At 34.9% G+C, this 72,089-nt stretch overlaps 3 protein-coding genes across 5 annotated transcripts in view; all 3 read left to right on the top strand.

Moving 5' to 3' along the window:
* The window catches only part of LOC149070485 (uncharacterized), an 8,532-nt gene extending 4,373 nt beyond the window's left edge, over positions 1-4,159 (top strand). For both annotated transcript variants that reach the window (XM_089249093.1, XM_089249094.1), the window contains exon 4: positions 2,192-4,159. In XM_089249093.1, coding sequence (XP_089105219.1) covers positions 2,192-2,617 — 426 coding nt within the window. In that variant the 3' untranslated portion in view covers positions 2,618-4,159. The remainder of the gene's footprint in view (positions 1-2,191) is intronic.
* A 16,000-nt stretch (positions 4,160-20,159) lies between these two features.
* Positions 20,160-41,453, top strand: LOC149070484 (U-scoloptoxin(01)-Cw1a-like). Of its 2 annotated transcripts, none has more exons than XM_089248929.1 (4): positions 20,160-20,273; positions 24,363-24,420; positions 34,986-35,029; positions 39,246-41,453. In XM_089248929.1, exons 2-4 carry the CDS (start codon positions 24,399-24,401, stop codon positions 39,660-39,662), a joined length of 483 nt encoding a protein of 160 aa, XP_089105055.1. In that variant the 5' UTR covers positions 20,160-20,273; positions 24,363-24,398; the 3' UTR covers positions 39,663-41,453. The 2 variants fall into 2 exon arrangements, with proteins under 2 accessions (XP_089105055.1, XP_089105056.1); XM_089248930.1 differs by lacking the exon at positions 20,160-20,273 and adding an exon at positions 22,492-22,584 and having other exon boundaries at positions 39,246-39,758.
* Positions 41,454-58,139: 16,686 nt separating this feature from the next.
* On the top strand, positions 58,140-68,951 carry LOC149070483 (uncharacterized). Its single transcript, XM_089248928.1, has 5 exons — positions 58,140-58,229; positions 65,505-65,583; positions 66,369-66,403; positions 66,585-66,785; positions 68,112-68,951. Exons 2-5 carry the CDS (start codon positions 65,556-65,558, stop codon positions 68,376-68,378), a joined length of 531 nt encoding a protein of 176 aa, XP_089105054.1. The 5' UTR covers positions 58,140-58,229; positions 65,505-65,555; the 3' UTR covers positions 68,379-68,951.
* Positions 68,952-72,089: the final 3,138 nt, after the last annotated feature.

Below are 72,089 nucleotides of genomic sequence, written 5' to 3'. Positions count from 1 at the left end.
GTGAGATGGTGGATTACTCTTAGATATTATCAGTTCTGGTTCAGTTTATGAGAAGTATCACCACCGATTCTACAGCGCTGGCTATAAATCTATAGAAAGGACGACCCCAGATCTACATCGAAAGATAAATTTAAGAATTTCGATTTCGTACATCTGTATTTCCAGATCACAATCGTTTTTAACATCTATTATATATATAATCTCACAATATTTTTTCCATCCCTTTCGTCGCATGTTACAACAGTGGTCTTTGAATTGAGTTGGGGTCTCGACCCTTTCTAAATTATTCATTTGCAGTATTATATGGTATTTGGCATCAGAGGCGTACGCGGGGAACGAGGGAGGGCATAAGATGATAAGATGCTTTTACTCCTCCCCCAATTCTCCGAGCCAAGGGGGCCATTCAAGTATTACGTAAGCAGATTTTCAGAAATTTTTACCCCCCCCCGTCAGCAAAATTTCGTCAGCAGCATAGAATATTTCATATGTTCAAAAAGGGGTGGTTTATGACTTAAGCAACCTTCAAACCCCCCCTTTCCCCCCTTGTCATCAAAAGTCAGCAAATCCGAAACCCCTCCCCCCTCCATGCTGACGTAATACTTGAATGACCCCCAACAGAAAATTTAAATTTTCAAAAATATATATTTTATTGATGAAATTAAAATGTATACCTAAAGAAAATACCCTTTAAATGCTATTTTAATCACAATTTCTGTTAATTTAAACGCATTTTAAGGTTGATAACAAGAAATTTCTCAAAATTCCTTTTGCCTACCCTCCACAAAATCGATCCCGCGTACGTCCCTGTTTAGTATGACCAATCAACTATTAATCCCATACCTTTGTTTAAAAGGTAAGTTCAACCAAATGAATTTCTGAAGTGATTACATTAAATCCATAATTGATTGAAAGATCAAGTATCAACAGTATAATAACGTCGTATTGTCAGGAGAGTAGGTATACGACTTTGAGGAGGGGGGGGGGATGCAGGAATTTCGGGGGAGGGGACACAGGGAATCTCTTCCCAGTGCCGTAACTAGTTATTTCTGTGCCCTGCACAAGTATTTGCATTTAAGCCCCTTCTGGCCCATTCTGGGGACCCCTGCAAAACACTAACACTTGGACATTGAAGGGTCAGTGATCATCGGTCAAGACTCAAGAGCCACCATATTACTTGATATATCTGTCATGGCCAGCGGAAAATAGCGGTGACATGTCTATTTGTACTAGCTTCCACGTTCGTTATAACGGCCCGTACCCCTCGTTCCACGAAAAGCGGGCGCTACATTGGAAGGTCATGGTATGAAACATTAAAAAAATGTTCCGTAGGAGAAAATTTCACATTTGAGCGGAATAAAATAATTACATAATTCATCATGTAATAATGTAAGCAGTTTCAGTGAAAATACCAAAGGTCAGAAAATACTAATAAAATTGAATAATTAATTACATGCATGCACTTATACCGGAGTGTCCTATATCAAGGTCAAACACAATTCGAAAGACACCGATTTCGTGCATTTCTTTGAAAAATAAATGAGAAACAAAAAAGGCTTTCGTGGCCATCGTGTAAATTAGAATTAAATTTAAAAGTTTCCGGGTTTTTTGGCCGACGTGAAGTACAGTTTCTGTCTTTCGACGTTTTGTTCGCACGAGTGGCGAGCATTTTCAAGAATTGTTCAAGAATAGCGTTTTTCCGCTTACAACGTTTTTTATGAAGTTTTTCGTTTTGGACGTTATGAGTAAGGTCTACTATATTCAATTTTTTTACGACAGAAATTATAAAAATCAATACATTTTGGATTCTACGAAAATTAAGAGGTCGAAATAGACATTCCCACGCTACGGGGTCCGCAAAGCATTGACCAGCACCACAAGAGGTCCACGGTGCATTGCCCTTCATTGCAGGAGGGATCGTGATATCGAAGACATTGGAAAACACTGTTGAAGGGGCAATATATTGGGTGAAATCATTATTGGGACTTACCGCATGGATAAAATCATTTGGGGCTTACGGTATGTCGGTCCTTATAAAGGAACGGTTGCAATAACGCATGGCCGTTATAACGAGCGTATAAACTTCAGTTAAAATTCGAACTCATGTTTCTGATTCAAAAAAGTGATTAATCGGGATCCTGAGCATTTTTTTTTTTTTCATTTCAATCGTTTTATTTTGTTTATTCTATCACAGAAAAGGCGAGCTGCATACGACCTTCCAGATGGGATCCATCTCTTCGTAGCGGACGTGCGTTCGACGTTCACGTGCCCCGGAGACGGATATTACGCGGATGTCGACAATAACTGCCAGCTGTTCCACGTGTGCCACGGGTTCGACGACGGCAGCAACGCGCCTCAACAGTGGAGCTTCGCCTGCGGCAACCAGACCGTGTTCAACCAGTTCACTTTCACTTGTTCTTTCCCAGAGGAAGCCGTTCCCTGCGAGAGATCCGCGGATTTCTTCTACCTGAACAGCAGGGTTCAAGAAGCTGATCCCGACGTGCCTTTCCTAAACGACCAGGACGTGCAGAATGCAGCCGCTGTCATACCCGGATCGCTAAATTACGGTTCTCGGGGCAACGAGCAACCTATTGGAGGATTGAGACCACTTCGAGGTTGATTCTGAAACCGCCAATACTTGAACCTAATGTGAATCTAGACTCTCTACTAGTCCATAGTAAAAGGAATTATTTTGAGTGTGACTCCGTGCTTTCAGGTGATGGTGTTTTCCGATTATTTAGTATAAGGGTTCATTCTTCTTTGGAAACTTGCAATTTATTTCCATTAATGACTCTTTTCGGTGATGATCTATAAGTTTCAATTGGTGAAGGGATCTCTTACAATTTGTGCAATTTAATGAGTAATTCAGTAACCCGCAATAATACGTTCGGATCTTTGGTATAAAATTCTCAAATTGCATTTCATAGTTACTGCTCGTGCTTATCGAGCAAAGATTAATATAGGCATACGTTTGATTGTTTTTGTTGCGTCACGTTCATTTTCTGCACACTAGGGCTAATTACACCGAGACCTTCGATTCATTTCCGATTCCCATCGGCATTTTCGACATTTTTCCATTCTTTATACTAATCGAGAGTTCGGTGCGCTAACTCCTCGTTGAGTGACTCTTTGCGGTAGCAATCATATTACTCTGTTATCATGTTTTCGCCGTTTCTGTTGAACCGCCACGTCACGAATTGTTTCTAACAAGGACGCGACACTTCTGAACTTCCTTTGGTACTTCAGGCGAGTATCTTATCGATCCGTGCTACCTCGCCCATAGGCATGTATGTTATACATCTTTAATAATTTTCTTGAGATACACGTCTCATTTTTTAATGATAATTAAAATAATTGACTGAACTTTTTTTATGCTGAAATATACATTTTTGAATTTTTATGTCTTCCTCTTCCAGAATGAGATGGATTTCACTTGTCCCTCTCAATCCCCATGTGTAATGAATTCTCACCATATAATTCTGGGTGATTCATCCATTTTAATGTCTACAAACCGATGTTGTTTTTGAGGAAAATATTTCTTTCTTCTCTAGAGCACATTTCTTTTGCTATAATTTCCGTCTGTGTCTTATAAAGTTTCGTTAATTTATACCATCCCAACTCTTATTTTTTCTTCTCCTATTATAATATATAAGTAAACGCGGAATCTTCTGTTTCTATGGCCTCTAGCAACTGACCTCTTTGGCTTTACTAAGTTTAGAGTCTATAACTTTAGGGTTTTTCCTATCGCTTTTCTCGTTCATTCTTCTCGTTGTAATTTCAACAGCATTTTTTTTGTCTTTCTTTTTATGTGCCTAATCTTCAATAATTTGTAATCATTATATATCATAAAACACTTTGCAAATTTATTTTTTCATATATATTGAGCATGTGAGTTTCATGGATGAAAAGTCAGTCTTGATGATATGAATTGCATCGCCGTCGAATATGAAAGAGAAACATTTGCCTTAATTTCGTTTATCATCATTAAAACATAGTACAAATTAATGTTAGAGCAACAAGTTTATTCACGTCAGTCTTTTGTAAGATTCAAGAAATTTCGATGTACCGTTTCCTTTTCTTTGTATTTATCTGGGTTATGGTGAACTTGTAATGGGATAACGCTGCTTAAGTATGTATAATAAATGCATTGCAATTTTTTACAGATACCGTTTCTTTTTTATTTTCTCATCAAAACACACCGTTTAACTGTTGTATTGTACTTATAACTTATTAGAAGTTATTTATAGTGTTACTTAGAAATTATTTTAGAATTTGTATAATTATGTATTACTTAGAACTAAGTAATATATTATTATACAAATGCTAAAATAATTTTAAGAGTAAATGAAAGAAATAATTTCAGAATTATTGAAAAAATTGTTTCAAAATTTGTAACAGCATAAGGAAATAAATGATTCAAAATTATCGGAAGTATTTTCAGAATTAATATAAGAAATACAGTGTTGTTAGATAATTTTTTAAAGAACTTATATAATTTCAGGAAAAAAAAGTGTTCAGTTACTTGGGGGGGGGGGAGAGGGGCTACTGTCCAACATGGAACCTGTTGGCCCAACTGCTAAGACAGCATTGTACATTATAGTGTCACAATACCATATCAATACCGCAGTATAACTTGGTTTCATGGATGGTTTTAATTCCGCCCACAATGTCTGAAAGGTTGAATACACTTGCATTACGCCAGGGTCTTCAGCGCATAGCACGTGGGCCACATTTGACCTTCGGAACTTTTTGCAGAGGACAGACGATCGGGGAATTTCAAAAAATAGTTGAAAATATTGAAAACTGAATAATTCTAGAATCAATTAAAGAAATGGTTTAGGAAGTTGTTTTTCTGAATCCAACAAAAGAGGTCCCATATTTTTAATTGCATTGTTCGCTGAAATAATTTCATTCAAGTTTTTTGGAGAAAAGTTGGGAAATAACAGCAAAAACTAACGGACAACACGCTTCTTACGCTTATTTATGCTGCCTTTCCAAACTTTTCCACGGTTTTTGAATTCGAATATCTCAACGGATATTCCAGTTAAAAATATATCATCTATTTGTTGGACTCAGAAAAAACAGGGCAACATGCAACAACTTCCTAATTAGAAGTTGGAGATAGGGAGAATGCATAAAGATTTAGATTTTTTATTTTGTGACACTGCATTTCCACTCTCAAAGTGCAGGGTAATTTTCGAACACATTTTGACCATTTTTTCAATTAAAACCATTCTTCTACGACAAACGGTTGATGGGATATAGACCACATCAGCACTTAGAGTACACCCTGTATACTGACACGTACATAGAAAGCCGAAAAAATAATTAATAACTTCTTACTAAAAACGTGCAAACCTCCAAAATCATTCATAAAATAAACGTCCTGAAAAAAAAAGGGGAAAAAAACTCTGCAAATACAGTCCACGCCGCTTAATGTGATGACATTTAGACTCGGCGTTGATGATAACAATAACCAAATGATAACTATATTTACCCCCCCCCTAAAAAAAAAGATAAAAGTCTGCATTTTCCACTCAGCCATTGTGTTTATCAGTAACGGACCGCACATAGGAAGCTAAGAGTAAGCAGTTATCTACGACACCTACGTTTACTGGGATGCCACGCCAAACTACTCATAAATGACCGTTGAACGTGGTACAGAGCACACCGAGCTCAAAAGAGCCCTATTCTCCTCCATCTTGGAATAACACAATATACACACATATAAAACAGAATTTAATTTTTCTCGTTGCTGCCCAGCCCGAGGGGACTGTCTGGCGACCTGCAGACTGCCCTTGCTGGCTATGACGGGGGTAATAGACAAGTTTGTGTAGATGTGAATGACTAGTGTTGTTAGAAAGAAAAAAAAACACAAGCATACGGTCCGGTAAATGCCGGACCAACCGATGAGAATACTACAATACACAAAGATCAGCCATGTACTTCGTCAAAATGTTACTCTGTGCAATAGAGTTGATCAGTAAAATAAATAGTAGAAAAGAAATATAAATTCGAGTTTATTATAATGGGTACAAAAATATGAAATCACTTATATACAATTCACCAAAATGTTACATAATGCATTAATGGGAAGTAATAATAAAAATAAATCTAACATGCAAAAGAATAGAAAAACAAGTGTGTTAACCGAGATTATAGTAATTGGTACAATGCAAAAAAGATCAGCCATGTAAATTTAACCACAATATCACTCTATGCAATAGATGTCAATAAATTCGATAGCAAGATAAAAGTACAAAAATATTATAATAGATAGACAAAGCTCAGTAATTCACACTCTAATATATACTCTCACACTATAACATGGCGCGTGCAGCACGTTTTCGGACCTGAGAAGTTTTAGTCTTCGACGAGGGTTGTAGTCGACCCTCTTCGGGGGTTGTTCTCTCAGATGCTCATACTCATCCTTTCAAAGTCAATAATTCATGAGAATTTCTTTCTGATAAAGAAAAACTTCTTAAAAAATTGAGATTTATAATTAAATTTAATCATCTCAATTAATAAAAGACATAAATTTTCACTTCTTTTGAGATATATGTACATTTTGTTCTTGTTTCTTTTTTCGAAAATTGCTATTACTGATCATTTTTTGCACTAGAGATGACACTACAATCTGTTTCATGGAGCATACAGTATACATGTATTTGAAAATTCGACATTTCCGCAAACACCTCCACATTAATCTCCCCACTGACCGAAAGGGAATGGAAACAGAATAACCTCTTATCAGGCCAATTTGTCATATGACCGAAAGAAATAGACTCCGTATCAAGGAAAACATCATCGGTAAAACTCTATACTCTCATTCATTTCCTTTTAAGAAAAGTTAGTCAAGGATAAATTATTGTGGAAATCAGTGGGGAGTCGAGCGATTCTCTCAATAAATTCAGGAAGAAAATGCAACTCGTAAATCATGAGCTGCATCTTTCATTTCATAATTCATCTTTTATATTTTTGAAGTATTAAAACACATTCACACGTTATTAATTACGTCTTGATATCAGCTTTTGTGGTTTTTCTTTCCATATAACTTTTTTTTTTGAATGTGAAAGATCAAGAAACAAAAACAAATAAAGAATAAAATAAAAGGTCAATCCCATTGTGAAACCACAAAAGAATAGGATGTTCAATTTTTTTTAAATAAAACCAATGTATTTCGAGGGGCCCCGAATAGGTTTTTGTAGAACCTGATTTTGATGCTTTAAAAAACCGAAACTATCTGGAGCTTTTTTTTTTTTTCACTTCTGAATAGTATAGGAAGCTGTTAAAAGTTTACGATGCCGTTCAAGGCGTAGATGAGATCAAAGGTCGAAGATTCAACTTGTCAGATTTCTCACAGATTGAGACGATTGCCAAGAGAGTATATACACACACATACACATATATACTGTATTTTTCTAAAACATTTTCCTTTTTATTGCTGGAAACGTGACAGATAATCTTCTATTGGCGATTCAATAGCTCTTCCCATCGCTCATATAATGATTGATCTTTAAAATTGGCTTATACGTTTCTATGTGCTCTGGTCACGTTGCTTATATTTACGTGATATGCGATTTTACTACTTATATTTGTTCGGTGAAAAATGTAGAATTATAAAAATGTTATTATGTTGCACACATAAGATATATCAGGGTGGAGAGTTTTGGTTTTCACGTGAACAAAGAAACTTCTTCCAGAACGGTTTTGTAATTTGTGGCATAATGATTTCCCTCTTGTTTAAAGAAAAAAAATTTATATCATAAAACGTAAAAGAATTTTGAATTAATTACTTGTAGTAACTTGATTTAAATTGTTTTGAGCTGAGAACTGTCACTTGTTTTACTTTTAAATTTATAATATTTAAACAATTTACAGATTTTTTTTTTCCTTCATCAGGGCATTCTTATTGAATTCGGATGACCAGGCGTCCTTGTAACTTTTTTCTTTTCAATTTATGTGTAAACAGTTTTGTATATTTTAAAATCTTCAATAATTTTGGCATTCAGACTAGCACCTCCTAAAGATAGAGGAGATGCCGTATCTCGAAGTGCTGCTCAGACCCGATTTTTACCCCTTGCAGATGCTTTCGAACCAAAATTTCAACATTTGCAAAAAACTATGAAACAATCATGCAATAAATACAAATGCTTGACAATAGTTGATATAATGTACAGTATAGGAGTATATAATGAACATATACAATACTGAGTAAGCATGATAATGAAAATTTGCCATTTTATGTAAAGCATACTAAAGTTAATCTTCAAATTTTAAAATATATTGTTTTTCATAAACTTTCTCGTGTAAAAAATAGATGCAATAACACAAAAGATTATTTAAATTGTCAAAAAAAAAATTCAGATGGCAATAGTTTTCCTGCTACCTTCTCATACCTTCTCACCTACATTTAAGTTCTGGGGCCCTGTCAGATGAAGAATTTGTTTACATTCTTCGTGCATTTGTATAAGTGGGCCTATTTCTCACATGGTTTATTGTTTTTTCTTTCTGCATTTCTTTATAATTATGATTACAGTCCATATATTATTTTTATTTGATTTATTTATATTTTTCTTCACTCAAATGTCTGGAATTTCTTTGTTACTGGACTTCCTTGGTTATGTATGGCAAAACGCGGGGCAGTTCGAGTACTTTGTTTGGACATTACCCAAGTACTCTCGTAAACGTTTTGCCTTCAGTCGTGAGGGCCCAACGACGGGGTATACCCCCCAATGAAGTACCCAGACACGCTTTGATAATCTCCAGCTTTTCAATATTGAAAATTCTTGTTTCAAAATTTTGTATTCAAATTTTAATTCTGACCCTTACTTAAAGGGTCTCATACCTTCTAGCATGGTGAAAAAAACTTTGCTCTAATAGAAATGTCATTAAAAATGCTATTCAACCATCGATTTATTTCGAACTTTTTACACATCTTTTTGATTGTAGGTGCTATACTATGCTTATATAAAGTTTTGCATGTCTTATATACTCAATTTTTTGTAAATTTTCAAAAAAATGCGTTAGAAACAGCTTGCGCGCATGATAAAATACAATGACATCAATGTAATTGAATAAAAATTGATTAAAAATAAAGGAAACTTCCTGGAATGAAGCAAAATGTTGAGATTGCATTCTTATTTAAAATTAAATTTCAAATTTTAAATTCCAAAAAAGGAAACTGTTCAGTTTCCATATTTTTAAGCAATTTTTATTCAATTACATTGATGTCATTGCATTTTATCACACGCGCGAGCTGTTTCTAACGCATTTTTTTAAAATTTACAAAATATTAAGTATCTAAGATATGTAAAACTTTATACCAGCATAGGATAGCACATACAATCAAGAGCATGTGTAAATATTTTGGAATAAATCGTTGGTTGAATAGTATTTTTAATGATATTTCTATTAAAGCATAGTTTTTCATCATGTTAAAAGGTATGTGAGGCCCCTTAAAAAGTCTTTTTATTCAACCATTTTCATGGTGTCCTGTTTTCTAGGTAGAGTGATCATTAGATGTGCAAACCACATTCTCCTGCTATATTATTTTCCCCCTCGACTCATGGGTGGTTCGTCTATTTCAGTGTTTTCAATCACGTATCGTGACAGAAGAGGATTTTCCACACACACACATCAAAAAGAGAAAGTGAGATCAACTCGCACGTGAAGGCATTCGAACTCACGCCCATTCAATGACCACTCGGTCACCATCAATCGGATACGGCAAAAGATATGTTCAGTAGCATCTACAAAAATAAAACTCACTCTTCTCTCCAGGTCCTGTCATTTCTTTTCTTCTGCTCGTCACTAGTCACTAAAATTACAGTTCTTGTGACTGTCATTCTCTAGAATGCGGTTTGTAATCGCGGAAATCTTTTATTTTCCTGCTATTTTATCAGGTATTATTTTAACGTGAGCAGAGCTAGCAGTTCAGCTGATCAATCACGTGGTGACTGCGAACAAAAAAGTAAAATTCCCCTTATATTCGAGACCAGAGATTTTCGCCTCATCATTTTCACTCCCTTTTTATCTCCCTCCATGTTATCAAATTAAATTCGGAGAAGAAATAAGAATTTTCTCCACATGAAATTATATTTTGCTCCAGGGAGAAGAGCGATGATTATATATAAGGGTGGTTACCGAGTATGCTTGCAAGTTCGAATAAACCAGTCAAGTCCCTCTTGACTGATGAGTAAATTTTTCATGATACTCCTAGGATATGCACACACTTATATTTAGATTTCTTGGAAGTGCACTGATATGGTTTTAAGATACATTGTTGAGAATATGGGAAGTAAAATTTCTTTGGAGAAACTCAACTGCATTTTGAAAATAATAGCACCGATTTTGTTCCCATATAAGATATTGTCGGGATTCCAGGTTGATTTTGGGACGATGATTCCGAATCTGTCCTTGGTTTTGTCAGATTGGCTCTAGTGTTTGAGATAAAGTGAAAATTAAATTTCAATAACAATACAGGGTGGTTATAACAGAGATAAACTGACACTACTCAGGAGTATGCAGCGCACATTCCGATAGAGGTATTTTGGTAAAATTTGGTTTATAGGATATACGAATCATGGAGGGGGAAAAAAGATTCACTAACAATAGTTCAATTTTTGACCACCCGTTGAAAACTGGTACTTTTTATCGCAGTTATCTTTCCCCCCATGGTCCAAGTAACGTATCTACAAAGTTTGAATGAAATATGTCCACCACAACGGGTGCTACATACGTCTGAGCAGCGTCAGTATAATTAAGCTGAGTAGTGTCAGTTTTATTTATAACCACCCTGTACATAAGCAGTGTTCAAATCATATTGATGACAATATGCATTATCTCAAAAACTAGAGGCAATCCGACGAAAACAACACGATTTCGAAATCAGCAGTTCCAATATACCCAAAAATCATTAAAATCTTCTTAGCAACATGAAGGAAAAAAATTTTTTCGTTGAGCAGTTGTAATTTTGCTTGAATTCTCTTTCAGAAGAAAATAATTTTCCATATGATTAAGCTAAAATTTGTGGAAGAAAAACTCAACACTTCTATATTCATTTTCTGCGAAAAAATAAACTATTAGCTGAATTAGTTAATATGAACGCCTCTGACACTATACAGAAGGTCACCAAGTTGCGAAACTGCCAAAATGACTAATTAATGACATTAATTTAAAAAAAAAATTTGGGGGCATTTTTACGTGATACAATAGTGGTTCCAACAAATTAAAATTAGTTATGTGTTGATGTAGGTAGGCGAATTTTTGCATGCAAGTTGAACATAAAGTTATAGTTAGCCATTTAAATATTTTCATAGCTTCATTTCATTCTTAAATGTGCAGTTCTAACCTTTTCAGATCCGAGCATTCGTTTTCTTTTGGAATTTTCAAAATGTTTTTTTTTTTGCATTTCTGATATGTAAAAAATTCATTAAAAACAAATGTCAGCAAATCATTTTAATTTTTTTTTCAAACCTCCATTTTTTGTGAAGAAATAATTCATTTCATTAAACTTTTTTCAGCCAAGATAATGCAAGGTCATATCCACTTTTTCCAGAATTTTATTGCTAAATTTTATGTAATAAATCATACTTATCCCGGAGGCACATTGTCCTGGCAACCTTAAAAGATTTCTGAAAGTTCAACTTCAAGTGCTGCCCGCTGATGAAAGCCTTAAAAGTTCATATTCTCCATATATACTTCTAACTCAAAACCTATACAATCCTTTAAGTCAGGGCTTAACTCCCAGATGTTGAAAAAAAATTCAGCAGTGAGTTAATGTTTATGTCTCGTTTCTTATTTTCAACAAATCCTCATTTGACAGCTGATCTAGTTCGGACTGTAGCGTAGCTGCTTCAGTATTGCTGCAGGGACAGGAACGTGATTTTATCTAAATTTTAAAAGAAAAACACATAGAATGAAAATTGTGTTCGAAAAAGTTCTATATCAAGTTCAATAATCTGGTGAGAGATATTTTTCTTTTATCGGCCCTCATAGATGGAAATAATTGTTTATTACTTTACTGCTCAATATTTTTGCTTTGAAAATTTTTTTGCATTTGTCATGTGGTTATCAATCTGATCCCACAATCTTTTGATTTCCATTTTGTATTACAAATTGGTACTACTTATTCGCTGATGTTGGAGATGATACTAAATGTAGTGGATAATTTGGCTGATGAATAGTCGTGTGGACATCATACTGAACTCTCATTCTATCCAGGTTCGAACCCCGTTGACACACAGTAGTGGTCGGCTGAAAAGTTGGTTTCCCACGGTTTTCTTATTTCGAGACGCGAATGTGTGCCGGTCCCCCATTTAAAAAACTCTCTTCGCAGAGATCAGGCAGACCTACAACACAATACTGGCATCACATGAAAATTCAAGTATTTACCATCCTTACTTCAAAATATGGAACACATATGACAACACCAGTAAGAACACGAAACAAGCGCAATTATGAAGAAATAAATACGTTAGGGCCACAAATACACTTAAAACATACATTCCAGTACGGCATGTAACAATTCGTTAGAAATTCCGCAGAGGGATGTGTACGTGTTGCAAGTACGGTTAAGAAGTGTGTAATTCTGGCTTGAACGTTCAGTTGAACTTGTGAAAGGAACGTTTGTTGTCTGAGCGACTATTAGAATTCACTGAACCCTCCTTCAAAATGTCATATCTTTTTAAATGAAGTAGGCTTTTCTCCTATTTTCAGCACGTGCAAACTAACGGGTATAGGGAAATGTTTAATTGAGAAATCAACTTATAAAATCTAATCTGATGAAATATCTAGGTTCGTCAATGCTAAAATAAGAGGCTTTTTACATTGAATTTTATTGCCAATCCCCCTCAGTTTTGTGCGATTTTACAGATTTATGAACACGTAAAATTTCAGCAGCTTTCAAAAAATGACACTGACAAGGAATCAACTCTTTCTGGATAAAAAAGTATTACACTTATATAGTCGCATTTTGTACTAAAATGACACCCAAATGATTTATTTTCTAAAATACCAGAAATAAATTGCATGGAGGGTTTTTTCACCATGTATTAGCCATGTATATTCAAATACGCACGGGACCATAAATAGTTAAGAGACGCTGCAATATGTCTTTACTCAGTAAATTCTCGCTACTGTTCGTGTTTTAACGAAGTAAAAATCATGTCTCTCCATGGTCAGTACGCCTGCCCGTATTACAAGCCGGGTTCGATCATCACCTCCTAGAGATAGAAGGCTTCTGCAGTGTTTGTCATAAACGTCATTCAAACTACACAGCAAGTTCGCCACACAGCATCGTATTTCGTTTCTTCTTATTTTGGCGTCGAATTTTTCTGATTGCCTCACAAAAGCCGCATAGTGATTGGATGTGGGGCATAGAAATCGCCAATTCTGAGCTCGATCATTTCTTTTCCTCACAACTTTGATACTGGCACGAGCAGGGAATTTTTTTCCCTGAATATTCTGAGGGAAAATAGACTACTTACTGACGTCACAGGCAGAGTGCGGAGGCCTTCTATCTCTAGGAGTTGATGGTTCGATTCCCTGTGGAGGCAACAAGTTTTTCCTTCCCAAGTTCATTCTTTGATCATAATATCCAAAAAGTCTCTTGATTGGATGTATTGTGAACTAAAGTACCACCTTTATGGGACATGTTTGTTGTCTCCGACACAGCATCTGAAGATAACAACATAAGTTTAATTACAAGTTCATTTGGAATTGGCAGCAAAAAAAAATTAAACCGTATGTGAATCAATCATGTAATACCAATGAATTTCTGTATGGAGAAAACCGTATACATTTCGAGAGGCCTAGTTTTCACCATCGTTGATTGTGGTGTACGAAAGTCTATTTCACTATATATGTGTACCACGTGTATCTCAAATCGATTGCTAATTTCACTTATGTTAATATATAATCAACATTCTCTCAGCATAACTGGAATTACAAGCACTGTTATACTCCCCTTTAGGCAAAGCTGCATTAAGAGTACACTTACAAGCGGCTTTGCCTTTAGGAGAGAATAGATGGGAAACGATACCAATATACGGTAACCATTCAATATCGTACAAAGAAAATATTGGAGTGTTCTGTTTTTAAATTGTGATATATTTTTACAAAAATATATCCATCATAAATAGTGTTATTTATAAAAACATATTATCATATAATAAATATTTTTAAAATAATTATTATTAAACATTTTTTGCAATAAAATTGGTATTTTGAAACTAATATAATCTTATACTGCATACTGTGTAAGCAGCCGCTAGATGTCACAGTTATTTGATCCATATTTCAAATTTTTATAGTTCCTTGACCGTAATTGACCATTAAAAGCTAGAAAAGAAAAAAAAATCAGACAGAAAATTGACGACTTAAAATACGCAAGATGCATGCCTCCAAATTATTTGCGTATTTTCAGAATTTTATCAAATATCTTACTTTCGACTGCACACATATACACACACACACGCACGCACGCACACACACTGCCTTTAATACAAATACAATTACAACGCCACAACAGGCAAAATCCCCAAAGAGGTGGCTGAGAAAAAGATTCCCATAAAAATATGGATGTCATATATTTCAAAAATACAGCAACCTAATTAATAACATAATCACAAAAATTATAAACAATATATACACATGATACAATGCCTATAAAGAATATTATGGTTGTCTTATTCTAATATTGTATCAATGACAGCAAAACAAACAGAGAAACCAGAGAAGACGTCGAGCGATCATCTTCTTGTAATACCAAACTAAATAACTACATTTCTAAATATTTATCATATTTTACAAACCAACCGTATCAAATTTGAAAGATTTCAAAATGTCAATCACCGTCACGTTCTCAATTATCCGAGGTCCATTAGATTGGTAAAAATTTCTAGCAAGTTTCTGGGTATAATGTTTAATTCTCGATATATATGAATATCCCCTTTCTTATATCTTTATTTCTCAAAACAGACGAAATTTGTGAAGAGAACCCCACAGTGGTGGTCGGCTGAAGTTGGTTTTCTGTGGTTCCCAACTTCAAGGCGCAAATGCGAGCCGATCTCCCCGTTAAAAAGTCTCGCCACAGAGAGCAACAGTCCTACAACGGTAAATCATTCAACCATAACACTTCACTCATAGTTAGTAAAACTGGGGGCAGATGACAGCACTACACATAACAAACATTACACAGAAACAAACTATACGTCAGGTTGCACTACACGTACACGCACATTCCCGCATTTACCGATTCGTTGGGGGGGGTTCCGCGGGGGGGGGTGCATGTGTGGTGTAGCAGTAGTAGGTAGGGGCTCGGGGATCCATGATGTTCTTAAGTCAGCCACCTCGTTGGGCAATTTGCCTGTTGTGGCGTTGTATTTGTATTTTTATTTGTATAAGAGAGAAACAGCATCAAATGCGGAAAAACCGTTTGCATTTAATGCTGTTTTTTTCCCTACTTTTTCTCCGTTTTTCCAATTCGAATATTGCACTGAGAAAAGTGAACTTTGTTTTTTTGTTGTTGGCCTTGAGAGAGACAGGGCAACAATTTTTCAATTGGGTTTTTTGGGCACAGATTGTTCGTATGAGAATAGTTGATTATTTTTATAACTACATAACTCCTTGCAACAAGAATTACATATCTGAGTACTACACGTTATGTGGATACGTTTTTTAATTGGAAGTACGCATCTAGGATCAACGATTCGCCTATGAAATGCAGTGCGTGCTGTTACTTATGCTCTAAAAATCATAACAAAAGTTTTTAGATGTATTTGAATAAATTTAAATACATCCATTGCCACGACCACGTCAAAAATACACTATGGCTAAGTAATTGTACAGTGTCATCATAAAAAATTCAACAATTCTATTCATTCCGCAGCGTAATTTAATAATTACCGTTATTCTCCGCATTAGCTGGCATGCCGCAAAACTCGAGGGACACCACCATTTTTAATATAGAGGTCTGGCCCATTACGTATATGTGGTGGGGGAAAGCGAAATCCAATGAGGATCACAGTATGTATTTAGCTAATTCAATGGTTTTTGAAATGAAGATATTCAAGAAATAACCAGAATATGTGACTCGTATTTCCTGGCATTCGAAAATACAGTATTCCCAGCATGCTGGTGTCCCTCATTGTTTCCGGAATGCCGGAAAATACGAACCGGAAATTGTCGCACCACGGTCATTTTCTGCACGCGAGGGCTAATTAGACCGGGACCTACAATTTATTGTCGAATCCGAATTTGCAGCCTTGTTTTTCTATACTCATCGAGAGGTTGGTGCTCTAACCTCTTGATGGAGACCACCCTGCGGTATCAATCTTTTTCTGTGGTCATATCACCGTTCCTGTTGCACCCCTGCGTCAGGAAAGTTTCTGACAAGGATGAACCGGGTATCGAACTCGCGACGCCACTAGACATCCTTTGGTACTTCAGGAGAATATCGGGCTACCGTGCCCTGTATAAAAGAGCATTTTCCCCCAAAAACCCTCAAACTTCATACATTTGATTATTCAACGCAATTTCGATCCATAATATCATAAAAACTTGAGATTTTCAAATTCGCTTGAAGCTAAATAAACATTAGTGCAATATTTGTTAAATCATACACAACAAACGCATACGTAGACTCGATAGTAGATCACTTAAAATAACACTTATAAAATGTAAAAATGTTATAATATATAATAAAATATAGGGGGATTCTTTATTTAAAGTTATTTCATAATAATATTGGATAATATAGACGTGAGAATAATATACTTCATAGGGTATTTCATCACATATGTCAACTCGTTTTGTATCTGGTACATCAATACTCAGATAAAAAATGGTGAAGAAATAGGATTCAAGTCACTCATAGGGAAATCCGCATCAATGGCCACTTAGAGATTAAATCTTTTAATCATCCCTGATGAGCTCCATTGATGTTGGGCTGTTATACGCAAAACACCAACAGATTTATGAGTTAACATGTTGACGGGATATAATGCATGGCCACGATAGCGCCCTTTACCACGCCTCGAACACTTCATCATCTCATGAAAAAGCATCCTGACAGCACACGTCGGCTCTCATACAAAGACGATGACAAGATAAACACTCTCAAAAGGATGCATAATAAAATCTTCACCTCTCTTTTTTCTGTTTCAATAATATATTACACACGAATTCATAAACAAGAAAAAAACTATATCCAGTCGGAATGATCCGATTAAAATCAATGGAATGAAATACGTCTATTCTCTTCCGTCATAAGTGTGACGTCCTGAATGTATTATCATACAAAATTGATAAACATGGGCGAAAAAGACCAAAAACATCAATACTAAAAAGAATTACACAGGGAAGTATAGTTTATATATTAAGCTGGCTGTGTTATATTTCTTTGAATTAATTTTTTTTTCTCATTTCTTATAATAACGAGTGAAAAGGAATTAATGGAGGTTTTTGTTCATTAATTTTTTTGGAAACTTATTTTTAACAAAAATTCAGCCATTCTTGATTTCTACTTTAGTACAGGAGGTAAGAAATGTTTGTGAACGCAATTAGACGACCTAATTCAGATTGCACTGTGTTTACTAAGAGAAATAAAATGCGTTGCGGAAAGATGGATGCACTCATATTTTTAAAGCATTTTCTTCTGAAAAACGATATTGCTATTTTCAAGGCAACTGACAACGTGCGGATCACTTTTTTTACAGTTTGCTTTTTACAAAGGATGTGTAGGTTTTAATCATACTACCATATAAAAGAAGGAAATTTAATGTAATTGCTGAAGTATTTCCACAAGTTTTTGAGCTATTTTACTTGGTGTTTTCAAAATTAGCTTATTTTCAGCACTTACGCCAAACATTGTGCACTAAAAATTACCGCATATATTTAAATAGTTTTGGTTCTGTATAATCTGTTCTATGACTGTTACCTGTGCAATGAACTAACATTTTTAAGGTACGCAAAATGCTCTCTGAGATATGGCAGATTTTGTGAAACAATACGTGAATTTTTTGACAAAAAAAAAAGTCATTTAATTTTCCAAACAGCTTTGAAGTATTAAATTTCCAAACGTATGCTTGAAGTCCTGGTTTGTTGCACAGCTAATGTCATCTGGAACGCTGTTGAAAAATTTCATTAGAATATCTTGCATAGCTTTTGAGAAATGTAGTTTCGGTTGGAATAAAATAACAAGAAAAAATGAATGTTCAAAACACGTGATGGAAAATTGTTTTTTGCATTTGAAACTATTGTTCCAGATGGTTTAAATCAACCATAACTTTGTTTTTAGATTTCACATGCTAAGAATAAAACGAAATTGGATTCTGTGTAAATTAATCTTTCAAATAATTTTATAAAATAATTTTATAAAGCCATTTTCGAAAAATTCGTCATTTGAACGTAGTCAGTTGCCTTAAACATCACCAATTATGAAACTATTATTGTATACATGTAAGAATAATTTTAAAATGTATAAAATAATAATTGAAAAATACATTACCTTTAAAAAAAATTTAGTGTTTGAGATCATTTTTTTTTAAAGAGAAAGGTTCATCGTTATTAAGTATTGATAGGGCAAATATGGCATGAACCACATGGTAAAAAATGATGAATTTCTACTACATTTTAATCATTACTTGATCACGGTTTTATAATTTTGGGTAAAATCCGTGAGTTATTGCGACAATTTCATTATAAAGGCGGGTACGATAAGTACTAAATGATTTCGTATTCATCTCATGTTATTTTGCCTCCAATGTGACCTACAAAGACCATTATATTCCGTTTTATATCGAATATGACGTTAAATCAGTTTAACCCGCTCTTTTTATGCAAACTTTCTATTCTTGACTTTAATGTTGAAGAATTTGGTTTACAAGCGTGCGTGTTAGCAATTACTTACTACAATTTTATTATTATTTCCTAGCAAAAACTGTTAAAATTATCTATTATGAGAATATTTTATTGAAAATACTCTCATTAAAACTGTAACTAACAGCATAAGTCATAATCAGAGTATTCATCAACCTCATTTTGAAGTTTTGCCGATATTGAATATTAAATTACTCTAATCTCTAATATTTTGTGGATTAGCTCAAAGCATTTAAGAGGTATTTCACGGATACAACAAAGTAATGCTGGTATCACACTAAAAAAAAAAGCTCCCACTTCCACTACCATCTCACCAGCAGTTTCAATTTGTAGCCATGATTCTCGCCTTGACAGTCCCTGAGAGAAAATGACTTTAATCTCAAAATCACCACCTACAAACTGATCTATGTTGCGGTCATTTTTATTTCGTTGAGGTGACTTGCTGAACTTCAAGCACTATATATTCTCAACTTCAAGATGGATCTGGATAGATTCCCTATACTCGTGCCATACCAACATCCCCTGTAACTCAGCGCGTCCATACATTACAACTGATAACGTTGACACATGGTCACAAGACAATTGCATTCATGGAAGTCCTGCTGCCAAAAAAAAAAAACACCGCTGATCATGAAGCCGTGATTATGACAAAATCAGTGTCATAAATAATACGACTAGCCGCGAGAAGTTTATATACTTCCATGATTAATACGTAAGAGATGAGTTCGGTTGATTACCAGTTACAATAGTGACTTTGATCGAAGATAGCCCCAGGAAGTCATCTTTCTCTTCGAATAAGGTGTGAATAACTAAAGAAAAATAATATGGAGAAAGTTTTTTTTAATGTGCCACAGTTGACAGAGTTGTAAATAAAGCACTGTAAAAAAAAAAGGAGTTTGTATATATACGAATATACTGAAGAGTTCAAAGATCAAAACTGCACACGAAGAGGCGGTCGTAATAAAATTCAGTGATAAGGTCATGTCCTGATTTCATCTAAATACAAATCGTGGAAACTATCTTTTTGTTTTCTTGGTCTCTCTTAAATCCATTTTTTTTTTAAATAGTAACACTCCAAGCCTTTTTCGTGTGGTTTTTCAAGACAAGGCCCAATACCTTCCAGGAACAAACTTGTCAAATTTGAAAGCCATTTCCCCCCTCACGGCTTCTTGCCCCATCATTCAATCCATAACCATGTTAGCTACGGTTCCTTTCTTTTATTTTTATATCACTGTCAAAATATAGTAGTATATAAAAAGGAAAATTTCAACTGAAACGGCGTTTAGAAATTGTTTCGGCATCGGATCTGGTTGGATAAAATAGTTTCTTTTTGAGTCGTACCGTTTTAGTGGAGCTTTAGTTTGTTTTTTTTTTGAATCCTTCTGGATATCAAGGTTAGTGCTGTTTTCTGTTTTTAGCGTTTTTGGAAAACACCGTGACTTGGTTATTGTTGATGGTTCGTAAGATGAAGGTATAAAGATTATAGAAAGATCAAAGTATTTTCAAATCACGGTGATAACTTTAAGTTAAGAATGACTATTTTGTACTTATAAGGTCTCAACCATTCATTTTTCTCATTTTTGCACTAGCAGATACTTTTATCTGATCAGATTGGTTTTCAACCAAGGATAACTTATTCGTCCTGAATGATGCGTTTTTTTGCAACGTCTGCTTCTGATATAAATGGTCAAGAGTAGTAGTGTTTAGTTTCTGTAGTAGTGAGGTTGTTTTTTGGTTGTTTATTTGACACCAAAAAACAACCGGACCACTCCAGAAACGCACCAAACATTACTACTGTAGAGGTTGTCTTAAGGACTCTTGTCGACTTAACTAGGGTGGTGTATGACTCCATACTTTGTTGATTTGACTCGAATTAGAAAGAAGATTGCTTCAACTAATTGATATTCATTTCGAAGGAGAATTTGTTGATGAACACAATATGGATATTCCGAAAACTTTATACATTTCTTTTTCCATAGAATGACGTGTGTGTATGTGTGCGCGCGTGCGTGCGTTTGCGAGTGCGTGCGCGACTGTGTGTGTGTGTGTGCGTGCGCGACTGTGTGTGTGTGTGTGTGCGTGCGTGCGTGCGTGAATTGTTTTTTGGTCCTGGAAGAAATTCAAGTTATTAAAAATGCGCATTTAAATTGGTTTAAATTATAATCTCTCTTCTTTTTTAGTTTTTCGCAATCAAGATCGTCAGATCATTAATTACAATTCCTGCGAGAGGATGTATATTTAAATCTGCATTCAAAAACAACTCTGTAAATGTCATAGGAGTAGCAACGCCTGCTTTAGTAATTAATATGTCAGTTGAATTCCTAATAGTTCACATCAATTGCAGCAATCGTTTGTGTATTAAGCATGAAGTAGCAATTTTCAAATTAGCAACATGAAGTACGTACAATCGAACTAAATAAGTGAAGTTAATAATTGCTGAAGTTAAGAGAGGCTACTAATGCCTGTACTTCAGCACCTTATGCCACAGTACGCGAAATAAAGAAGGCAGGGTCATGTCACCAGTGGTACAAATGGTAGCATGCTTGCCCGGTTTGCAAGAGGGTCGGCTGAGATCAGATTATTTTTCTTTCCGAGTCATCTCGGCATAATATCCAGAAAACATTTTTCCTTGAAGAACTTGTATGTCCTGGTTTGTTAATGGCTCCAAATCAATCAATAAACATCTCGGGATTAAATTCATTAACTATTTAGACCTGTTTTACAATATCAGTTTGGTTAAACAAAAAGTCATAAATAAAACTAATTGAACAGAGACTAAATTTTCTATGTCGATATATAATGCATGCCTCTATTGTAAATTGTAAATTCTGGCAGCGTTCCTGATACGATTAATATACCCATAGACCTAAATCCAAAACCAAACTGATGATTTCATCAAGTTCCATCTCATCCAAGGTTATGCATTTACTTTGAAATACGATGATGATGCAAAAAACAAAGTAAAAAAAAAATTATCTTAAGCAGGATTATTACCTGCAGAGAAGACAATCATAATTCATGCAAAGCTGAAAAGATGAACAAAACTATGGGCAATCCATTAAGAATAATGAAAAACTTCCGGTCATTTATTACCGTTATTACTTAACTCACGCACTTTACGAAGTGGGTTCCAATTTGCACAGACAGCACAGAATTGATTTAGTTGGATCCTTGAACTCGTACGACGGCAGCCAATTGAATGTATGAGGGACTCAGCCCAGTTCCAAAAAACTACATGGCCTCTCTCTCTCTCTCTCTCTTCTTGTACACACCAAAGATAACAAGGTGTTATCAAAGGCTTCAAGTGGAAGGGGGTCCTGCTCATCTCTATTCAAGAACTTCCGAACAAGGCCGTGTTCTGAATCTTCCTTTTTTTCTCCTTTTGAACTCCTTGAATTCAAGACTAATTTTTTATTCTTTGACTTTCCCATCACTTTGCACCCTTTTGTTAATATCATCGATGTATAGAATTTCTATTTACTTTCTTTGAGTTCATCCCATCCTTGAGAAAAATAAAACGTCAGGTCTTGACCTTCACATCCAATATATATTTGTTTTTTCTCCTCAACCTTTTTTTAAATATTTCTTTTGTGGAATATATAAATAGTTCCTGTTTTAAGAGAGGATCCTCAGATTTTAAGAGGAAAAACCGAATCTGTGAGCTTGTGTTGGATACTGATCCTTGTAGAATTTACTGATTGTAAGGTGAGTAGATGAGATTTTGTATTAGGTCTTAATTTATTATTTAATAGTTCGATATACAGATGAACTTCAATGAAACGGTGCTCTGTATCTGCGGATCAAGAAAAAACGTCGTTGTAAAGTGAGTTATCGTTATATCGAGAGGAAGCATCGTCATGAGGCACCACCAAATTTATGCTGTCATTGGCGTCTCTTCTGAATTGGTGTTGTTAGTACAGTGAAACCTCGATGAAAGGATGCTTTGCGTATACAGACCAAAAAAATACCGTTGTAGAGGGGATTATCGTTGTATCGAGAGATGCCACCAAATTTATGTTGTTGTTGGCTTCTCGTGAATTGGCGTTGTTAGTACCACGATAAAATGCATTTATACGTATCTATTCGCAGCGGAAAATTCTAATTGATTTGTTGATGAATAAAATTCAGTTTTAGCTCTATTTCAAGCTATAAAATAGTTTTTCCAGTATAGCATTTTTGCATACTGCACAAAAAATAGCTTAACGGCAACTTTCCATTTTTGGCTACTCCTCCAATTCATGCCCGAATTGCGTATTTTTTTTTTATGTATGATAACTGAGTACCTTTATAACATATTTGGGAAGTTTCAAAAACTTTGATATTAATTTAGCCTGGGTTTATTTGTAATTAATGCGAATTTCTAATCAATTATATTTATAATTAATGTTTAATAATTAACTTAAGTTAATTAAAATAATTAATAATTCTAATTCTGGGAAACCTCATGTATCACGTGAAGAAAAAACTATTCTTTTTCTTTTAAAAAAAATTATTTTTTCTTCACGATCATGGGGAAAAGAAATTCCAGAGATTGAAAATCATGATAAAATTTTCAAAAATTTAACTTGAAAAAAGTCAAATTTCTTTGTCAACAAATTTTAAAATTCACTGTGGCACTCAAATAAAAATTTATTGTAATGCAAAAGTTTGTATGAAAATTACTTTAAAAAAAATTCAAACAAAGCGTTGCTCAAATGCAACGTCAGTCAAAAATGGGTTAACACTTCCGAGGGTAAAATACCGATGTTGAAAGTCTTCGAGAGAACAAAATTTTTTCTAGGAAACCTCAAAAAATATCGTCATGTAGAGGGATTTATCGTAATAGATGATATCGTTGTATCTAGAGGCAACTACAAGACAAAAATTATTCTTTGATTATTTATATAAGAACTATTACGATTACGGACTGATTATCTGTGGATGATGCTATATGATCACAATTTGTACGATTATTTATTCCAGATTATTTATTGTATATATGTATATCATTGTTATTTTCACATAAATTAATAAATTTCCGGATACACCCATCCCCCCGGAAAGCTTCGATATCTCTCTGAGATGGGAAGCGGGGTGTGTTCTGTCCTTCAATGTATCTAGAGGAATTTAACATTACACTACAAGTAATTCCAATCGAGATTCGAAAAAATATCGTTCTAGAGGTATTTATCGTTATAACGAGGTTTTTCCACTGCATAACAATAATGTAATTGACGTTTTCTACTGGGAAATTTTTACATGTTAATGCAAGCAGGAAATTAGTTCGAAAAATTTCATCTTGTTAAAAAATTTCCTATATATTTCGTGGGATTTAATTTTTTTTTTACTTTAAAAATGATTTGAATCAATGTTCACCTTTGAAGTCTTCAAGCTCTTTTTCTGTGTGAATGATCAAAGTAAAAATTTCTGCAATTATTTTAATGAGCTTCTCTCCCCTATAATTTTTTTCCTCCTTCTAATCAATATAAATTTTTTCCCCCCAGGTTAAATATCTACTGTTGCAAGATTTTCTAATAAAAATGAAATTTCTGTATTTCATCGGTAAGTGGCTTTGAAATAACTCTAGTAGTGTTTTTATTTAGTATATGTAGTTTTTTTTAATGTAAACTGTGCCTATGTGATGTGTTTTCCCCGAAAGTAAGACCCCGTCTTGTATTACAGTTGAACTCGGCTATAATGAATTTGATTGTAACGACACCTCGGATGTAACGTGAATAATTGACGTTTCTGAATAATTCCCTCAGAGAATAATGTAAACCTTTATAATGTAATAAATAATGTAATAAACCTTTATTGTAACGGCAATGAAAACGTAACGACCTCGGATATAACAACATATTTTTTGTCGTTAATCCGTATTATTTAGGAAGTATTATTTATTCCCCAGAAAAAAATCTCTTTTCCCGAGGGCCTGTAATGCTGTTAAGACGACTCTGGTCGACTCTGGTCTTTTATATATATATATATATACACACACACAGTCGAATCTGTGTAGGAAGCTGTAACGGTATTCGTTAAAACGGGATTCAACTTTTTTTTTTTTTCATCAAAACGCAGTAAATACCAAGGTTGTCAACCTAGGAAATATCCAACTTCAAGCGTCGAACGTAACACACTCTAAGTTGGTGAAAAACGCATTATTAGATGTCACTTAAAATGTTAGTCTATGGGGCCTGAAACTTGTGTCTCGGTCTCCTGTAAAGTTTGCGATTCAGCACGCACAATGTTTACCATTTCTGTTCTTCAATTGGTGAATTAGCCGGCAACATATTTGATGAGAATTGGTGATGTCCCTTATATTTATGTGATCCCAGTTTCCCATATTTTTCCTAATCACATATGGTCATTCTAATTATAATAAAACAAAAACTTCACACTCACACACACACTATTTCATTGCACCTGATAATATTTTTTATACATAAGAAGTCTTGAAAACGTCAACCTTTGCTGTAACGACACCACGGTTATAAAGACATGTCATGGAATCTTCGATGTCGTTATAACCGAGTTTGATTGTTATTTTGATCCAAAATAAGCATTATGACTTATTTTCAGAGGAGATTTTATTTCCCCTCCCCCATTTAGAACACAATCTACATTTATATTCGGGGGTTCATTCATTTGCAGGGTAGGCTTGATGAACTTTCCACGCTGATTTGTTTCCATTCTGATCTAAAAATCAGAGTCGTCTCAAGTCCAACATGGCCATTCAAGCAAAGTGGTGTTCTAACGCCTGTACTAGTTGGAAGTGCCTGTGCCAGCCAATTCGTATATTACTACTACGGTACCAAATCTCATTATTACGACATCTCCATGCACTTGAAGCCCCAGAGCCCTTGCCTGGGAAGGCCCTATGAAACAGCATATTCATGCCTTTATTATCTAGTCAAGCAGTCATTCTTCTGAGAATCTTCACTCTGGAGGTGTTTACCTCTTCTCTGAGGGTACCCTATTGCAGATAGTTAATAATAATTTATATTGTAATTTATATAATACTTTTTTTTGAATGTCTCTTACTATTGGCATGATAATATCGATGCGATTATTGTCGACAAGACAGGTATTAAAATATAATAAACAGGTGGTTACCAAATAATAAAATACATATATTAATTAGTATTACTTTATAATCCAATGATATAGTCGTGTGCAGCAAGTAACGCAGAAAATGCGGTCTTAACCCTTTCCTGACTCGAGCGTTCATTTTGTTTTTGCATTTTTGATGATCAAAAAATGCGTTAAATACATAAACTAACAATAGAAAAAAACCATTCTACAGTGAGAAAAAACAACCACAACATCTGTGTGCACATTCAGGGTCTGAAATGGTTAAATAATGCTTATTTTTGGAGTAAAGGGCTAAAATTACGAGAGAGCACCTGAAAAATCTATCTAAGGGGGGCCGTTCAAGTATTGCGTAAGTAAATTTTTAGCCATTTTTGAGCCGCCGCCCCCCCTCCGTCAGCAAAACTCTAACCCCCCTCTCCCCGTCAGCAAAATTTCGTCATCACTGCCCCCTACCTCCTAACGCATAATGGTGGGATCAGAAACGTATACGGGAGGGGGATCATGGGGAGCTCGTGCGCCTCTCCCCCCCCCCCAGACGGAAAAAAAATGTTTTTTAATGCAAAAAAATTTTTTTTTTTAAATTAATATTTCGAAAGAAAATATCTTTATATGTTGTTATAATCGATTTCTGTTTGTTCAGTTCGGTATGTTATAATATCAATTTCTGTTAATTTCAATGCTATTTAAAGGGTAAGAACTCAAAATTTCTCTTTAAAAAATTCATTGCGACCCACTCTTTGAGCCATATATGGTAAACCCTTGACCCGCGAAATAAATGTGGCCCTGAAGGTTATCTGATGTGGCTTGCTTGCCCCCCCCCCCACCCAAACCTAATTTTTTTAAAAATGAACTTAGCGGCACATTTACAAATCGCTTAAATGACCCGTGCCACAATTCCAGAGCATTTAAGTGACCCGTGGCACATTTTCAGATCACTGAAGTAGGCTTCAGAGATCACTCTGACATTCAAAGATCACCTAAGTAACCCGCGACACAGTTCCAGAACACTTAAACGATCCGTGGCACATTTAGAGATCCCTTGAGTGACATGTGGCACAGCGCTTAAGCGGTCCCCAGTGTGGTTCTACATCACTTAAGTAACCCGTGGCACATTCTCAAATTATTTAAGTGATGCGCGGCATATGATTACGGATCTCTTGAGTGATGCGTGGCACAGCTCCAGAGCACTTAAGCGGCCCGGAAACATTTTCAGAGCACTTGAAGGTTCCGCGAAACATTTAGAGATCATTAAAGTGGCTCTGTAGGGGACTTATCAATAGGGAGAATGTTAGTTCAAGTGCCCAATAACTATCGAAAGGTGGTTTTTTTTTTCGATATTAATCATAGGTAGAGTTAGAAGAGTGTTGGGGACTGTTTGCTGAAAAGCGATTCAGTTTCATCCAGAGAGAATATTTAATTCCCATCATCGTGCGAAAGAAAGAACAATAAATTTTCATCCGGATTTTTTTTTAACCCTCACTTTTAAATAAAATAATTTTATTTAGTCAAGTCTCTCAAAACACAGACGCAAAGCATTTGAAGACTAAGCACAAGCTTGTGAGCCCACAAAAACATATGTTGAATATTTGGAGATTTACAGACATTTCAGATATCTTTGATATTGGATGCGCATATTTAAAAATTTATTCTATTACTATCACAACTGTAACCCCACAAGCTCGGGAAGACTCTTTATATAACTGATATTACCACGTAGGTTCATTTAAAAACAAAATCCACATCAGTAGTGAGATCGCGCAGATGTATCTCTCAATCATAGAAGTATAGAAACATCGTATTCTACGATTCGAGAATAATGCTATAACAATATACAGTAACACCTCGATAAGTCGTCACCTCACGTTATCGAAAAATTACGACGGCTTAAGCGGATTGACGACTTAACCGAAGTGCCGTCAGTTTAATGTGCAATGTTGTGAAAAGTGTATAAATTTAAAGTAATGAAAAAAATTTTTTTTAATATGAATTAAATTTACAATATTAATAAAATGTATGTTGGTTGTAAAAGAAAGAAATAGGCATTTTTACCTTTTTTAGAGCTCTTATCATTTAACTTATTATGGTAAAATAAACTGGTATCCTTTGATTTATATTAGTAATTTTTAATTTAGACTAATCCCATTTTTCGCTTGGGGGGGGCGTTGGGTAGGGAGAAACATACATTATAGAAGACCTCAACTTTGGAAAAAATGTCTGGTTTTTAAACAAAGATATTTTGTTTAAATTTGGAGCCCCTAAACTAGTGGAGCCCATGCAGAAATCAGGTCTAGCTCGAACTGTACCCCCCCCCAACGTATCAAAAACGGGAGTCGGCAAATGGACTTCCCCAGTTAACATTCGTCCGTTCCCGAGTGGCATGGTGATAAGATGCTCGTCTACCATCGTGAAGGTTGTCGTCAGGGTCCCGGGTTCGAACCCAAGGAAGGATATCGATAAGATATTTTCCCTAACGAACTCGAGGCGACCGCCGATAGACAGCGCCTTCACTTCCAACCCATCTCACTAATGGCAGTAAATTGCAGTATAGCGATATGTCCAGAGTTGGTGTTTGGTGAAGTAGTTAGTTAACTTTCGTCCTTTGAGCTGTTTCGTTTTGGTACATATGGATCTTATGGTGACTTTTAAGCATATGGCAATGAGCTATAAACAAGCTTTTTTTCTTAAAGGGAACCATAAAATTAATCTCTTCCACTCTCTCTAACTTTTTCCATAGTAGCAGGTCAACCGAGATTTGCTTCAAGTAAACGAGGGTTTCATGACATTGTCGTCTATGACAGTTAGACGGGCCTGAAGGAAAGATAAGTTTCATTGCTATCATAAGAGCAAGTTTGCAAAACAGTTAGAATGATGTAATTTTTTGGATTTTTAGGGGTTGTCAAAATGCTATAAATTTGTCAATAGATGTCGCTGAAATGTCAATGGGAAAGTTTGATATCCGAACGACTACATATTTACATTGAAGACGACTAGTTAGATCCATTAAAATTAGAATTTAACACTTATTTGGTTAATTTTTTCCATAGAATCCTGTTATACCCGTAGCTTCTCCCGTCCCAGGGGGCGTTAACTCCTACGTTGGGAATCACTGATTTACCGCAAAAGCTCGGGTGAGATCGAAGTAACCGCAGAACTAACACAGCCTATGAACAGAAGGAAATAGTACACCTAAGATGTATATAAATTATGTATTTAATTTTTTTTTCTTTATAATTTTGTAACAAACAAAAAATTTAACTGTTTTTTTAAATTTTTATTATTATTATAAAAACAAGTTAAAAAAATGATTTCTGTTGAAAAATTATAGATTATTTTTTTTTTTTTAAATTTTAGGGTTTTTCAAAAAGTTATAAACTTTGTCAATAGATCGCGCTAATATCTTAGTGAGAAATCGACATCCGAACGAGTACGTACTTACATTAAAAATATATTTAGCGAAATCATTAACATTAGATTAAACTAAGTTGTTTAGTTAATTTTCCATCTTCGTTGTCATATTTAAAAAGCTGCATACTCATTAGAAATTTGATGAAATATTTACTTTGTTTTTCTTATTCCGCCATGTGGGATTACACAGATTGCTGGGACTTTTTTAATAAAACATTAGGGGCCGTTCAAGTATTACGTAAGCAGATTTTTAGCCATTTTTGACATCCTCTCCCTCTTCTCAGCAGGATTTCGTCATCAGCTCTGCCTCTCTGAATCCTAACGCACATTGGTGAGATCAGAGACGTACACAGGGATGGGGGGGAGGGGGTATGCGGGGGCTCGTGACCCCCCCCCCCCCCCGCCACGATCAAAATTTATTTTTTTAATGCAAAAATATTTTTTTTTAATTTGAAATTTCGGAAGACAATATCTTTATATGTTGTTATAATCAATTTCTGTTAATTTCAATATTATTTGAAGGCTATGAACTCAAAATTTATTTTTAATAAATTCATTGCGACCCACCCTCTAAGCCATATAATGATAAATACAAATACAAATACAAATACAACGCCACAACAGGCAAAATGCCCAACGAGGTGGCTGATAAAAAGATGCCCATAAAAATATGGTTGTCATATGTTTCAAAAATACAGCAACCCAATTAAAAATGCAATTAACACAAATTACAAACAATATATACACATGATAAAATATTATACAATGCCCATAAAGAATACTTATGGTTGTCTTATTCTAAGAATGGATAGCTTCTCGATTTACCCCAACATGTTTATCGTATTTCTTTTTAAACGTGTCAATTGTGTTACAATTTACTACCTCCGGGGGTAAGCTATTCCATTTATTAACAACCCTATTGGAGAAAAATTCCCTGCGACACCATAACCTTGTCCCTCACCAATCGATACTGGTGTCCCCTTGTAAAAGCAGTCGATTGGCGGTGTACTAAAAGTTCATGGTCCATCCTATCCATCCCATTGAAAATTTTGAACACTTCGATCATATCTCCTCGACACCTGCGTTCATCCAATGTAAACATATTCAAAAAATGAAGTCTTTCTTCATAACTCAAGCCCTGTGTGCCAATAAGGACACGCGTAGCTCTTCTCTGCACCCCTTACACCAAGTCTATGTCCCTCTGTAGGTATGGTCTCCAAAACCTTACAGCATACTCCAGTCCAGGACGAACTAAGCCTCGAAAAAGCGGAAGAATGACTTTAGGAGAACGCGAAGAGACCTTTTTGAAAATGAGACCAAGCATTCTATTCGATTTTTTGACAACCGCTGAACAATGTTCAGAAAACTTAAGTCGCTCGTCAATGAGAATTCCCAAATCGGTGACTCTAGTTGCATCCGGGATAGTGACACCATTCAACTCGTAAGAGAACCGTGGGTTGTTCGAACCAAAATGAGCGACCATGCACTTATCTACGCTAAACGTCATGCTCCATTCATTTGCCCATGCTGCAATCTTGTTTAAGTTGGTCTGGAGCAACTCCCTATCGCTTTCATTCCCGATTACCCCCATTAGCTTCACATCATCTGCGAATTTGCTAGTAATTCCATCGATACCCTGATCGAGTTTGTCGATAAAAAGTGAAAAAAGTATGGGGCCAAGGACACTTCCCTGAGGAACTCCACTTGTGACGTCTGTCCAACCAGAGAATTCCCCGTTCACCATAACTCGTTGCGACCTATCTCTTAACCACGATTCTATCCAATTCAGCAAGTTGCCCCCTATTCCAATCTCGTGTAAACGCTTCAAGAGTTTGCCATGTTGGACCCGATCGAATGCCTTCCGGAAATCAAGGTAAACAACGTCGACATTTTTGCTCTTACCCAAAGCCTTAGTCACGTAATCATAGAAGCAAAGGAGGTTAGTTACACATGACTTCCCCTTCCTGAACCCATGCTGATTATCCGACAATACATTATTCTCGTCTATCCACTTCACAAACTGCCTTTTGATGATAATTTCCAAAATTTTCGAGAGGGAGCTCGTCAAACTCACTGGACGATAATTAGACATCACTTCTCTACTACCCTTCTTAAATATCGGAACAACGTTAGCCAGTTTCCAATCTCTCGGGACGATACCCTCAGCAACACTACTCCTGTATATCTGTGCGACTGGCCCCAACAATTCATTAGCACCTTCCCTGAGAACCCTGGGATAGATATCATCTGGTCCTGGTGCTTTGCTTGCACATACATTTCTTAGAAGATTTAGGACCTCCACGTCTTCCACTTGAATATCGTTGAGCGTTTTATTACCCCATGCAACACCCGTATATCGAATATCATTCTCTCCATTAAAAACCGACGCGAAAAAGTCATTGAAAGCACTACACATGCCTACATTGCTCTCTACCATAGAGCCTCCTATCGAGAGGGGGGCCAACTGTCCCCTTACATCCATTATTGACGTATCGAAAAAATGATTTTGGGTCAGAGCCAATGTTATCTGCCAACCTAGATTCAACTTGCTTTTTACTATCCCTTATCGCTTTCTTCAACAGTCTTCTTTTATCAGTAAACAATGATAGGTCACCTCGTCCACTTTTATACTCTCTGAATGCTCTTTTCTTTTCAAGATAAAAGTTCCGCACGCTATCCGTGAACCATAGAGGGTGTGATGTACAAACACGCTTTTTTCGAACAAAGGGTATGACGTCGTGCAAAACAGAGGACAGCTTCGTACTAAATTCTTCCCATTGACTTACCACCCCTACTGATTCCAACCGGTCTTTGAAAACTTCCGCTAACCTTCTTCGCAAAACATCAAAGTTAGTTCTCCGAAAACAAGGAACCAGTCTTTTGTTATCAACCTTACCCGAGGAAAAGTTACAGAGAAATCTGACGATACGATGATCACTGGAAGAAAACTCTTCCCCCACCGAAACATGTTCAACTAGATCCTCAGAACTAGTAAGAACTAAATCCAAAATAGCAGTACCCCTAGTGGCTTCTGATACATGCTGATACAAAAAATTTTCGAGCACCAACTTAAGAAAGTCTCTTTCATACTGATTTCCAGATGAAAGGTTCTCCCAATCAATACCCGGGTAATTGAAATCCCCTAGTATGAGAACCCTCTTTCGCTTACACATGTAGGAAATTTCATTGTATAAATCGCATAAAGGCCCTTGGCCCGCGAACCAAACATGGCCCTGGGGGTTATCTGATGCGACCTGCCCTCCTCAAACCTAATTTTGTAAAAATGAACGAAGCGGCACATTTACAGATCCCTTAAGTGTCGCGTGGTACAATTCCAGAACATTTAAGCGGCCCGTGGCACATTTTCAGATCACTTAAATGACTCGGGCACAGTTCCAGAACACTTTAGCGATCCGTGACACATTTAGAGATCCTTTTAGTAACAGGTGACGTAGTTTTAAAGCACTTAAGTGGCCCCCAGTGCGGTTCTACATCACTTAAGTTACCCGCGGCACATTCCCAGATTATTTACGTTATCCGCGGCATATAATTACGGATCACTTGAGTGATGCATGACACATTTCCAGAGCACTTGGATCCGCGAAACATTTAGAGATCATTAAAGTGGCTCTGTAGGGTACTCATCAATGGGGGGGGGGGGAATGTTACTTCAAGTGCCCACAAACTATCGAAAGGGTTTTTTTTTTCGTTTTTGACACACCGAGTGAGATGCCATTAAAAATATTTCATATCTTCATAAAGGGTAGTTAATGACGTCAGCATTATCCAAACCACCCTCCCCCCCCCTTGTAATCAAATCAGTCAGCAAAACAGAAACCCCCTGACGTAATACTTGAACGGCGCCTTATCTTAGTATGATTGAAATAATAATTATGTTAATTAATTATTAATATGAAATAGTAATTATTGTACAGGGGGATTACTTGATTCCTCTTGCCAAATAATTTTAACTGGTGAACCGATGTATAATTATTAAAATGGAGTTATTAACTTTTTGTACGGACACCCTCTCCTCAAAAACTCAGTTACAAAGTTGTTGCCCTGTCTATGAGGAAGCCTTTCCTGACAGCAACAAAAACAATACCACGTTTCCAACTGCAACATTCTATGATATATTTGAATTAAAAAATTTGAGAAAAATTGGGAAAGAACAGCAAAAACTAACGGCACCGGTTCTTTCCCCTTACCAATGCTGCTTTTTTCGTAACTTTCATTCAATTTTTTAATTCGAATATCTCATGCGAATATTACACTTTTAGAAACGTGGAATTGTTTTGTTGGCCTCAGGAGAGACAGAACAGAACAGACCGAACACGACCAGGCACTATCGCTTTCGCGATTTTCGATCATTGCCCCATAGGGCGCGGCTGTGCCGGAGGGAATTCTGAAAGACAAGGAGGGAGATCCTTTGCCCCTTTCGTAGGGAACAATATACATTCATTAAATGCGAGAATATACATACAATCGTTATGGCAATATACATTCATTCGAGATTCAAAAATTTTCGGGCCATTTACTTTAATGAGCAAAAATTCCATACCTTTTTTTCCCCTATATTTTGATAAATAGGTAGGTAGAACCGCTCACAATCCCGGACTGATGCAAAGCACCTTACTTCCGTTACCTCAAAAGAGGCAGAGTTGTGTCGGAAAAGTTAGCAAAGATTTATAGTGGTGGCTCCCTTTGCCCCCCATGCTCGCAAGTTTCGAATCACTCGCGTCGTTCTCCCCATTAAGACAGCCATCAACTCGATGCAACGTACAAGACATTTGACTGAAACGGACATCTGAACCAAATGACTAGGAAGAAAAAGTGGCACATATGGGCTGGAGACCGCAGCCAGGGATTTTGAAAGAAGTGTGGAAAAAACTTGTGGGCAAGATAGAAGAAGAAGAAGCTGGCATGTTGAAGTGGGAGAGATTTGAGTATGGTCTAACACACAATGTATACAAAATATATATACATCACATCCTATGACGGGAAACGAAGAAACAAAGCCTCCGTCTACAGTGCTGGGCAGTTTTGTTTGCCTTTCATTTTACAGAATATGCAATATACACGCACAGAAAACACACAGAGCATCCACTGCGACGGGAATAATCAAACAGAGCCTCCGTTGACAGTGCTGGGCATTCACATTTGAATTACATGCATACATTATACCAAGAATTACCACTCCAAAAATCATAATAATCAACATAACAAAAATTTCCCTTTTTTATACTATTGGGAATGCACATAAACATTACTATGAAGCTAATATTGGGTACAAATATCACCATGATCTCATACAAATATTCACGGTTACAAAAATCAAACACAGCCGCCGTTCACAGTGCCGGGTAGCAGCGATCACATTTGAATTACTCCCACATGTTTACATAATATATTTATATAATCCCTATATTTTGAAAACTTGAATATAAGACACGGATATAAAACTCCGTCATGGTAAATGATACAAGATATGTTAAACTGCAAAGCCATTTATTTATGCACATTATATGTACATATTTAACAAATTTTAGTGTTTGCCAATGCATTTTATTTGTAAATGATTCGATCTGTTCAAAAAGGAGTTAAACTTGTTATTTTTTCCTTTTTTACAGTATTTGCGACGATCGGAGTAGTTTTCGCAGTACCGAAACCAAAGGTAAAGATGAAAATTCCACAAGTAGCATTTTGTAAATTTCCATTCCGAATAATTGCATAGCTCGATAATTATCTGAAATTCATTTTTTTTCATCATAGAAATATATGACTATCGAGATTATTATTAAGTTATACAATAGTTGAATCACTTTATACAAAACCGACAAGAGATCATTGTGCCAAAATTTAGTGTTTTACATTTCCCACTTTGGGACATGCTTCTACACGTCATTGGGAAATCGATCTGTAATGTCTGGTAGAAGATATCCATAGCTAAATTTTCTAAATTTATGCAGAAAAGGCTTGGACGGTTTTTTTTTCTTGCTGCTGTTTTCTAAAAACTTGTTCAGTAAAAGTCCGTTATAACGACAGCTTCAACAGTATAACCAATTTCGAGGTTGGCAGTGACATATATAATATTGTAATGAACCATGTTCAAGCTATTAAAATACCTCTCTCAAAAAAAAGTTCACAATCACGAGGAATATTGTAGTTATTACGGACATCTCATTATAAGCGAATATCCATTTTTTGGCTCTGTCAGGTTATAAAATTGTAGAAAACTGCTGCTTTATGTCTATTAAAAAAAGGGGGTCTTTTGTCTTAATAATAACAAATGAACTAGACGAGTAAAATTGATTTCTGGTCTCACAGCCAGTGTGTATTTAGACCATTCTCAAATCTCTCCCACTTCAACATGCCAACTTCTTCTTCCTTTTTTTACTTGCTCACAAATCTTTTTCACGCTTTTTTTGAAATCCCATTCTCCGGTCTCCGGACATTATGTGCCACTGGGCGCACGTGCGATTTTTCTCCCTGGTCATTGGGTTCAGCTATACATTTTAGTCAAATGGCTTGTATGTTGAATAGAGTCGATGGCTATTTTCATGGGGAGAATGACGTGAGTGATTCAATACTTGTGAGCACGGGGCAAGGGGGGGGGGGCACTTCTATAAATCTTTGCTTTTTTTCCGACACAACTCTGCCTCTTTCGAGGTAGTGGAAATTAGATGCTTTGCATCAGTGCGTTGCGGTTCTATCTATCTATCTATCTCACAGCCATTAATTCTGTCATTTTTGCAAAGACTTTCGTATTCCCAAAATGATTTATCCGACCAACTGAACAATAAAAATTCACAAATATTATATCACTGTTTACTTCCATGACTGTAAGGACTCGTCATCATTCTTCTTGTAATCGGAATTTTTTCCCTTTAGTTACTGGGACAGATAAAAGTTAAATAAAATCGTCTCACATCCCATGTGTATTATTGGGATGCCCAAAAATAGGAAAAACAGATTAAAACATTTCGATCTTTATGTATCCGTTCTTTGTTAGAAGTGCCTCAGAGTTATTTCCACGAAGAGCGTGTGCCATGATGAGAGTCATTATGTTTAATTCTTGAAGAGAAAAAGAAGAAAAAAATGGGCATTTTTGATGAGATGCATTTTGATATCTTACAGCGAATGCTTCTTAATTTTCAAAAAACTCACTATAACCTAACATTTTTTGTATCTTTAACATTAGTAGCATTTCCAAACAAGACTTGAAAGAATATTGCTGTAGATGGATTTATTGTTATACCGAGTGTCGTTGTAACGAGGTTTCCCCTGTCAAAAATTATCATTTAACGATCGACGCACAAACACCTTTATCGATATCCATATTCATATTGGGCATTTTTTTCCATCAACATTTTATATAATCTTTACACTATGTGTATATGAGTTACTTACAACGGCCGGTTCTGTTCCAGAGGAGGGGAGCATTTATTTTCTCAGTGAAAAAAAAATTACACTATGCATATTGTGATTTTCGGTTTACGAATTTTTTGGCTGGTGACTAAGATTTTTTTTTTAGTGATTCCTCTTCCTTGCCTAACGAATACGGATTCGTGAGGAAATACATTTTATTTGGCTAATATTTTAAATGGCATGGATGCACACGTTCGAATAACACAGCAGCTCTTTGTGTTGAATTTTTATTCAATCATCATCACTACTTCACCAAACACCAACTCTGGCCATATCGCAATTTACTGCCATTAGTGAGATGGGTTGGAAGTGAAGGCGCTGTCTACCGGTGGTCGCCTCGAGTTCGTTAGGGAAAATATCTTACCTATGTTCTCCATTGGGTTCGAACCCGGGACCCTGACAACAACCTTCACTATGGTTGACAAGCATCTTACCACCATGCCACTCGGGCGCTATCATCAGAATTACTGTCTTTGGAGCCCGATAAATTTATACCCACTTCAGAACCATCATTCATATATGGCTCTAACTGTCTTACAAAAAACCTACGAGTCATTTTGTATCAGGTGCAAAATTTCATGCAAATTCGTGCAAAACCAAAACTCCTATAAAAAAATAGCCTTGACTTGAACGTTACGCGTGCTCCTGATGGCACACGCGGCTTAAGCTACGAAGAGAGACTTCATTTTTTTTGAAAATGTTTGCATTGGAAAAGCGCAGATGTCGGGGAGGGATACGATTGAAGTATTTTAAATTTTTAACGGGATGGATAAAATGGACCATTAATACATCGTCAATCAACTGCTTCGACAAGGGGACATCAATATCGATTGGTAACGGACAGTTCTAGGTTGTAGTGTCTCAAGGAGTTTTGGGAGATCGTGAATCTTAACACGATTGACACGTTTAAAGAGAAATACGTAAACGTAGTGGGGGTAATTCGAGGAGCTATCCATACTTGGATGAGGTAACCATAATTGTTTATGGACAGTATATTTATATTTTATCATAATTATTGGTTTTTCATTGCTCTTATTGGGTTACTGTTATTTTTGATATAGTTTAGATATATATTTGACAATACTTTTTATGGTATATTTTTCCAGTCACCTCGTTGGGAAATTTGTCTGTTGTGGCCTTTGCATTTGTATTGCACACGTTCTTTCGGTGCAATACTCTTGGAATCAAACTGAACGGATTAGTCACTGTAGGACAAGGATTTCTATCATTAAAGTTCTCGCGGATCCAGTGCCGTCTTAACGCATGGGTCCTCCCGGGCGCCTCAAGAGAAAAGGAGCCTCATAAAGTTTGATTTTTTAAGTCATGAATTTTTCGAGAATTTGCCAGGTAGGGCCTCAGGAAAACCACTTGGCCCAGGGGGCCTATGATTCTCTTAAGACGGCCCTGCGCGGATCTCTTGATTGTAATAAGGCTTCTTCGCGGAACCCTTGGTCATAATGAGGCTGTTCCACGGAACTCAAGCAAATTTTTGAATATTCATTCAAAAAAGCGTGTCCCTACAATAGCTACAGACATCAAGAGCTGACGTCTCAACAATATCATAGCACCAGGGTAAAATGAAAGAAAGCTTAGGTGCTGCTACCTCTGAATTTACATATTTATTGTCATAAATCATTGTGCCAGATCGCACCGTGAAATCTTCTATGCGAATGAACTTGCCGTGCCGTTCCCGGGTGGGACTTATGAGTTACGATGGCCAAGTGACGTTTTTTTACAACTTTTAATTTCTTGATGAAATGGAAAATGACATTTATGAACTTCTGAAGCTTCTGATTCAAAATTCGTTGTAAAAAGATGTGTAATGTTACTGTTTCTAAGTTGTTCAGTCGTCCCAATGGTCTTATTTGTTTTTAAACTACGCTATCTCGTTTGAAATCCAAAATAAAGAACAGTTTTGTGTGAGTATCAGTAACAAGAAAGTTCTGAATGCTCACCAGGTTTCGAGATTTTCAAGGGTTCCGTGACATTTGCTCATGTGGAACCCCCAAAAAAAGCTGTCACTGAACCCCAGGGTATCGCGGAACATCAGTTCGAACCCATGCTCTAGGAGATTATCTTTTCCATTTGCATGTACGAGACACAGAAATGAGCTCACTAGAGCTCATTAAGAGGACATCTACGAACCCAACTAGGTTGCAAACATGGTGTAAAATAAAAAGATCTCTTCAGTTTATATCATCTTCTTGTAAATTCTCCTTAACCGATTAATCTTAATTAAGCCAATTAATAAAATTTACTGGATTAATCAATTAAAAGTTTTTATTAACCTGTTTAAAATTTTAAAATCGAATCTCTGCCCTACTTTTTTTTCCAACTGGTAGCAATAACCTAATGGACGTTTTCATTGAAATAAAACCAATCGTGCAGAAAATATAGTGTGGTATTTCAGAAATTTTTATTTGTCTTATTATTTTATTCAAAATAAACTTCAACTTTTTCAGAGGATGAAACGGGAAGCCTATTCTCTGCCAGATGGTGCTGACATCCTTGTTGGAGCAGTGCGGACGACTTTCTCTTGTTTCGGGGACGGTTACTACGCTGATGTTGAGAACAACTGCCAGATCTTCCACATATGCCACTCTGTCCAGGACGTCGACGGTAACGTCCAACAGTACCAGTGGAGCTTCCTCTGCGGCAACCAGACGCTCTTCAACCAGTATTCACTGACCTGTTCATCACCGGAAGAAGCGATCCCGTGTTCTGAAGCTCCTAATTTCTTCTACCTTAACGACAGGATCAGGTCTGACGATCCTAAGACATATTTCTTGGACGAGGAGGATGTTCAGAGAGCCGAACCTTACTTATACCGGAATCAAGTCGATGGTGGACAGCAATCGGGATCCAGAGTCCGTGGATAATGACGAGCGTGACGAGGATTTTTGACGATGTAGGATATGGTTGAAGACAATCCCAGAAATATCCCTAGAAAGATCTTTCATAGCTAGTGAATTGTTAAGCAATTTATATCATAAAATAAGTAATGAGTTTACTAATTCAATGGTCAGTAGTAATGAGTTAAGTCCCCGATATCAAAATACAGGGTGTAGGGGCTAAAAATATTAGAGAGTAATGGCTTATACTTGAGAGAGCCGTACATGCTTAGTTATTCAAACGCTGCACTCTCTCGATAAGTTAATAATACTGTACAAGTTTTCTTTCGAGGATGTGCATGCGTATTATTGACAGCAGCTGCTTTGAAACGGTTTTCCCAGCAGTCAGCATTCGGGATCGCCTATTCCATTTGAAAAAGTTTCTCCGCTGAAAACAGGCAGGCAAACTTTTAACATATTACCATACATAATATAAAAATTCAATCACTTACCATCTTCTTTCAAAATACGGAAGAAAGATGGCTACACCAGCAAAAACACGAAACAAGTGCAACTCGGACCACGTAAATACACACGTTAGAGCCACGCATATACACACACACAAAACACGTTTCGTCATGTACCAATTCATTATAAATTCCGCCGTTAAGTAGCAGTCGGCATATATAGATGCCACAAAGTACGATTCAGTGCGTGCTTAAGGTGAGCTGAATTTAATTCAGTGGCACGTGTTTTAAATTAATGACACGCTGAATTTAAATCGAACAGTGTGCGAAGTGAGTGAAATGCGAAACCCCTCCACATAGTTTGAAACATATTCTGCATTAGTGGATTCACAATAGCACATCAAATGCTACTGAATGCTTGGAAATAAGACCTATTTACACGCGTTTAAGTGATTTAGTAGTTAACTAAATTTCAAGTTGTCGATAAGTACACACACTTTAAAATGTAAGCAAACGTTAAGGGTCGTTTACACACCGTTGAGTGATTTAATAAAGAAATAAATAATCTGGGGATTTTATTTTTCCAATTTTCCGCTTAATTAGATGCGCAAAAAAAAACTTGACAAGTTTGGCCTTTTTGATGCACCTAAATTTTATTACGAACCATATGTAGTTCTATTATTAGAAGACATTGCTTTTTGGGTATCTTCAGCCCGGACACCCAGCATTAAAAAATGCCGTAAATGTACAGCGCTATATATTCAGGAAAAAGTACCCAATATCCTAAGCAATATGTTGTTTGTTCTAAGGTTCAATCTAGTCTTTTGTTAACCATAATTCGCCACCCGAGGTACGACCGCTATCCTGTTAGGCATGAAATTTTAATGCGACTCTGAAAAATGGATACCATCCCAAGAGAAATTACGAAACCACTGTATACACTTATATCAATCGCAGCGAATAATTCTCGTTAATTAATAATTAGTAATTGTAAATTATTTAGGATAGCAAGAAGTTCAGTTTGAACAAATATATCTAGTTTGAAGTTAGTCTCATTGTTTCTGACACTATAAAATATTGTTAATCGCTATGAAATTTCTTGTGCAGATGTTTCAGATTGTCTTTGAAAAGCATTTAAAACAAATGTCTCTACGTCATACTTTACTTGTCAGAATACGTTTCACTCGAACTCTTAAGAAATTTTTCGTATCTGTATGGAGTCAAAAAAAGTGCGTTTATCTTGTGTGTTTCATGCATGAGGTTCAAACGTACTGTGCTTATGCTGTACATACTTGCATGCTACGGTGTCGAAGGGTATTTGCTTTGCTCAGATCTTTTGTCGATTGATGGTAAATAAAGGTGATGCAACTCATATTGTTTGGTTTTATCTCCAATCAGTCAACCAATTTGTGACGCTTTCATTAAAATCCCATCATACCCTCTATATCAAATCAGTTATATTATTGCTTGAATTAACTGACAGCTTCGGTCGCATATTTCGCAAGTGCGCCGTTATTCCGCGATTATACGATTTTGTTTCTTAATTTTTTCGACGCAGCCAATCTCACGTTGCTTCAGCCTCTACAATGATTCGTGCAATTAACTCTATGATATTTTCATTATCGTATCTGATCGCCGAACAGCGGAAGATATTTGCACCGCTTTTCCGCGAGACATTTCAAATGTGCAATAGCACCATATCAAATGCAATATATAAACGATTTTATTTTTTAAACCAACAAATATTTATACACTAAAAGCACAAACAAATATTTCAAACAGCTGAAGGCGGATCACGATTTCAAATTTCTGAAAATGTGACCCGGTACAAATGTTTCAGCTGATTTGTCGGCGGGAATGTCAGCTTCACAACGGTATCAATATTGTTCAAGTATTCCTGTTAGTTCGAACTGGATTGCATTATTTCGAGCTTCGGAAGTTGAAGTTGGCGTGGTCAATTTTTTACAAATGGCCGAGCTGAACTGTATTAAAAAATTAGAGTAAGAATTGCACATTACTTCCTCTTGAATACTCGTACTCCATCAATAATTTAACGTTATTCCAAGTTTCTCAAATCAAATAAACACCTCGGTGTCATAATCTCAGCCGACCTACGTCATGGAACAAACATGTTTACTACGTTTACCAAAAGTGTCCAAACAAACTTTTCTTCCACCGCCACAAACTTAAACACTCCACTCAGTATATCAGACTACTCTGTTACCAAACTTATATCTGCCCCGTTCTTTCCTACGCCACTGAAATCTGGGCTTCCAATAATATCCAAAATAAATCCACCCGATTTGCTCACGACTTCTGGTCATCTTTCGTTTCCGTGTCCGATCTTAAAAAAACGAACTTCACATCCTCCCTCTCTAATCTTCGTCTCTTTCCTCGATTGACATTGTTATATAAAATTTCCCATGGCCAATTCAACATAGATACTTCTGCTGTCTTAGCCCAACCATCCTACATCTCTCGAAGACTTGACCATTCCCTTAAAATAAAACATATTTTTGCTTCCACTGACTGCTTTAAATACAGCTTCTTTCCTCATACTATTGGTGAATGGAACAAACTCCCGAGCTCTATTGTCGAATCCTCCACTATCACTAGTTTTCTGTCCAATATCAAGCAATATCTTTGTTATTTTAAACCGCATCCTCTCGTATAGGCCCCAGGGCCAACAATATAGTATAAATAAATAAAAATGTCTTACTCCGTCACTTTCTCAGTGCTCCGAGGCGAGAAATAAACCGAAAAGAAAGGAGATGCTTGTATTGAAACAATTACACATTATGCTCAAAAACTTGCTGGAAATTTACACAAGTCATTGGAGGAATTAGAGTTTTAACGTTTGAGGTAAATATCGTTGCATATCCCCTACAAACAAAGACTCAGATTTGCTAGACCTGGAAATTTTCTTACGGAAATTAGGAATATTAAAAATTTAACTCGAGAAGCTGAACGCAACATCTACATTCAACTCGTAAACAACGAACTATACGACCTGCATTAAATGTTATGAAAATTTTGTTTTCCAAGGTGTTCCTTAACGTGATTCTAGATATTTTCTCCATCTAATCCACGCCATGATAAAGAAAACTTACGTTAAAAACGCTATATTGTTATTCCTCTCGTCAAAATGACCCTTACTCACGTAAAAGATGGCTTACGATACCTACATAATTAATGGTGTTTAATTAACGTCATCTGTTAATTAACTCCTCTGCAGCGCAGGGTTGTTTACAAGGCCAACCTAATGTTTGTTTGAAGGTTTCAATGCCAACGGAGAGGTGCAAAGATCTCGTGACTTTGTGGGTCTCCCTCATTAAATGAGCCGCACGTGCATCGTGATTTCGGGATAAGTTTCTAGTGACTGCAAAAGAAATTAATTCGTTTTTGTATTAAACCGCAACATTTTGCCGAATTTGACTTCAAATCGGTTGTGATCTCTCTCCAGTTTTGAAGTCGAGTATTATCTAGATATGCATACACCAGTTTTGTTTTTTGGTCGGATGTGATATCACGCTGTTCTTATCAAAGAAATGTATGCACATGACATACAAGTATCGAAAATACTTGAAAATTTGCCTCGAATGAAGTGAAATATATAATAACGATGAACCACAACAAATACTGTCAATTCTCGATAAGTCGAATGTGCAGCGACTGGCAAAAAAATTCGATTTATCATTAATTCGACTTATCGGAAATTCCGATTTCACAGTTGGAAAAAGAAAGCTTTATTAAAACAACAATGGTATTTACGAATATCGTCTTAGTAAACCATGTTACACTACCGGAGATGAAGAAATTTGAAAAGTTATTATAATTTAATTATATTTGATTACTGTATGAGGATATTTAGAAATAAACTGGAAGTACATACTGCATTATGGAAACGGACGCATACCTGATACTCGTATCAATGAAACCACATATAAATAAAGTTTATACAAGACCATTTTCCGTCAAAAAACGCAGTAATTTTTGATTGTTGCTGTTTTTTGTCGTACTTTCGTGAGAAAGTAATTTGCTTTTTTCAAGCCGACAAGAGTATCTGCTAAATTCAATTGTTAAATAAGAAATTCTATCACTAAATGCTGATTTTTATTGCTAAATGCCAAATTCTGTTGCTAAATAATCTTACCAAATTCTATATTGCTAAATGTTATTTTTTAAATTTCTCTCATTCCCGAAAACACCGACTGAAAGGAAGAGAACTTCGAGTTTAGGGAAAATTTTACTTAAAGTAAACTGTAATTTCACACAACTATGGTCCAAACACCCGTGCTGACTAAAAAATCGATAATCGAAATGCTAACATCTAGTGAACTATTCAATTACTAAAGCAAAGAGATTGTGTAATATGGAGATGTGGTTAGGACGCCCTCTCTCCGATATTTCCCGCGAATCAGCTGCAAGTTGGGGGTTACGTTTTCATCGTTATCTTGTCAGTTGTAAACTTACATGTAACATTTAAGCCCCTCATGACCCCCTTGGGGGATGAATTTTCAGAAATCCCGTCTTAGTGGGTGTTTACATTATAAAATACAATATTGACTAAATTTCCTATTTATCGTTTCAGCGATTTCGGCTCAGTGATAATTCCTGCTCCATATAATTTTTGAAACCTCTCTCTCACTAAGAGGGCTGAAGTTTTGAAAATCCCGTCTCAGTGAATCTCTACATCACAATACAAAAATACTGACCAAATTCATACGACCCCCTTAGCCGTCGAATTTCAAAAAACCCTTTCATAGTCATGAAAAAAAACTTCTAACATGATGAGCTTCCGCGGTTTTATCTCGGTGTAATTTTTGTATGAAGTCCCTTTTCGACCCGCTTAGGGCGTTGAATTTAAAAGAAACCCCTTCTTCATCTTCTTCTGGCAAAGAAGATAAAGATGGATAAATGATATAGTTGAAGTAGATTCTCTCAACTATGGTTCGTAAGCGATTTACACTGCTGGCCACCGTAAATGCAACACCCTGAAGGAAGCATGCAAATAATATGAAATTTACAACATGCATTAGCGGAGGTGAGATATGCAAATGATTAGAATTTCAGCGCAGACGCACATCACGCGCGCCTGTGGCGCCACTTCAAAGCGCTATTTAAGGCTTGTAGATTTGGACGATTTGAAGTACGGCAATTGTGTTTTTCTTGTGGTTTTTTCAAAAAAACGATTATCTTTTGATCAAGTATCCGAGTTCGACAGAGGAAGGATAGTGGCCTACCGAGATTGTGGATTATCTTTCAGGGAAATCTGTAGTCGTATTGGACGAAACCAAACAACTGTAATGCGGATATGTGATCGTTGGATGCAGGAGGGTACGACGGACCGACGTGTTCGATCGCATCCACCTCAGTGCACCACTTCACGTGATGACAGGCGTATTGTGCGTATGGCAGTGACGGATCGCTCAGCCACATCACGAACCATAGCACAGCACATTCAGTCTGTACCGCATCATCCAGTGTCTGCGCGTACCATTCGACGCCGTTTACAGCAGAGTGGTCTGTCCGCAACACGTCCATTGCTTCGTCTACCCTTGACGCAGAACCACAGACGTCGCCGCCGCCAATGGTGCGATGAAAGAAGGATGTGGACGGCACAATGGAATGAAATTGTCTTTACTGACGAGTCACGCTTCTGTCTGCAACACCACGATGGTCGGATTCGAGTCTGGAGACACCGTGGAGAGAGGATGCTGAACAGCTGCGTTATGCACCGCCACACTGGTCCTGCACCGGGTATTATGGTATGGGGCGGTATTGGATATCACTTTCGCACTCCTCTAGTACGCATTGCCGGTACTTTAAAAAGCCAGCGCTACATCTCCGAGGTGTTGGAGCCAGTTGTCCTTCCTTACCTTCAGGGCTTGCCCACAGCCATATTTCAACAGGATAATGCGCGACCACACGTGGCACGCATTGTCCAAAGGTTCCTCGTCAATCGCCAGATTGAATTGCTTCCCTGGCCAGCTCGCTCTCCGGATCTTTCACCGATAGAAAACATGTGGTCCATGGTTGTTCAACGATTGACCCAGATTACATCCCCAGCTGCCACACCAGATCAACTTTGGCAACGCGTGGAAGCTGCTTGGTCTGCTGTACCCCAAGAACACATCCAAAGTCTCTTTGAATCAATGCCGAGGCGTGTGGCAGCGGTGATCTCCAACAATGGCGGCTACTCTGGCTACTGATTTTGGCAGGAACCACACTTCACAGAAGTCTATCAATTTAATCATTTGATGCTTGGTCAACATGTTATCTACAAAATAAATATTGTTGCGATATCTCTTGTCTTTCTTGGTGTTGCAATTTGGGTGGCCAGCAGTGTATAACACGAAATATATGATGGACTATAGTTGGGACTTCATAACACAACTATGGTAAAAAATTCAATTTTTTTTTAATCCATATTTGAGCTACATAAGGAATAAAAAAAATGTTTAATGTTAATTCCTGATCCTCCTACAGGCAATATCAGCAAAAAAAAAAATTTTTTTGAATAGCTTGAATACAGAAGTTATGATGATTAATCTACAGAATGGTGTTATTTTGGACCATAAGTTGTGTGAAATTACGGTACCGAAAAACTTGCGGAAACTCAATAATTCGGACGTGCGCTAGTCCAGCGCGTCCAGTAATCCGGCGCTTTCAGTCCGGCTCCTTTCTTGTGTAGAATAAGAAACATGTTATTGTGTGTCCAGGACTCGTTTTACATGAGAAGGGGCGCTGGGCATTGCATTAATTGTGGGTCCCCTACTACTAAGGTCAGAGATGTTTTTCGTTAGTCAACTTATATAATAATGTTGTTTAAATTTTGGGAAGGGCTCAAAATCATAGGGCTCTACGCAAAGCTCAACTTCCTCCTGCAGAAACAGGCGTGCGTGTCTATGTGCAGAACTTCACATTGTTTAAGAGGTTTTTTTACTGTCTTCCAGTGATCCTGAGTTTCCGGTAATCCAGCATTTCAGTAACCCTGGTCTGATACCAGCCGGATTAGTGAGATTCTACTGTAATTATATCATATTTGCTGGAAATATAGCTTTCGATGTGTGTATGTACCGACCAAATAAGTGGTACACGTCCAAATAAATGTACACTTTACATAGGGAATTACTTGTGGGAAAAAATGTTTTAGATTATACAAAAATACAAAAAATAGGAAATGATTAATAAATATGAATACAAAAATTTACTCGCACTTACTTGCTTTACTGTGGAGATAATGATTACCAGATTGAGCCATTTTATTCTTGAAAATTTTTCATCCTTAAAGATTTCAATTTTTAGTTATACAGTAGGACCTCGATTAACCGGTCATTCGAGGCCAAGACTCAAGACTTACTGAGAAGGGAGGCTAAGGGGTTCATTCCCCGACCAATGTAAAACAGACTTTATACAACTCAGTACTTTTTTATCCTCAATTATATGCATCCATGTCATATGTTACATTTATCATTAATTATCAAAACTTATGAATCATAAAATTATGAATCCTAATTTTCTAACACAATTACAAAATACATTACAATAAATACAGTTATGAATGTCACAGTTCTTACAAAATATTTGATTAGGAATAACCTCACAATAGAATAAAATGCGATTATATAAATAATGCGGTTATGCGAATTATGCAACTAATATGAAAACTTATGAAAAAAACATGTATTTATCATATTACTTGTAAACTTTTAATTTCAAAATCAAAAATATTTAGACTTATACCTTATCCTGCCTCACATCTACCTGTTGGAGATCTACTTTTTCGAAATTCTTTTCTGTATTGAATCATGAGTATGTTTTTTGTGTGGTCTCTTAGATGTTTCAACCTTTCATCATGATCATATGCTACCAATTCTTAGAAATTATTAATGTTCGAACTCTCGAGTCTTTCAAAGAATTTCTCTGATGTTCTTTTCACATATTTGTATATCGATTCCGCTATGAGTTCTTCGTGTAAGTCAGTTACTTTAAAAAATTTTTGAGCTCCAGTAAATCTTAAAATTTTATTCTGGAATACTTGTATACGTATTTCCCTTGAATGTATATGCCCATGCCGGGGCTGCATATAGTAATGATGGACTCATTACTTGTGTATGCATCAATACTTTGTTTCTTAGACTTAATTTGGTTCTTGGATGGCAGAATCTCGCAATTTGATCAATTTTTATCGTGGCACTTTTAATTCTGCTTGAGATGTGTTTTTTAAAATTAAGTCTGTTATCCATTAATACTCCGAGGTACTTGATACCATCTGTCGGGTATATTGTGTGGCCCATAATATTAATGGATGTATTTGTTGGTAATTTTCTCGTTGAGAACCATACAAATTCGCACTTCTCAGGATTGAAAATTTGGCTGTCTACTGAAGTAATTCCATCTTTCAATCTTATAAATTTCATGTTGAATTTTTGTTAGGAGCTATTTGAGGATCATCATCAGATTTCATTATTATCACATAATCTGCGTACATACCGAGAAGTCCGTGGTTATCAACTGGGAAATCATCCATAAATATATTAGGAATATATGGTCCAAACTGGAACCCTGGTTAATCCCAGCGCATATTCTTCCTATTCTTGATTTTTCTTCGATATATTTATTTTATATTATTTTATTCTATATTTCTTAAATATGTATCATCGCCTTAATTGTTTCAAAGAATTTTTCAAATGAAGTGTCATCTGGTGTGTAACTATGAATACACGCCACATGATTCTGATTCATATCATGTGTGATGATTCAAACGATTAATCTAAACTGTACTGTGTGTGTGTGTGTGAAAGAAAAAATTTCCACGTTTCTAAGTGCAATATGCACTGAGATTTTCGAATTCTAAAATGAAAAGAAATGTGGAAAAAAACATCATTAAACGCGTTAAAACCGGGTTTTTTTTTGCCCTCATTTAGTTTACCCACCTAGAATAGTAACATGGTATTATGTATGTATTTATGTTACCCACACTAAGCATTATACTAATGTGGTGAAATTGTGAAAAATGTATATGTATGTATGCATACGCGCACGCAGAATTTTCTCAAGGGGGGTTAAATTTTTTTTCTTCTCAAGGGGGGTTTACGTTTTTTCCGGCAAAATAACACTATAATCTCGGCTTCAGGGTGGGTTAGAACCCCAACCCACCCCCCCTTCGCTTATGCCAATGTATGTATGTACATTACTCACATTAGTACACATATTGTATATAAATTATTTATACATTATAATACTTTCAAGTCAAGTCCAACAACCGACAGAAAATTTGGTGAGCGTGTAAGAAATATTTTAGTAAGTAAAACAAAATCTTTGGGATCTTCTCCTTCAAATTCTTTAATCCGTTTTTGTATTTCTTAAACAACTTTTTTTTTTAAAAAACTGGTCAGGATTTCTGGACCACCGTGTATTTTATGTGTAGGACGTGTCACCAGATAGACATAGAACTTAAAACTGAAGATTTCGTGTTGAAATCCCAATAACAAAATATATTTTCTGTCAAAAAAAGGGCCCATGAAATCGAAGATTTTATGGGAAAAAAAACAGTAAAATAACAAAAATGTGTAAGAGTTGATTGACCCTCGCGACGTTCAAGTTTCCCACAGAAAAATATTGCAGAGCCTGCAGTTTTGTTTTGTTTTAGTTTTTAACGTCAAAGCCATCGAGGGGAGTGACATCATCACTGAAAGGTTGTTGGCAAAGCAAAGAGCCGTGGGTTGGGCAGTTCTTGTAGGTGTGACCTTATTGATGTCTCTCTCTCTCTCTTTGAGAGAACTCTCACTTTCTTCTCTTCCTTCACAGGTTATTCTTTATTAAGGTGACCTTGCAAAGTCTTATTGACCTTTAAAAACAAAAAGATGTGGATTCCCAAACTGATTTGTTAGGACGCGCTATGTTAAGTGCACACAGACACCGCGCGTGCTCGTGGAATGAATCTCTAATGAATCGACCCGCAATCACTGCGGGATTCTAAGAAATCTGTTACGAACTTGATTAAACGGTAGCAATTATTTTCTAGTGACCTTGGTACCGCTAGAGAAAACCGTTTAACATTTTCCTAATTTCTTTCCCATCCAATTTAGTTACGCACGTAACTTGGTATACGTAACATTGACTTCATTACGAGATACCTTCAGAAATAAATGAGGTTGTTCAGAGTGAGAGCCCAAAGCAATGTAGAGAAGATAAGCAAAATCATTTTATCTAAGAATCACGTCGTTTGTGCATTACAGAGATCCGTACTAAGGATACATGGGATAACTTGATAACATTGAGTCCCATGATAAACTTCTGTTACTTTATAGCGGGTTGCTGAAGTGACCATATCTCATAACTACAAACTTGTTTGTATTGTAAGATAGCTAGCCAATAAATGCATGTTGATTTTGTGATAAAAATAATTCCCTAAGTTTAACATAATATTTTCAGTAAAAATTTAATTTGTTCAATTTATCTAATTATTTTCGCTTAATCAAACGAATTGGTTCTTAAGCATATTTTCTGTGTGAAAATAATTCTTAAAATTCAAAATAGAGTATTTCCTGTGAGAACATAATGTTTTTATTTTATTTTCCGCGAAAATGATTCTTTCAATTCAAATTAATATTTCTTGTTGGCAAATAATGCTTTGAATTTCAAATAATTTCATGAATTAAAAATATTACTTTCTCTGAGAATATAGTTCATTCAATTATAAATAATATTTCCTGTAAGAAAATAGTTTTTCTGTGATAAGATAATTCCTGAAAATTAAAATATTTACTATTAGAAAATAATTCTTCAATTTGGAATTTCATTTCCTCTGAAAAATAATTCTTGAAATTTAATATATTTTCCGTGAAAAAAAATTATTCTTTTAATTTAGGGTAATATGTTCCTATGAGAAAATAATTCTTTCAATCTGTGAGTAAAATAATTCTTATAACTAAGCATAGTATTATTTGAGCAAATAATCCACTTAATTTGAGATAATATTTGTTGTGAAAAAATAATTCTTGAAATTTCCGAGAAAATAATTTTTGAAATTTCGAGAAAATAATTTTTGAAATTTCGAGAAAATAGTTTTTGAAATTTCGAGAAAATAGTTTTTGAAATTTCGAGAAAATAATTCTTTCAATTTAAGGGAGATATCTTTTAAGCTGTGAGAAAATAATTCTTTTGATTTATAAGATAATATTTCCTGTTGGATAAGGAACCACACAAAGGTATATGATATCATGGAAAGAATTAAAGGTTTGAAATGGAAATGGGCTGGACATATTGCAAGAAGACAGGACAACAGATGGACCACAAGTTGTAGAGTGGTACCCCCGTGGTGTTAAAAGTCCGAGAAGGCGTCCGTATTCACTGACATGGTTTAAACTGTAGTCACAATTTTTGGATAAGTGATCAATATGGATTGGTTAACCTGAATTTAACCAATCCGATCGATCCTTATCAAAAAATTGTGACTATAGTTTAAACCACGTCGGTGAATACCGCCCTAAAGTATCAGACAGAGCAGAATAGAAAAATTTAGAGGAGACCTTCAACCAGCAGTGGATTGAAAATGGTTGTTGTTGATGAGGATGATGATGATTTCCTGTTGAAAAATAGCTCTTTCAATCAATTCAAGTTAATATTTCTCTTCCTGTGAGAAAATTATCTATCAAAATCTCGAATGTTAGATAATGATAGTAAGCTCATCCACACAAAAACAATATTAAGGCGTTTGAAGTTGAAGCCTGGCTTAAAAATGCAAGTAAATATCTGTGAAAATTAATTTATTTTCCTGAAAAAAAAAATACGTGATTCTCGTTACGTAACCAATTTGTATGTAACACAAAACACGGCAATTCTAGAAAAATCATTCGAAATTTCTTCCGCTTTCCCTCGTTTTTACGTGAATAGTATCGCTAATATTATACGATGAGAAATTGAAAAGAAAAATAACATATAAATGTTAACAAAGTGCTAAATTGTGTCTGAAAAAGATCTAAAACACGACGATTTCCCAACAAAAATCGTTTCGTCTCGCGAAATCGGTATCCAGTTCGAGTCTCGAAACCCATAACTTTCTTTTTTCTAGGGATCATTGAGCTCAAAATCTCACGGAATATCTCTGAAAAAAAAGACGAAAAATATAGAAAAGAAAACGATGCTAAACGATCCAGAAATGTTGGAACAAGAAGCATTAAATGTCATCTTCACTTTCCGTGGTCGATGATTTAATGACTCGAATGGCTAGTTTATTATGTCTTTTTTTATATATTACCAACGTGTACTTAAAAGAGACCAAACTATGAGCCATCAGACTCTGCAGTGGGAAGATGTCGACGCGTGAACTGGATATTGATTCAATCCTTTGTGTCTCTGTGTAGGCATCTGGAATAAAGTTCGTAGAACTGTCGGCGCTGGTTCATCTGATATGCGAAATATCGGTTCGGAAACATCGAACAAGGTGTGGTCCTTCGACTTCTGATATCTACATCAACAAGCCAGTTGCTCTTTTTCGATGTTGAGTGAATGACTGCATCCAAAACCAGTATTCTTCGACCTGTCTACACAGCTACGAATCAGCGAAAGTTATTATTTATTCATCATTATTTTTTTAATAACATGGTCTCGCGTATTCCCCAAGAGTATCTGTATGGCCCACCTAGGGAATTTGTTAGTGTTCGTAGACATCCTGCCCTAATCGGGATTCCAACCCAGACCTGAACAGTCAGAAGTTAACACCCTAACCATTCGAATGCAGGCGGTATGACCACCAGTACAGTAGAACTAGGTTAATTCGAATTTTTCACAATTCGAAATTTTACGAACTCCCTTCCCCCTCCCTCAAGTTTTCTATCTAATTTAATGTTAAAATTTCTTGTTTGATTTGAACCTTTTTTGAAAAGCTTGAATAATTCGAAATTAGCAGAAAAAAATCGTATTTTTGTATGAGCAGATTTAGTTTACGAAAATTCCACAAGAAGTCAGACTTTTGTCGATCAAGTTATTAAACAACAAATCTTTAAAGACAAAAGTAACTATTAAAAATTCTGTTTTCTGTGTACTCTTTTTTCCCCTTTTTTTTCAATTTAATGTCCATTTCAGTATTGTTCAGCTGGATTGTATCGAGACTGTGTACCACTTAATACCGGTTATGCTCTTCAACCTATAGATAATGGTGTACCATTCGAAATCCGAATCTTTTTGTCGTCATTCAGATTATAGACAGTATTGGCAACTTCAGATTGTAAGACGTTAACGAAAGTATATTTCTTTGATAGCATAAGCAAAATAAATTGAATGATAAGCAAAATTTGGGAAATACTTTTGTAACGGATAGTCATGAACTGTTTAAATAAAGCATTACGTAAATCAGGCTTTGCACATGGTCAAGAAATTCTGCAGTCATGCTGATTCCATAACAGTGAAATAATATAGCAGCTAAGATCGATTATTACAATTATAAATAATTAAAATTTGGGAAACAATTTCGCAACTGATGATAAAATTCTAATAATTGATAATTATTAACCTTATGTCAATATTGATTGTTAGGTAGCACTTTGTAGTCATTTTACAGATTCAGGATAGATTAATTGGATAATTCGATTTTCCAATGGCTTTGAAATTTAGTCGATAAACTTTACGGACCAGAGAATGTAGAAGAAATAGCTTGCGAGTCCACGGAAAGTATATAAACAGGAGAACTAGTTCGCGTAAATGTAAATTAAGAAATGGGTGAAAAACATTTTCGACAGACAAAAAATACACAAACAATATGCATTGGCTATTGCTAAGAAAATACATAAATAGGCGAAATAATGGATTTTCTTGGATGATATCAAAAAAAAAATTGAAATTCATCGTATTAAAAAATAATTTTTGAGATGGAAATTTTAACCCTTAAATGCTCAATTTCCTTTTCGAGCTGATAATTTTTTCCCTAATTAATGGCATGTATCGAAAGCCGAAAAAAATCATTTAAAAAATCTATTCCAAACTGTACGGCTTACACAGGGCTTTATTGAACATGTGCAAAGCATCAGAAATTGCATATAAAATGCATGTATTGAAGAAATATCATTTAAGTCGTCTCTCTCCCTCTACCACCCCACCTGGGGGCCATTTGCTGAAGTTAGGAGAGGCTATTGCCTCTACTTCAGCGACTCACGCCACAGTGCGTAATAAAAGGAAAACCATTTCTTGTGTCTCCACTGGTGCAGATGGTAACATGCTTGCCCGGTTTGCAAAAGTGCCTGGCTTCGAGTCCCGGCGGAGACCATGTGACTTTTCTTTCCAAGTTCACCTCGTCATAATGTCCACAAAATATTTGTTTCTTTGAAGTAATATCACTTTCCAAATAAATAACGACATACCTTCTGTGTGTGATTCAAACTATATATATTGTAAAAAAATAAATTATTGTTGCAAACCAAGGCAAAAAAAGCAAACAAAACATTTTAAAAAATTAGTTGAAATCACAGTCACGCATGCTCAACAATAGAGTTGCTATCATTTTAATTGGGACGTCTACTAGCAAAACATCAAATAGAAATAATATGACTTCAACCTTATGTGCAAATGCTATTCGGAATTTTTATCTTCACACTGGTTGCAATAATGAACGTTTAAAAAAGCACGGTCACCTTGTTTGAAAATTATTGAATAATGAATGATCTTATCTATGAATAATATCATGTACAATGAAAAAATCTCGAATAATGATAACTGATTAAAAATCAAAAATTTTGTTGGGTATCTTTTTTTTAAATTCCTTGGGAGCAAAAATTCGATGCCAATTTGAAATATTATTCCAATATCACCGATATTTCCAGCTGTCAAAATACTTCAAATCGACACAGATCTCGCACGTGTAACGAGAAAAAAAATACCTATATAGCTCAAGGCAAAGTCTTTTTTACGCCTTTCCATTACTTCAAGGCTTTGGCCCACCCCAAGAAAAACACCACATCCAGAATAAACATCCATCATTTACTCTTTTACTGAATACCGTATTTTTCCACCCAGGGGGGATTACTAAATATTTATAACTATAGACTGCTATAGGCTTTGCCGATCCTTAAAAATTCGGTACAATGATATATCTATTGTCCAGTATCACGTATTCGTGTTCTGGAAAACCGCAACCACGCACCATTAATATCACCAGATTTTGAAATATTGCAACCGCGTCGAAGGGTGTCAGGAATACGGAGCTACATCGAAAAGCTAAATGTTTTCTTTAGGACGGTGTTCAAAGGGGGGGGATTCTTAATAAATCATTCCAGCGTTAATACCCTTCGAGTTTTGTTGCTTTTTTTTCAATATGTATGCATGCGCATACGGCTTTCCCAATCCTTCTGTGGATACCGTAGTATTTTCACGTGATTTCAGCCCATCATTCAACGGTTTACGGTATCGCTAAGTCCGTTAGAAGTGTTTTCTTTTTGGGAAAAAATTGGAAAGTCAAGGCCGCATATTACATGGTTCATCGTCTCTTTTTACCGTAAGCATAATGGGGTGAACTGTTTTTAATATATGGATAGCCTTGATACAGTAGACGCCCGATCTGTATTAAACGGATTATTACTTTTTTTTTTTTTTTGCCAAGCGCATTCTTTGAATCGTGTGCATGGAAGCTTTTCTATGACAAGTTGCAGTATTATTCTCATTACTTTTAAATGAATATTTCTATTTAACATACAGGGCTAGCATAAATAAATGACCGGATTTTCTTTCAATTTATGTTTTGAAAATTATTATACGTGATATAAGAAGAGCTTGTTTTCAAAAGGGAACATTTCTATTTATGCTAAATTTACAGTAGATGTAAAAAATTCCGGCGTTCCTCTGGAATGGACACTTTTACTAAAAAGGAAAATAGCCCAACAGGAAGCATATGTGAGTGGCATAAGGATGTTTAAATGTTATTAAATTTTAATGAAATAAATGTTAATAAATGTTTCTTGATCAACATTCAAGGGAGTTATTCACATTTAAATTTTGGAAATTTGAATTTGAATTTGAAACAAAATTAGTGCGAATTTTACCTATTGATTGAAATTGGAGCTGGTTAAGTCTGAAAAACTGGAAACTTTTACGCCACCTGTTAATCCCAGAAGGCTTCACCTAGCCAAGGAAGGTACCCTTACTATTATCTCGTAAGTAACATAAGAAACACGATCATTTTATAGCTGCAAATCCCATAGCGGACATCCTCACTAACGTAAACTTTTTTTAATTACATCGACGGGATTCCAATGGATTTTATTACCCATTAATGGACACTCCCTGCAAGCGGACAAAATTTTTGGTCCTATGGGTGTCCGTTATGGAGAGGTAAAATTCGACTTTAAAAGCGCTTCTGAAAAATGTGTTTTTTTTGAAAAATGACCTCTTAAGGCCATTAGAACAACCACTATGTTTGTTCCCTTTTGAATGAAAAATGCCGAAATAATTAAATAAAGTTGATTACCGAAGTAATTAAATAAAGTTGATTACCGAAGTAATTAAATAAAGTTGATTACCGAAGTAATTAAATAAAGTTGATTACCGAAGTAATTAAATAAAGTTGATTACCGAAGTAATTAAATAAAGTTGATTACCGAAGTAATTAAATAAAGTTGATTACCGAAGTAATTAAATAAAGTTGATTACCGAAGTAATTAAATAAAGTTGATTACCGAAGTAATTAAATAAAGTTGATTACCGAAGTAATTAAATAAAGTTGATTACCGAAGTAATTAAATAAAGTTGATTACCGAAGTAATTAAATAAAGTTGATTACCGAAGTAATCAAATTTATTTTGTCGGTCAATAAACGTCTGTGATATTTACATTACTGGTTGAATTAAACCATATAATAATGAGGAATAATTTGAAAGATAGTTATAAAATCTGTTCATAGAGATCTAGATAAAACGTTTAGATTACGGGTTTTCAATCTTTCAGTCGGACCAGATTTAAACATTCCGTGAAGCTCGAAGGCCAACACAAGTCACATACATCTGTATATAAATTCGCCCAGTAGCGTCTTAATAGGTGGGCCCAACAGAGCCCCCAGGGTTTCGAATGAAACCGGAAACCTGAATTTTGGAGAATATTACTTATTCTGAGACTAAATATGGATTTTCATTAATTTCATTATTTCATTATTTTTTTTTCCATTAAACATGTGAATTTTCATTAATTCTGAAAATATTTCTTTCAATAGCTCTGGAAATATTTTTCATGCATTTTTCATCAATTCTTGAAATATTTTTTATGAATTGTGGAATATTTTTTCCACTGTTTCTGCAATCATTTCTTCCAATAATTATGAAATTATTTCTCATTATAATTTTTGAAAATATTTTTCTCACCAATGGTGGAAATATTTTTTACTAATTTTGAATATATATAAACTATATAGACCTTCTGTATGTTATTTTCAATAACGATGATAATTCTTGAAATATTTGTCATGAATTGCGGAATAATTTTTTTTTCACCAATTCTGAAACTATTTCTTCCAATAGTTATAAAATCATTTTTCATTGATTTTTGAAAATTTTTCTTCAATAATTATTGCAATATTTTTACATCAATTCTTGAAAAATTTTTTACATTAATTCTTGAAATATTTTTTACATTTTCACTCATTATATTTTTTACTTTCATTAACTGGGGAATACATTTTTTCATTGAGGTTTTTTTTCTCAGCACATATCTTAAAATTCTGTAACTATGTGACTCACTGCGTTGAAGACCCTCTCGCTATAGATCATGACAGAATGGAAAAAGAATATTCTGCGATAGAATCTAGTTATTTTAATTGGTCACCACCAAAAAAAAAAGTATTAAAAAATACCGAACATGGTGACGATGGTGGCGAGAAGAAGAGCAAAAAAATAAGAAAATGGCAAGACGAAGAGGAATGTCCGTCCACCAACCAGCTCAGAGCAAGCCATGGCAAAAAGTAGACAATTAATCTTGTCGTGAGTGGCAACACGTTATACACCGACAGGTATGTATGTACATACCCGAGTGTGTGTGCCTTCGTGTATATATATAGAGCAGTTTCACCAACCTCACAGGGTCAGGGTCAGTTTTGTCAAAAGAAGAAGAAGGAGACACTTACATACGTGGTTTCTTAGCACGAGACTGTTTTCTTCCCCGCAAGGTAAGAAGCACTTTCACTTACTTATTTCAAATCTTGGCATATTTTGACTTTGTTTTTTTTTTTTGTTCTTAAGATGGAATTCCCGCTGGAAAAGTTATGGGCCTTACAACCGGCGAAATGATATATTTTCCGCAGCGTAACAAGGATAGTCGAATTAAGATAAGAATTTTGAATGTTTTACCTCAAAAAACACAAGTTCTCTTTTACCCTTTTCATTTATTTTCCACGTCATTATTATTATCTTCTCAGGCATTTACGTGAGCCCTCATAATTAATATGTTTATGTCTCCGTGATCGGATTTTCTGAACTTTAATGTATATAAATAATCTTTTTTCGACGTCCATATCTCATACATATGACGCTACTGTGGAGATTTTTATAGCGATTTTTATAGCGACTTTATCAAATTTAGAACGCGTTTATGAAAGATGTTATGAGGGGGTGAGAGGATCTTTTTTCTCGTAACATATATTTAATTTTTTGTATTATGAGGAGTGCCTGTTGTGTCTTTGAACTTGGATTTTGATAGTAATATTTCTCAGTTGATAACACGAGAGTTGACTTTTATAACTTCATATAACTCGAGGAAAAAACGTTTATGGAGTTATACGTCATATCACTACTCATCCTCATAAATATCAAGAATTACTGTGAAACCTCGCTACAGCGATACATCCCTCTACAATGATATTTGTCCAAAGCTTGTTAGGAATTGTCTGTACTCTTACTCTAATGGTGAATTCCTTTCGATAAAACGGCATCCCGTCCTATGAAGAATCACTCTATAACGATATTTTTTATGATATTTCGAAACTGTTACAATGATATTGTTATATTTTGCTTAAAATCAAATATTTTTTTTTTAATTTCTCACCAGTTTTTGACCTTTTCAGGGTGTCTAATAAAATCGGTATTTTGCGCAAAGTGTTAATGAAATTTCTGGGAAGCAATTTTCTGTGTAGTACAAAACTGTGTTATTAAATAAATAACTTTACAAGGTATAACTAATTAAATTTTATTTATCCACTAATCAATTGGAATTTTTTGCTGCGAATAAATACGTTTTGACGTATTTTATTTTTATACAAACAACGCCAATTCAAAAGATATATATGCCAACAATAGAAAAAATTTAGTTGCGCATGATGAGGATGCTACCTCTCGATAAACCCTTTACAACGATAGTTCTTTTTTGTCCGTAAAGTATCGTTTTATCAAAGTTTCAGTGGATGTATTTTTGGTTTCCAGCATTATTAAAAACTTCGATTCATCTTTTAAGGCCCCCTGTTTACCTATAGGAAAAATCTCCCGCCATCAAGAAATTTTTTTTTTTAATTTATTCACTTTACGCACTCAATTTTTTTCTCAAAATCTCTTGATATTTTGTACAATTTGACGAGAACTTTTAGAATTTTGATATTTCTGGAATTTTTTTCGAATTTTAACTTTAACAACGTGCAACGTTTCTAAAACCAATCAAAATATTTTGTGCCATAATTTTCTTAATCATTTGAATGAGAAGTCCCTTCGTTAAATCATGAAACAGTTTAGTTGTGAGAGACACACACAGAAAGTTTCTAGATATTTCAACAAGTGGTGTTGGAAAAAATGCTCCTTATCTGATAAATAACATAGTTTTGAGAAAAGAGCATTTCAAGGGAAAACTTTCGTGTATATAATTTTTACCAGCGGTTCATATTACAATATTATAAAAAATACTTCTAGTGCAGGTAGGACATAAACTTGACCGCAGTTAGACGCAGAAAAAATTTTCAGTGTTTTAAATTTCAATAAAAATTTGAGAAATGTGTTTTTTGCGTGCATCCATTTCTTTTAAATGACATACATCTATTTTATTCGTATTTTAGTACATGAATACCGAAACAGTAATTTATTAATATGATTTAATATGAGATGCATAGTGTGACGAATCATCATTACATTTTTTATGATTTCTAGAAAAATTATGAACTTTTCTTTCAAAATATTTATAATGGACAATCAGGCATTTATATTGAGGATATTTTTAGAAATCGCATAGATACGAATGTATTCATGTTTTATTGGTGAATATATTTTATTTTATTAGGAATTCATTTCCTGTTCAAATGACTAGGATATTAATTTATGTTATAAGTTCATTTATCGTATTTTATTATGTACAATCCTCAGATAGGAATTTCATGATTTTGAGGGGTGAAAAATGTCATTGTATGTTCCACACGAGTGCAGTTTTCATCCACCAATAATAAAATCTTAAGAAAAACTTGTTGGTCACGGTTTTGCCGACGGAATGTCGATTTTTCCTCCCGCATCTATAGAAATTTATTTTTCACAAATTAATTTTTAAAAATATTTATTTCCATCTTTACCTCTATGAAAAAAATTCTGGGTGATATACGCTGTGGTAAATTCTTCTCATGAAGAAATTCAGATGTTCTTTTAGCATATAATCCGTACAATTTGCGGATTATACGCAAATTACACGCAGTTAAATATGATAATACAGTATTGACTCGAACCATGTGAAACTGCTTTTACGATGTAGAAAATTATCCATAGACAAAAGTTTACATGAGTATTTTTTTTTCAAATTTGAAATACCTTGACGTATCCACCAACTTTTGAAACGTAATTTTTAAAGAAAATATCGACGTCTTTATTTTCATTTTTTATAAAAGCCCTATTTTTTGTGATTAAAACACGGGCCTTGTTTTCTTGAAATGACACTTAGAATAGGAGTCACGTCCAATTTAGTTGGGTTTCTATATACAAGTGAATAAAAATAAATCTGTTAATAAAAACTGTAAACATATTTTACGAAGAATGCTATTTTTGGCAATTTACTTGAGTTTGAAACACGATTTCCTAAATTCATTGTATCATTACGAAATTTCATCATGATATTTTGCAATATATTGTTGAGATTATGAACCAAAATCTAAAGTTTACGAATTTTTCCAATTACAGTGTTTATTCATGATATCTTTAATGAAATTTCTGAAAATTCACACATCAAAAGATTTGGGTGTAATTTATGAGCATACCATACAATCCTTTAAATTTTAGTTGATAGCTAGCTGAATTACTAACTAGCTGAATGTACTGTGAAAATAACGAAACATTTCATTCGTAGAATGTTTTGCAGTCGTGTTTTGAATAGCACGTGAATTTTGCTTAAAATCTGACGTATAAAGATAATTTTCCTTTAAAGATGTCTCATAGAAAGGTAGTCTAAATTTTATAATTATTTTCATCATTCGAACATTTTTCTATCAAAAAAACGTTATTAAAGTTCACTTCAGTACTATTTTATAGAAAAGTGCTAAAGGCAGTCGGATACCTTAATCCTTGAAAAAACGCATGTTTTAATCATAAAAGAAGACTTGAATATGATCGATCTCCAAGAATTAAACCAACTCAAATCTGTCGTGGAGTAGCTGTAAGGTAAAATTTATGAGTAGACCGAGATGACTTATGTGCCATCTGGTAACAAACATCTATCTTAATTCTGTTAGGATTCGGACATGGAAACGTAAATAACCGAGGCTGACTGTCGGCAGATAGTGGAATCGAATGCTAAAATATAGTTCATATACATCCGGGCAAAACGATGCTTCGAAGAAAATCGCTCATGTATATTTCATGAATCCGTCTCATATCACCATTCATGTGAAAGCATGGAAGATTCATTTTCCAAAACAGAAGCAACAGCTTCTTACATGAATCGAACATGACAAACGACAATAACCTTCGGCCATATCCGAACGATGTCCGTCGTGCATCGGCCTCCTCTCACACATTCATTATTCATATTTTTTTCCTCCGCACTCTCACTTTTTCTACCTTCCAGAGAATACATGAACTAGTATTCCGGGGTGGTGTGGTTCTCATTTAGAAGCCTGTTTTACAGGATGGTTAAAGAAGAACAATTTCCGCTGGATTTCAAAGGATGTATTTATAGGAATCACACACATACGAGACGAAATTACCTCCTCTAAATATAGGCTTAAAATGTGGTATCGATGGCGAGAGAGAGAGAAATAAGTTTGTTTTTTTTTCCATTTATGAGGTCATTAGCTTATAATTTATGTGCTATTTCTATCTGTTGAGAATGAGGCTGCATTCAAATAAAAATTTACACTTCTTGCCACATTTTCAACTCGTTATTACGCCGTATAATGTTCATATCTAACAATTTTAAAGTGGCCAACGTTTTTTTTTTACTTTAATTAATCAAAAAAATTAATCAAATAAAATTTTATATTATTAATCTGAATGATTTATCAATTAATTTTTGCCTTTATCTGCAGAATTTAGCTGCAGGTAAAGACCATTGAGCTGCATGACTATTCATTGGTTTCCCCATTCGAAATCCAAATTCTATGGTTTAATATAAGGCATTCAACTACGTTCGAGAGCAATTTTCTATAAAATGGTACTGGAGGGAACTTTAATAATATTTTTTGATAGAAAAAGTGTCCCAAAATGGTGAAAACAACAATAAACTTTATGCAAAAATAAATACAATGCCACACCAGGCAAAATGCCCAACGAGGTGGCTGAGAAACTAGCTGTCGTGGATGGACCATTATGTCATTTTTTATTTAAAAAAATCGTTTTTATGTCATATTTTAAGAAACATTCATGCAATATTCAAAACACGATTGCAAAAAATTCTATGAATGAATGTTTTGTGTTTTTCGCGGTACATTCAACTATTAATGGTACAGGTTATGAAGAAAAATTTAAAGGACTGTATGGTATGCTCATATACGTTACACTTACTTAATGTAAGTGAAAATTTTTTTTGAAAAATTTCATTCTGCATATCTAATACATAAAACACTGTAATTAGATGAATATACACGATAGACCTTAGATTTTGGTTCGTATCCGCGGCATTATATATAGCAGAATATTATGTTAAAGTTTCGTAATGATAAAACAATGAATAGGTTTTTAGAAATCATGTTTCGAACTCAAGTAAAATGTCTAAAACAGCATTCTCCGTAAAACACGTTTAAAGTTTTTATTCATGGATTGCTTGTATGTAAAAAAATCGCAACACTGAAGTTGACGTAACTTCGGTTCTAAGCGTCATATAAACAAAACAAGGCCTGTTTAGGAATTATAATTTGTGTGGCTCTCATAAAAAATAAAAATCGATATTTTCTTCCCAAATGACGTTTTCAACGTAGTCAGATACCTTAAATAGACCACACATTGTGACCAGGGTTTTCATAAGTATTTTTCATCGTCTAATTCATTTAATAAATGTTATTTTTGACCGAACTCTCTCTCTCTCTCTCTCTCTCATACATTTTGTGTAATAAGAAATTTTCATTGTCAACACTAATTTTCATTCTTTAATCTATTCGCAATCTGATCTTGGAAAAACCATGAAAACTGCGTAGTTTAAATTAGTTGGTCTTGAATCCATGAATGTGTCAGGCATTCTTTAGTTAATTCTGTGTTTTTGTTTTCGTAACAATCTTTATCTGCAAAGTTACGCTGCTATTTTTGAGTTTCAGCCCTTCATCTACCACATCATGAAAAGAAGAGTGGAAGAAAATTATGATAAGTTAAAATGAAAATATATAAATACAGTGTAGTGATGATAATAAATAGTTATGATTTAAATTATTTTTCACGTCATTTTAAAGATTCTAATTAAAGATTTAAAAACATAGTTATTCAAACATATAGTTAGTTCAAAACAAAGTAAGTTGACGAAGGTTTGAAGAATTTAATGAATTTCTTGAGAATTCTTTCTTAATTCTCTTTTAGACGGCAAACAAGCTCTGAAGTTGAGGCTCACCTTGATATTTTAACTAAATATGCTTATTGTTTACTTCTTCTTTCCTTGAATTTCTCATTTCAGTAATCGGTTTCATAAGTGATATTCAGTATATACGCATATTTTGTCTAATGCTCTGAGTTTTCCTGAACCTTCGAGCTTGTAATTAACTTTTTTAACACCTGTTATCTCCTGCATATTTCGACCAAAGAAATGCATCTTATCTGTTGATTAATATCCTAAACCTATAATAGGAAATGTCTGATTATTTCTGGAAAGAGATGAACTTATCAACATAGCCATGAAAAGTAATAAGCCGAATATTAAAAAATATCGTTCCCCTATCACTCTTTCAACGAATGTAATCAGCATTGCATGTAATTTTATATATACTCGTATCTTAAATATTTAAGGAAGCTCGCCTCTTTCTTTTTACGAACATTTTTACAAATTAAAACGTGGTATCGATGAGGACAGAGTGAAATAAATTTGTTTTTCCATTCACGAGGTTCATTAGCTTATAATAGGTGATATTTCTATATGTTGAGAATGAGGCTGCATTCACTATTCTTCTTATATTTTCGACTCGTTATGCACCATGTAAAATTCACAATTTCTAATAATAAGTTGTATGGTCAACGCTGTTAGGATTTATCAATAATTTTTTTTTTTAGTTTATCGACAGTATTCATTCGTCTCCTCAATCTCAGTCCTAATTCCATGGTTTAGTTTAAATGGGCTACATATTGCGAATAGGATTTCATGACTTATTTCTCATTTTCTATTATTTTTTTCAATTCAGTTTCATATATTTTGTTTTGCAGGGAATTTTTAGTGGGTGTTTTGATAGCATTCTCAGGCTTGCACACAATCTGATACTATAGAAGTCCTTGAAAGTTATCTAGTCTATATTTGTTCAATCTGTCCTTAATTCCATGAACCCCAGTCATTCATTTTCTTTACCTTTTTAATCCGTGAATTTTTGATTTTGCTATTTTTGAGTATTATTAAAGAATTTAATGAATTTCGTGAGAATTCAGATTCCACAATAGCTTTAAATTTCAAGCTCATTTTGTTATTTAAAATAAATATGCTTGTCATTTAATATTTCTTTGCTCGACTCATTCTGTACATTTTTTGAGAATAAGACAAACTGTACATATGCTGCTACTTACCTCTGCTTTCCTTGAATCTACGAACTGATAGTTATTAGTTTTTATTATACTTGCTGTCTCCTGCAAATTTTCACTGAATAAACTCACCCATTTTACCAATTAATCTCCAAAAATTACTGATTAGAAATATCCAAAAAAAAACCATGAATCAATATAGGTATGAAAACATAATGAGCTCCACCGAATATATAGAAATATTTATTCTCAATTACTATTACGTCGAATGTTTCGTAGCGTTTCATAACATGCCATCTTAAATATTATAACTCATCTCTGTTGTTCCATGAATTTTTTTACAGATATTCAAAGAAGACTGAAGATAATAATTCAGAATACAAAAGCTTATTAATATGAAAGCTGTATTAGTTGCCTTTTGCTGTAAGTAACTCTGCATGTTTGATTTAACTATACTCATGGAACATCGCTACTAAATTTTTAATCTCGAATAATACTCACTCGTGTATCGATAGTTTATTTTCATATACTTTTGTGAATTCAGAGCAGCGATTCTCACCCGTTTCTGACTCGCGGAGCCCTTTTCAGTGTATAATTTCTATGGCGGAGCCCTGTTTAAATCGAGGAGCCCTTTTCACTATATTATTTATATGGTGGTACACTTTAGGCCTCTTTTTTTTATTTGTTTATCAAATTTATTGATTTATTTTATTATCCTTTAGTGGCCACGGAGCACCGGTTGAGAACCGCTGTCTTAAGGGAAAGGACAAAATTCTTATAATTCATTCCAAGAAATGGATCTTGCTATTGTGATTGATACTTAAAATAAAGTGTTCCGGACTCTGCCGCGAAGCTGGGCTGTTTTCAGAGAAAACCACTATCATTGAATTTCATTGAATTTTATATGCTGCCAATGCTTTATGAAAAAACTTTCATACTTTTGAAAGACACCCGTTAACTGTCTATATGCATTTACCTTTAGACAGGATTATTGCACCTTTTATCAAGTTATGTAATTGGAAAAATCAGGTGCCTTATAAATAAGAAACTTCTCCGGTTTTTGACTTTACACCAAATCTGATCATAAATAGATGTTTTATATGAATATACAATTCTTTCATAGTGACTAGTCTTATAGAATTGTAGATTTTTTTCGAGATATGCACTAATTTAACCTTTTTTTTTTTTTTTGGTGTTTTCCTTTCCAGTAATTTCCGTTGCATTTGCTCAGCCAGTTTTATGGGTAAGTATTAATTATGACGAATGCGAATATTGATATTATCTTGATGATATAAGTTTGTGCTTTTCAATTTAATAAAATTATGTCAAAATATGTGTTCGAAACTACCTCGTGGATCATAAAAACTTAGTTTTCAGTATTATTCTGCATTAGAGTGCCACTGACGTGTTGCTTTCTTATTAAGGCGAAGAAAGAGAAATATGCCCTTCCAGAAGGTGCAGAGCTTCTTGTCGGACCCGTACGCTCGACGTTCACTTGCTTCGGGAACGGTTATTATGCAGACACAGACAATAACTGTCAAATATTCCACATATGCTACTCGACGGTGAATACCGATGGCACTTTGTCGTCTCATCAATACAGCTTCGTTTGTGGCAATCAAACGGTATGTTGATATTTAAATATTGGTGGTTAAGAAAGAGTTATTAAAACGATATCCATTCTCCAAAATTCCACTGTTCAAAATGGATGCATATTCAAGACGATAAATTTGTTCTAAAAATATGCGCAGAAAGGACTTCAAAATATTTTTTTTTATTATTTGCGTCCTTCACAAACAACTCCTCGTGTTCCACAGAGTGTGCCACGGGGCTTACAAACGTAAGTAACAATAACAAACATACGATTCAAGAAACTCAAAATTTGCAATACAGCGTAATACAAAAAGAAAGGATAAATCAAATCAATATGTACAATAACAACATACGGATACAATTCGAAAGCGCAGTATAGCACCAGTGGATGCCATATGGTGTCAATGCGATGTTTAAACTTTACAATTACGATTTTTAAAATTTACAATTCATACATGAATAGAAAATATACGACCACACATAAATATATATATATGAAAATAGAAAAGATAAAATTAAAAAAATAAAAGTAAAAGAAAAAGGAATTAGTAACTAAATGAAAGTTTGATTAATTATTCAAAAATCGAAAACAGCACTTGCAAAGAAAAGATATAAATTCAAAATATTTTGGACATCAAATTTATATCAAATTCATATTTTGGCATAAAATTTATATCAAATTCATATTTTGGCATAAAATTTATATCAAATTCATTGAAATTCTTGGAATTAAACATATTATTCAGAAATTTTAAATCATTTTTCTCTATATCTCGAGTTGATATGTTTGTTCTGTTTACTATACTTTTGCGAAGGACGATACCTAATGTCATAATTAACATTTTACGTTTGTTTTCCTTTTTATATGTTTTAGTTTTTTGACACGACAAAAGGACATTTTTCTTATTTTTGTGTCATGTTTTGGTGCAGTTTGGCCAAATTGGCCAAAAAATTCAAAATCCAATCCAATCCATAATTAACAGCACGTGGTTTATCCATTCTCCTTTTTTTCTGATAATCATTTTTTATGATCAGTTTTGATCTTCCAAAACTTCAATATCAACAACGTATTTTCATAAATTTCTCTGCACACATATCCATCATTACAACCGGTCCGTTAACTATAATACCGTTATCTAAGAATGATTATATCCAAGGCCACACGTAAGCAGTCATATAGATAACTATAATCAAAATCATTCCGCAATTATAAAGCTATTACCTAAACATAATCGTCATTCACGAAAGGTTAAAACATGATTCTGCGATGAAATATTTTTGCTATCATAATCTTTTCTTCCCCTCATTCCACGGCCATATCTATCCCCCTAACTCGAAAAACTATTATTTTTTTTCAGGTCTTCAATCAATTGAGTTTCACTTGCACGTACCCGGAGGATGCAGTGCCGTGCGTTCACGCTCAAGATTTCTATTACCTGAACAGCCACATTGAATCGGACGATCCAGAGATCCATTTCCTGAGTGACCAGGACGTCCAGAGAGCTGAACCACTCATGGATCAGGACCATTACAGCAGGCGGATCCAAAAGCCACAGCGACAAGCTTTCTATCAACCGATAAGAAGGAGATTCGATTTCGATGAACGCCAGGACAACCGCCAATGATTGCACATACTTTCACTCCTGTTTTCAACATCAAAAATTCAAAATTCTATCTTCCACTCTATTCTTGTTTCTATTTCCTTTCATGCAAATCAATCCCATAATAAATTCTTTAGAATCTTGGAAACACCTAACAAAAAAATAAGAATAATGGATTTTGACATTTTTGAAATTACTATCCCGAAGAATGATTTCGTAGATATCCTCACATTTGGCCAGTAGTAGAATCCTCCAAACTAAATTTGAATTGAGCATAATTATAATTAATTTCAAATGCGAAATTAAATAAGGAATTTTTCAATAATTACCTTTAAGATACCATTATAAGATTTTCATTAATTAATCGAAAACTAACTAAAATCATCTTGATATTGTTAAAGTGGTTTTGTCATTGTTTGAGTTCTGTGTGTTTGACGGGCATTTTCTAATATATGCTCTCCGTGATGTTCGAATAGAAATTTACATTTGTTTCTTTTTCCTTCGTCTTTTTTTCAAAAGATTGTTTGTGATGATGTTGTTTATTGATTAATGTACGTATGTCTTTTCATTTCACAATAAAAACTAAAAAAAAGAAAATATGTACAGTGGTTTTTCTTTTATTTACTTCATATTCTACATCAAAATAATCGGGAAAAAGTCAATTCTATTCCGTTGGATTTTAAAAGTTTTTGGGTATTTTTTGCTTCGCATAGGGTTTGACCCAATTTGACCTAAGAATAGCTACTGATAAATAACTTTTATTTATCATATAAGAAGCTTGTTTGTCTGTAAAAGTTCTGTAGTGAATTCGTACTTAGCACTGAATTGATTCTCAGAATTGATTAGTGTTGAAGATATCAAGCGATAATAAATGTTTAACTATACGTGTACCATGTAGAACAGGGATTCTTAACCTTTTTCAGCCGTGACCCATAATCAACGACAAAATCAGCTTCGCGACCTATGGGACTATTTGTCCTTCGAAACTGGTGAATCCAGTGATGAAATACGAGCATTTATAACATGACTGTATGAGGATTTGCACGATCCATATCGAAAGCCCCTACGAATCAAGTTTGGGTTGTGACCCATAGATCAAGAATCCCTGACTATGAGTGGTTTTTGCACGACCCATCTCGAAGTTCCTGAGACGCAAGTTTGGTTCTTGACCCATAGGTTGAGAACCCCTGATGTAGAATATCAAATTAAAATATTTTCAAGAGCTCTTACGCTAATTATTTTTAGCTAACTTATACTAATCTAATGCGAAATACGTAATACTTCCAAGAAATCCCAGACGTTATTAACGGAAAAAATCCAATAGGTTATTAATGCATTTAGCGAAGGATATTTAAAAATGACGAAGAAGTAATATTGTAGAACTATGCAGATAGGCTTCTAGTACTACGTAGGAAAATTTTCACGGCTAAATTAATTTTCTAAAGTAATAATTTGAATGAAGTATTACTGTAGAAAAAACGCATTCGTCCTTGAATAACTCAACTGATTGTATTGACTCAACGGTTTGTATGACATCAATTGACATCTATTTTTGCACTGTCTAGACACTTTTAGGGCTCCGCGAGCTCTGGAAAGAAGATCGTAAAGTAATTCGAGTATGTTAGAAAATTATATTGAAGTTTGGAATTTGTGTGGGTAGTGATTCTGAACCGGTAAAAAGAACCTTGATATCGGACAAGAAGTGGAGTAGATATTCGAAATTTTTATCCCATTCTCACAAGGTATAACGCGAATGTAAAAATTTTAGGAATCCCTGCATAGCCTAATCGCATTAATTTTCAATCTCAATCAATTCATGCTAAGCTCAAGCAATTGAATTCTATACTCTTCACGCGGGCAGCAACAAAAAACATATCACTCGTAAACTTCACGATAGGTGCTCCGATTCAAGAAAATATATTTTAATATTATCGCAAAATAACAAAAGAACTTTGCAATGCAAAATTGTGGCAATAATCCTTATGAAAGTATAGAAATACTGTATGGGGAAAGAGAAAAATTAGACGTGAAAAAGAGCTTAGTTAAAATCAGTATAAAGGTCGATCTTATTTAAAACTACAGGAGAGGTGTCAACGTATCGATATTCAAATAAGTAATACGTCCACGCTCATTATAACAACCATGCACTACCACCATTATAACGATCGGCACGATTAGTCCCAATATTTTCCCATTCATCTCATGTTATTTTTTATCCATCATAACACGACCTCTAAAGACGTTTTATCCTTCATAACGACCTCTAATTCAATCCAATGTAACTCCCAAACTCAGCTTTGTCATTCCAAAAATTGTGTTTCTCATTCACCAAAATTAGGGTTGACATAGACCTTTGATATTGCAGAATCCGGTATATTAATAGGTGCGTGCATGTAATTATTACAACTTTATTGGGGTTTTTTTCTAACCTGGCGCGTTTTTACCGGAACTACTTAAATTATAACAAAATAAACACCATAATTTTTTATTCCGTCCAAATCTGAGAGAGAGAGAATTTCTCTTGAGAACCTAATTTTTTTTCAAACGTTCGATATGATGACCTCCCAATATAACGTCTGCTTTCAGTGGAACGCGGGAGTCGTTATAACGAACGTCGACTGTAATAACAATAAAGTTATACTTATCTGAAATAATTAAGAAACGAGACCACTTCCCAAAATATCAGAAAAATGGTAAATATACGTGTTGATACATGCAACATTTTGAGTTTTCCAACATGTATTCTTCTTCACTGTGATTCAGTATTTATTAAATAAAATTCTGCAGTCCATTGAGATTTACAAGAGATCAAAAGAGTATATATGGAACTATGTTGAAAGGTATTGGAAATGCGTTTTATGACGATGTATCTGGATAACTGATATAAATGGATCAGAAACCTTTATCAGCCATTATGATTCACCACACCCATTAGTAAAAGAAAATGTCTCCTAGTCCTCGGGATGTTGTTTTGTGTTTTGATTTTTTTTATTTTTAATTTGACCTTGACTATGAGATGATGTCTGCTGTTCAGGAGACGGGGATATCTTATTTGTATTCCAAGTGTATCGGAAAGTTAATTAGTCTTCTTATCCTTGACTGACCATCGTACAAAGATGTGTGTGTGTGTGTAAGTCACCTTACACATGCATTATATAACGATGTAGTGATAGATTAAATACTGTCAAGTTAAAGTTCTGAAATCCCTGATGTGATGTCACTCTTTTGAAAACAAAAATAAGCTAATGACACTCTGGACTTTTCTATATCAAGGTCACACGTTGTGCTTGAGAACACACCTATGTTAAGGATCTTGAAAAATACTCGCAGCTGAGATACTCGTACATTGTTAAATATGACGGATCTAAGATTTTGGTCGACAAAAATATTTCAGTGTTGACCAGTCAAACTGTACTGACATCATCAGCTGAAGCTGACTTTCGATCAAAGCTGTCATTTTTTCCACCAGTAACTTGATGCCGCCTGTATTAAGCTCTCATATAATATCCACAACAGCTTTAGCTCAGATAGTAATCAATAACTATTGATGAAACAGCATTGATTGTATGTGATATATATGTTACGATAAATGGGGAAAATCGGTTATTGTACATTAGTGTTTCTCAACCTTTTTTAATTCATAGCTCCCTTTGAACGATATTTTGGTATTGCCCACCCCCCCCCCCCGTCTTATCCGGGGCCCCTACGCTCATTCCAGATCGAGAGTCTTTCTAC

Source organism: Pholcus phalangioides, unplaced genomic scaffold (genome assembly GCF_987345545.1).
Source record: "Pholcus phalangioides strain wild (caught in Gottingen) unplaced genomic scaffold, Ppha-v1.0 ptg000021l_1, whole genome shotgun sequence".
NCBI classification, from domain to species: domain Eukaryota; kingdom Metazoa; phylum Arthropoda; class Arachnida; order Araneae; family Pholcidae; genus Pholcus; species Pholcus phalangioides.
Note: the sequence above shows the minus strand (reverse complement) of the source record. Positions and strands in the feature narration are given on the sequence as shown.

Coding starts and splice junctions, on each gene's coding strand:
- LOC149070483 (XM_089248928.1), top strand. CDS start 65,556: ATGAAAGCTGTATTAGTTGCCTTTTGCT. Junction 65,584..66,368: donor TGTATTAGTTGCCTTTTGCT/GTAAGTAACTCT, acceptor TTTCCTTTCCAG/TAATTTCCGTTGCATTTGCT. Junction 66,404..66,584: donor TTGCTCAGCCAGTTTTATGG/GTAAGTATTAAT, acceptor TTTCTTATTAAG/GCGAAGAAAGAGAAATATGC.
- LOC149070484 (XM_089248929.1), top strand. CDS start 24,399: ATGAAATTTCTGTATTTCATCG. Junction 24,421..34,985: donor GAAATTTCTGTATTTCATCG/GTAAGTGGCTTT, acceptor CCTTTTTTACAG/TATTTGCGACGATCGGAGTA. Junction 35,030..39,245: donor TCGCAGTACCGAAACCAAAG/GTAAAGATGAAA, acceptor CAACTTTTTCAG/AGGATGAAACGGGAAGCCTA.